Consider the following 71,893-nt stretch of genomic DNA (forward strand, 5'->3'; position numbering starts at 1 on the left):
CCGGGCCCTGTGGCAGCTGCCTCTGCTGCTATGGCGGTAGTTACGCCACTGGATATAATTAAAACAATCATTCCAATTCAAAGCCAGAGTTGGAACTGGAAACTTTCTTCCAACTCCAGTTCCACAACTCCGTTTCCAGAGCCCTGACTGTATTCACAGCACAATAATAGATAGAAGGTACAAATTAAACAATTTCATAAAGTTACAAGGGGATATAACCACAGATAAGGGGTGTATTTTTAATACAGGGGTCCTAAGATGCAAACTGGTCACAGATTAAATGGTATAGTCATTTGAGACCTAGGACACCTCCATGGTATTAATACTACTAAGACAGGAGCTTGTAGGAGGAATGGGGGGTAATTTGCAAAGGCCTGAGTAGGAACCTAGAAGGCAGGTGGAAAGTCACCCAGTAAAATGGTGGGGCAGGACAGTAAGATAAGATAAGATAATCCTTTAATAGTCCCACATTGGGGAAATTTCAGCATGTTACAGCAGCATAGTAGTACAGGTACAGGATAATACACAGTAATATAATACAGACTTAGACACACATACAGTATGCTGAGAAGAGAAGATATACCAGGAGTCCATAGCAGCTAAGGAAAAAAAAAAAAACGGAAGAGAAAGAAGGAAGACCTCAAGGTCATCGTCATAATCATTAGTTCTCTGTGCGGAGTGATCTTCGCTTGGTCTGATGTAGATTATACAGCCTGGTCGCGGTTGGAAGGAAGGACCTGCGATAGCTCCTTCTCACACTTGGGGTGAAGCAGACGGTCACTTACAGTGCTGCCAAGTCCCATCAAGGTCCCATACATGGGGTGGGATTTGTTCTCCCGCATGGAGGTCACCACAGACAGTATCCTTCTGTCACCCACCACCTGTACTGGGTCCAGGGCGCTCCCCAGGACAGAGCTGGCCCTCGTGATCAGCCTGTCAAGCCTGTTTCTGTCCCTGGTTGATATACTGCTCCCCCAGCAGGCCACACCGAAAAAGATGGCTAAAGCAACCACAGAGTTGAAAAAGGCCCTAAGAAGTGTCCCCTGGACTCCAAAGGCCCTCAGCCTCCTGAGCAGGTAGAGTCTGCTGTGGCCCTTTCTGTGCAGTGCCTCCAGGTGATCAGCCCAGTCTAGTTTATTATTGAGGAGCACACCCAGATACTTATAGGTCCTGACTATCTCAATGCATGTCCCTTGGATCTCCACCGGGGTCGGAACACCTCTCCGTTTACTAAAGTCCACCACCATCTCCTTGGTCTTCCCAGCATTAATCCTGAGCTGGTTCCGCTGGCACCATTCAACAAAATCCCGGTTTAAGTCTCTGTATTCCCTATCGTCACCATCAGTGATAAAGCCGACTATAGCAGAGTCATCGGAGTACTTCTGTAAGTAACAGCTGGATGAGTTGTGCCTAAAGTCAGCAGTGTACAGTGTGAAGAGAAATGGGGCAAGAACTGTACCTTGTGGTGCCCCCATGCTACAGATCACAGTGTCAGACACACAGTCCTGGGCTCTCACAAACTGAGGGCGGTTTGTCAGGTAGTCTAGGATCCAGTTGGACAGGTGATGGTCCACACCACCAAGGTTCAGCTTCTCCCTCAGTAGCTCTGGCTGAATGGTGTTGAACGCACTGGAGAAGTCAAAGAACATTATTCTCACAGTGTTCCCGGGTTTCTCTAGGTGAGAAAAAGCTCTATGAAGAAGGTGGATGATGGCGGCATCTACCCCAATGCCTGGCCGATTGGCAAACTGGAGGGGGTCCAGAGCGGAGCTCACTAGGGGGCGTAGGTGTGTCAGGACCAGTCTCTCAAGGATCTTCATCAGGTGGGATGTCAGTGCTAGAGGTCGGTAGTCATTGTAGCCCATCGGGTTGGGTTTCTTTGGGACTGGTACCATGCAACGTTTTCCACAGTTGAGGTACCACTCCCAGCTTTAGACTCATATTGTACATGTGCGTAATAATGCCACCTAGCTGGTCACTGCACAATTTAAGAACTCTTGCGCTTATACCATCAGGTCCTCCGGCCTTGTCTGGTTTAATCTTCTTCATTTCCCTACACACCAGAGACTTCTGCAGGATCAGATAGTCAGATTGCAGTTGACCGCAGGTCGTGGGGGTTGGGTCTTGGTGTATGAGGAGAGGGGAGTTGTCTGACATGCTGGTGGAGAGAGCATTGGCTTGGAGTCGAATCTATTGAAGAATAGATTACGCTTGTTAAGCCACTTCCTGTCTCTTCTTATCTGAGGACCAGCCTTTTGCTTGTGCCCAAATATCACCTTAAGGCTATCCCACACCTCCGAGATTCTACCCTCCCCCATCTGTAGTTCCATCTTCCTCCTGTAGTTGGCTTTCCCTTCTCTGATCAATTGTCTTAGCTGTTTCTGCACCGCCCCCAGGCTATTTTTGTCCCCAGACCTAAAAATTCTCTTTTTCTCCTTGAGGAGAGTTTTAATTTCAGAGTTGATCCATGGTTTGTTATTGGAGATACACCTCACCTTTCTAGTTGGTACCGTGCTGTCCACACAGAAATTAAAGTAGTCCGTTATGCAGTGTGTGAGTCCCTCAATGTCCTCTGGAAATGAGTCTTGAAACACTTCCCATAATGATGTATTATGGGAAAAAAGTAAGCTCATGTTGGTCAGGGGAGATGTTGAGAACAATAAATTTATGAGGGCCAATGGTGAAGCCTGAGACAAAGGCAAAAAATAGGATAAGATTTGTAAGGGATATGGCAGAAAAAATGCTAATTTTACAGATTTTTCCTATAAAAAAAGCAGCTGCTACCATCATTACTACATTTTAACCTGCTGGGTCAGATCTTCCAGGGGTAGTATGGATGGAGTTTTGCACATGCACAGTATGTCTATGAGGACATAGCTCACAGTGGGCAGTATTCTATGAATGAGCTAATCTTAGCCTGGAGATTTTGTGCTGATACTAGAGGACTTTGCTATCAGCACCACTAACCAAGACCGAGGGGGGGGGGGGGGGGGATATTAGGCAGGGATTATAAGAATAATCAGGCACTTGCTGGTCTTGGGATCACTCTCAAGGCACTTACCACATTTTTGCATACCATATTAAAGTTGATTTTCTCTGCAATAAAAAAGCTATAAACAACTGCATAAATACACGTTTACATAGTTCTAACTGCTCTAGCAATTATATGACACATTCCTTTTCAATGGTAACCAACTTTTCAGACAACTAAGGCTGTATTCACACAGAGTAACGCCAGCCGTTTTTTGTGTGCTTTTTGCACACAGTGCCGCGTTAACGCCGCGTAGCGCCGCGTTAATGCTGCGTGTACGCCGCGCTATTTAGCGGTGGCGTTGCCCGGCGTTAACGTGGCGCTACGTGCAAAAAGCACACAAAAAACGGCTGGCGTTACTCTGTGTGAATACAGCCTTAGACTCATTTCATAGAGCAAGTGGTTCCCAACTTTTTTTGTACCAGGGACCGACTTCAAGCAAAACGATTTTTCCATGGCTCGGCAGGGTGGGGATGGGGCTTTTCTCATGTGGAGAGGTGGTTATAGGCAGGCTCTACCATGTGGACAGGAAGGGTTTCTGCCAGGATGCTCTGCGGGGCAGGCGGGCGTTACACGAGCATCCATGCGCACATAGCAAATTGCTCGACACCGAGGCTGGACACTTTACGCTAGGCCACGTTGCTATGGTAACATATAAACTAATGGGTAGAGCGGCGACCTTAGCAACTACAGGACACATCACTATCCAATAGCTTACACATTACCATAGCAAGGTGGCCTAGCACAAAGTGTCCAGCTAAGACTGAGGCCAGCTTGTCGCCCCGCAGACCGGCAAAAAAACCCCCAATGGCCTAATTCTGGTCTGCGGACCAGTAATTGGGGACCCCTGTCATAGAGGATGTGATTCTGGACTAAAATATAATGCAATTTCATTAAAAAATGTGGCTGCTTTGTGACTGAAAAAACTCTCTAAAAGTGTCTCCCTTCTAATTTACAGCTCACTCTCTGTTACTAGGCTGGTTTTCTCTCCATTGATGCAAGACTGATCACAGTAAGGGCTCGTTCACATCTGCGTTCATGGGTCCTTATTGCAGGTTTCCGTTTCCTGCATAAAACAGATGCAGGAGACGGAAGCCTGCAGGAGACTTTCTCACCCATTCATTTGAATGGGTGAGAAAGCTGTCCGGCCGTGCGCGGCAGTGAGCGTTTTGCGCTCTCCGCCGCGAAACCGGGTTTTATAATCCGGACACAGAGTCGGACATGCACTACTCTGTGTCTGGATAAAAAAAATCCGGTTTCGCGGCGGAGAGCCTAAAACGCTCACCGCCGCGCACGGCCGGACCCGGTCTATGGTTTACGTCTTCTGCCATGCAGAAGACGGAAACCATAGTACGGACACATGAACGCAGGTGTGAACCCAGCGTAAGCGAAGTTCCTTTTCTCTCTTGACACAGTGAATATTGAGGGGAAAGGTAGATTTTTCTCCCAGCACCTCTGCAAACTGCTCGCTCTATGCAAAGGATTGAACATTCGACAAATCTCATATCTTACAATGTAAGTAAAAAGTGTTCTCTACTTCTGTATACAGATGGGATATTATTCACAAATAGCAAGCAACTTTCCTGACTATCCTCACAGAATGCTCTTTTCTGGTGTCATACTTGCACGTTAAATGCTAGAATGGAGTGGGTACTTGCATGTATCTTCCCTATATTTGTAGTTCTGTGTTCCTGGATTTTCTATATTATGGTCGTGGGCATTTCTCAGCTATTTGTTTGATATTGTACAGTTACTCCTGGCAGAATTACATGCAAAGCCAATAGTAATAAATAAGGGAGAGGACAGATGGCTTCTTCTTGTACAGACTCACAGCCGTGAAATGTTCTGCAACCATAATGTGATTATTAGAAGCAGAAAACTGATTTAGGCCTGGTCACATCTGTATTCCGTTTGGGAAGTTCACTTGGTGTTCCCTGAATGGAATACCGAACGCACTAAAATGGGATTAGCAAAGAAACCACACGGACCCTATACACTATAATGAGGTCCATGTGTTTTCCGAGCGGTATCTGCTCGAATCATTCAGACAGAAAAGCAAGCAGTGCTCTTCTCTCCGCATTATTCGTGCAGACACCATGTGGAAAACACACAGACTCCATTACAGTCTATGGGCTTTGTGTGGTTTCTTTGCTAACTGCTTTGTAATGAATTCAGTATTATGTTCGGTGGTCCCCCAAGCGGAATACCAAATGCAGACATGAACCAGGCCTTACTCCTCAACTGTCCCAAATTTGTAGCTATCATTGACACACCATATGTACAGGCTGTGCCCATTAGCTGAGAGAATAATAAAGCTTCCTATTATTTACTAGGGGCCCTATACTGTGAGGACCAGTCTGATTATCGCCTTTTGCGGGAATATCCAGAAGTTATACATAATATAGCTATGAGAAAAACCAATGTCTCGTTGAGCGCCATGTTTGGTGACATATCTGCTTTCGTTTGATCTGCGCTATCAGCCAGTACATGCTGATTGGTTGGTATGGGGACAATGATGCGCTCTATCAATGCAAAGACAAGACAAGTAATCCTGCAGCGCCATCTAGTGGCTGCCCGCCGCCGTCTAGCTCATTTGGATACATTCACCAGTACACACAGCACAACGTACACGTAAGTGGCTAATTCCATGTACACTGTGAGTTTGTTTGTCCTCTTAACTTTATTGACCACGAGTACAGTGAACAGCTGAAAGGTACCGGTCCACCGTTCTGTAATGACGTCACTCGTCCTCCTCTCCTTGTGGATCGGGTTCCTGTTCCGTCGCCGTCACGTGACTATGCACTCCCAATTTCCGGGATACGGCGGCTGAGTAGGGTCATTTCCTGGAAGCTGCGCTCCTGTAGGGCGATATCCAGTGAGTACAATAATAATTGGTGGGCTATGGAGGCTGAGTCCATGATAGCAGGTGTGTGTGCACGGACACCGTCTGCTGGGGCCTGGGCTGCCTGTAGGCTCCTTATAGAGGACAGTTCAGGGCCCTCTATTGTTGGGCGCTGCAGCTGTCACATTGGAGCTTGTCTGGCTGCTCTTCTATGGACATGGGGCATTATGGCTGTGTGTAGCTGCAGAGGGCATTGTTTCTAGAATTTTCACTTATTACTCTATTCATTGTGATTACATATGACCATATTATTATGTAGCTATAGATTATTATATCAAGATTTACACAAAATCTGAGCAATATGACTGTAAGAGACAGAAGGTTTAGACCAGCCACTCTAGTCTGCCCAATAATCTGAGTTGTGTTGATAATGCAGCTATTCACTGACACATTATTATTATTAATAATAATGTATACACTGGGACTTGTAGGTTCTGTAAAATAGACACATTGGGCATACGGTATGTTCTAGACTGCCCTCTGTCTGACCCAGACTTCAGCTGTATTCACATCACAGCCATGCGACTTCCTTTTTATACATGGACATCACACTGCACCATTAAATTCAATGTCTGTCTATTCAAATGACTGTTATTTGATGGTCTGTTGTAACAGAATTATAGATCATGTTCTTTTTCATGCATCCCTCCATATACTGTGACGTATGAGGGGGGGAATCTGTCAAAACTGCCACCACTTGGGTGCAAAATGGCCTTGAAAAATGGACGTTTTGCACCTTGGTCATGTTAATGTAACCCCAGAGTAATGAGTCTGTGATGCTGGGAATCACTCTATCACAGCGTGACTAAAGTCACAAGGTTTTTACAGTATATGTCATAGGTCACATGGTGAGACACTTACTTACAGCAACATAGGTCCTTATGACACTGTGAGCCTGGGTCTACAGATACAGCAGATTCTGGGAATTATGGCTGATAAACAGACCATACTTTCTGGAGTATAAGATCACATCATCCCCCAAATGTAAAGCACCATGGAATTAATGATATAAATAAATAATAATAACATGTGCAGCTGGTCTCAAGAGAACCTGCCACCATTTTTACCTCTCTAATGTACTCTACACTAGCGCAGCTTTTTTTTTTTTGTTTAAAAACCTATAAACGTATAAAACATACTGCGTCATATGTATGCAAGGACTAACGTGTCCCCTGTTTTGAAACTTGAGGAAGGTTGCAGCTACATTGAAACACATATACATTGCTGGGAACACATTGGAGGGTAAAAATTGATAATTGATGTGCAGTCCCATGAAATATTTTCCCTAGAGCTTGCATTTCTATAAAATAACGAGTAATACTCACCTGAACATTTTCCTCCCATTCACAGGCTAATGCTTCGCTGGTCTCTGTTACTTCCGCTCTAGTGTAGACATTACAGCAGGCTGCAGGGGTCAAGTGCAGTGTTAACCCGACTTCAATGATGATGTGTTAACAGAGACTAGAATATGACCTTGGAAACATTGGCATGGGGATTGGTATGATGAGCAGCATTCCTTTTGTCATTTTAAGGCTGCGGACCCACATTGCGGAAATGCGGCTTTTTTGTTGTTGCAGGTTTTGCTGTCTTTCTTTGAGCCAAAGCCAGGAGAGGATTGAGCAGAAGGTAGAAGTATAAGAGCTTCCTAGATAGTTCCCATTCCTTTTGAAGCAATTTTTGGTTTTGCCTCAAAAAACTGCAGCAAAATCTGCAACAAAAAAAGCTGCTTTTCCGCAACATGGGGCCTGAACCTAAAAAGGGGTTTCATTAGGAATTGAATATTGATGACCCATCATAAATACTTGACTGAGCTGCAAACAGGCCACATGAGGTATGGACATGATATCAATGGTGTATGACGCAGCACTCACCTTAGTGCTCCCACTACTCAGATATATCAATGACCTATCTTAAGAATAGGTCATCAGAATTCAACTCGTTTAAAATCCCTTTAAGGATGCTGCATCATTTATATACTTTTATATTTGTTTACTTCAGGGTTTCCATTCTTGGTGTCTGTCTGCCTTCACCTTCATGGAAAAAGCATCACAGACTCTTTCTTCCATCATGATTTTTTATTTTCTGTTGGAAGACTAGAACTGCATGCAGAACTTTTTATTCCCATTGCAAAAAGAAACAGGTTTTTTTTACACTATTCAATTGGTAACGGACACAGCCGCAGTGAGTTCTGTCTGCATCCGTCACTTTACTACCGTTAAAGCGGTTGTCTAACCTGAAAAGGATTTTTCATATTGATATCCTTTCCTGTGGAATAGGTCATCAGTATGTGATCTGTGGGGATCTAACATCTGGATTCTGTACAAATCAGCTGTTTTTTGGCAGTCCGGGTGCTAGAAGTAACAGCAGAGAGCATGTGCAGCTGCTCCTATTCAAGTAATAGGTGCTACGCTGCAGTTTTCTGGAACTACTGCTATACAGTGGACGGGGCTGTTGCCCTGCTCCTATTACATCAATAGAAACGGCTGCGTAAGATCACATTCTGGTGACCTATCCGGTCCTTTGGGGGCTGAAATATGCTTCTAATATCTGTTGTTCTCATCAGTAACAGAACATTCCCTAACTCTACACGTCTGTACATACAAAGATAGCAGTCTAGCACTTAGTAGGAGCACTCTGTGGACCAATTGTGAATAGGGATTAAATCCATAGATGACTCTATAATGCATGAAGGTGGTCGTCATGCCAAGCAGTGCATTTATGAGAGCCCCCTGACATTTCTTCAGGGTTATTTAGTGGGTACATGTGCGTCTATTAATAGTCCTTAGCTTCAAGCATTTACCCTTTGCAGTAATTTGCATCGCCTTTTTTTTTTCTAGTTTTGTATTACAGCATAATGTTGTGTGGAAAACTTGTTGGGTGATTTGGCATTAATAAAAAAAACCACTTGTACCCTTTCCGAGTAGTTGACATGTGGACCCCGCCCTGAAACTGTTTATAGCAGGACGTTTTGTCTTCATGGAGCTTCTTTACTGAGGCCTCTGATATGTTCTGATTCCATGTTGTGAGCATTATCTATTCTGTGTTGTATTGTAAAGTAATCAATATCTATTAATATTCATAAATGGGTGATGTTTTATTCAGCTCTCTTCCAAATCTTTCCCATGTTTATTTTCCAGGATGAACGGTGCAGGATTTTCACCCCCCGCAGCAGAGATGGCGGAAATCAATCGTATGCAGTATGACATTGAGTATACAGAGGGTATCAGTCAGAGAATGAGAGTCCCTGAGAAGCTCAAAGTCGCTCCAAGCAATGCAGAAGCAGCTCCTAACCCTCCAGTGGACATTCCCATGCCTGGTGTCATTATGCAGGTTCCTGAGAGAATTGTTGTGGCAGGTGAGTTTGTAAAGTCTTGAACACTACTAGACACCTCACACTTAGAAGAATTGAGACTTATCACTCTCCTGGAATCCTGCTGTTTAAGTTCTCTCCCATTCTCATATTTCTTCTAAATATTTCCCAGGTCAGAATGAGGAAGCCTCTTTTTCAAGACCCGCAGATCTAGATCTGATTCAGACTACCCCTTTTGAACCTTTGGCACTGAAGACTCCACCTCGGGTATTGACCCTGAGTGAAAGACCACTGGATTTCCTGGACTTGGAAAGACCCACACCAATCACTCCCCAAAATGATGAGGCAAGTCTAAAAATCGTGTAATAACTAATAGGTGATGTATGGTCTAAGAATCAGGTAGGCAGCAATGGGCCTCACTGAGTTTTCTACCTTCAGATCTTTGTCCATATCTAAAAAGTTTGATGTAGTGCAGACCGTTTAAATAAAAGGTTATTCCCATGTTATGGCGTATTCCTAGGATATCACTTTCTGATCATTGAGGCCCGACTTCAGGGCTGCAGCACTTCTCTAGCTCTGTGGCCTCTTCACGTTCTTTCCCTGCACAGCAGCACACCTACCTATTATAAAGATATAGCACATCGTGGCATTCCTTGGAAATGATCCTTAAGTTACTATTTAGAGGCCCTGAGTGTGTGAATGAAGGCAAAAAAAATGATAATAATTCATGACTTCATTTTAATGGAACCAACTGAATTGTTTAGGTGCAGAGAGTCATGGGGCGTCAGAAGAGAGAGCGCTCCGTCAGTGAGAACACCGTGAGACACAATGGACAGCTGGTCAGAAATGACTCTATGTGAGTATATTACAAGCTGCATACTTTACAGTCTACATCATTGTATGTGAAATAAATGATGTTACAATGAAGAGCTTTCTTTTCTCTCTCCTTTGTGTGTTAGATTTGTAGTGCTTTTAAATTGTATTGTGTTATTTGCATCTTAGCTGGTGATGTAATAGAATACAAGCAGATACTTTTTTCCACAGTCGAGTACATTGAGGCGCTGTATGAAGGTATGTCCTGGACAGAGGAAATGCTCTTCTATGTATGTTTTGTCTACACTATACTATAGATGCTTAAGATATGTATTGCATTTAAGTTGTATTGTGTTCTTTACATCCTAAATGGTAATATAATAAGATACAAGCACACAATCGAGTACACTGGGGGCGCTGTATAAGGCTATGTTCTGGACAGAGGAAAGGCTTTTGTACTTATGTTACGTCCCCACTATAGAATAGGTTCTTCATCACATTAATAGAGCACTTCATAGATGTTTTCACAGAATCTTACAATCTCCTCACCTTATTTTTCTTTTTCCCCATAACAGCGCCACTTCTGTCCATACGTTTTCCCTGCTATTTCAGCGCGCCATGTTCTTTTGGCCAGACTAGACAAAGTCTATTACTCAGATCGAAGAACTTTATATACCCAGACATCACTTTGGTATAAATGCAGGTGACCTTTGTGATGACAGATTAATTTTGTTTCTTCAGATTTCTTTCCACCTAATAAACACCATAAATTTTAGATAACATATAAGTGCTGTCTTCTGCTTATCGTTTAGTCAGATATACACAAGTAACACTTAGGAAGGCAGAATGAAGAAGGCCTCAAATGTAATAAGCAGAGGGCAGGTGGTGAGGTTATGACGAACTACAGGAGCCTTGCGTGCGGGTTATTTGGCTCTAAAGGGCATAAACTATACAGGCAATAGCAGGATTCTAATCATGGAACACATAGAAAAGGTGCAAGGCATGTACCGCATAGGTAGAATTTAAGTGCAAAGGGAAGCCATTAGAGATGAGCGAATACTATTCGGAACAGCCGTCTCGAATAGCACGTTCCCATAGAAATGAATGGACTTTGCCAGCGGCCGGCCGCTTAACCTCCCACGTGCCGGCTACATCCATTCATTTCTATGGGAGCGTGCTATTTGAAACGGCTGTTCCGAATAGTGTTCGCTCATCTCTAGAAGCCATCATCTTTTGGTAGTAACAGCTCAGGAATCTCATACTTTCTCTAGAAAATTTGGTTGGTTAGTCTCTATTGCAATAAAATAAGGTTCATTTGCTTTTGCACATTAGGCTATGTTCACTCTGTCTCAGTAAAAGTTCCTAGGTTTACATCCAGCATACATCCGAACAAAGTCCCAAAGCCAGTAAGCACAGAGCCTTCATGTTTCTTGGAGATATATTTTTATCTGGGGTTTACAGCCATTACCTAATCATATGCCAGGAGGGCTTGGTCTGTGTTGTATATCTTCAGTAAATGAACTGTGTTGTGGACTTAAATTACGGTGCATTACAGATAAGATTTCTCTATATATTCATCTTCTGTATAGTTAAAGGATTTTACCATTAATAACATTTATAACTCATCCACTGGATAGGGCATAGTTTTTTTGACCACTGAGACACCCAATGATCCCAAAAATGGGTCTCCGAAATACCCCAAGTGGATGGTACATTGGTGAGCCCCTAATCCATTTACTTCTATGGTAATACTGTAGATTACCATACCCAAAGTTCCATAGAGGGCAATGCACATCACTACTCCATTCACATGGTGCTCTATTGGGACCCAATTCTCATAATCACTGGGAGTCACAGAAGCTGGACCCCATGTCAAACATTGATCTATGGGATAGGGGATAAATGTTATTAATGGGAAAGTTTCCTTTAAGAATCTGTTCACTTCTGTGCAAATTATTTCCGTTGTTCTGTTTTCCTTGAGGTTTTGCTCCTAAAAATGGGCAGAAGTGACTAATTTGGCGCATGGTCTACACCAACAGACTGACTGACCATGTTGACTTTAAAGGTGTCTGTCAGGTTTCTGTTGTGAGGCCTAGTATTTTATCAGACAAATTGCCAAAGTTTGATCTATTTTGTCCGGTATTTTTGACTGGATCTACTAAAGAAGCCTTCAGCACTGATATGAACACAACCTAATACTGTTAGGGTTATGCTGTGGTAAGTAGGAAACTACTCTTAATTAAATGGGTTTTCTGGGACTTCTAACTTATTGACCTATTCTTAGGATAGGTCAGCAGTTGAATGTCCATGGGGGTCCAACATTCAGAACCGCTGCGGATCAGCTAAGCACTGCTTCCGCTTCACATGTGACCGCTCATTCATTAGTCTCATGGCCTGATCATAGCTCCGTCCTATTCACGTGAATGGGCAGAGTTGCGATACCAAGCACAGCTGCTGTTCAATTGTATGGAGCTGTGCTTAGGTGTTTCCTGTGAGTTGTGCCTGGACGTTGGATCCTTTTCGATCTTTAATTCGAATATTTAGCCTAAAAAATACCCTTTTAAAGAGAAAGCCCTTCTTCACAGCGAGAGTTATATCGTTCCTGTGTTTCCAAGATATGAGAAACTTTGCAAAAGTATTACAAATTTCCAGGTGCCTTTTTGCTTCTATGTAGCTCCTGATCCTGCAGTGATTTTGCCATCCATCTCTTCTTACTTTGATGCTAACTTATTGAATGTAAGTTAGTGAGGGGCAGAAGGCAGTGGATGGGGTTATATCTGCAGGACCAGATTATGCAGTGATTTCTGTATATTATAATAAAGACGCACATGGAGATTTATACATAAAGAAATAAAAGATGTTTCACCAAGGCTATTTGCAAAGTTTGTATAGAAATTTGTCTTTAACCTTAGGATGTCTGAGTAGTAGACAACTGCTGCCTGAGGATTGGCTGTTCACTCTCTGTCCTTGTGTCATGCCATCTGTAGTGACTCCTAGAACATGCATGTGTACTGCTTTTCTCCTTGCTGTTCCTTCTTCTCATACTCCGTTTCTTCTGCTCAATCTCTTGTGGATTATTGCTGTGTACCTGCACTTAGTTTTTCCCTTTCCACGTTTTGTTTCTCTTTTCTGATGCTTCTTTCTCCCTTGCTGAATTCCTACCTGGTACCTAGACCTCTACCTCTCCTGCTGCGCCTCGTTCATCGCTGTACTTTCCCTAATGTCCATATCAGCAGTCATATGTATCCAGCTTTCTTTGTCACACACACACACGGTCTGACTTCTGTGTTTCTCTTTGCTGCTCTCCTCCGGTCAGCCCGACTCCACCTGCCCCCACAGGCCGCCCGAACCCTGCTCCCTCGCTCCCCGCAGATGGAGCAGATCTTTTCTCTGCCCGTGGCATTCTGTCGCTCATCCAGACCTCCACCCGCAGGGCTTATCAGCAGGTCCTCGATGTGCTGGATGAAAACCGCAGGTGAATGTCTTCCCTGTTCCCTGTCCTAATACCCCACTGCCACTCCCTGCAGTGCATTTAGATATCTCTCCACCAATGTGGGCATTTGTCACTCCCAAACTTACAGCTGTTGAGTGATTTCTGTTTCCTGCCCTTCTTGTCTTCACCTTCCCCTTCTGTCCTTGTTTTTCCTTCTAACTGCTCCAGGCCTGTCTTGCGTGGAGGGTCTTCAGTCTCTGCTCCTGCTCCTCCTCATCATGATAATACAAGGTAATCAGCAATGTAAGCCAGTGTGCTGCTTGTATATCACTGCATAGGTACTGATAATTCTGCTTATCACAGATAATTCTGCTTATCACAGTTCTACGGCTGGGTCAGTGGGATATTTATTTGACTGGGACTATAAAGTCCGAGTAAAGTCAATATCGGATATGTTGGATAAATTATACTTTTTATCATAAAAAGTTGTAACCCTTATTGATACCAGAATTCCCCTTTAAAGAGGACCTGTTAGTGCTCCTGACTTTGCTGTAGTAAGCAATTGTGTTCCCTATTGAAATAATCCAGAGCATCTTTTATTATATCTCTGTGTTGTGCTACTGCTCTGTTATTCCTCCTATGAAAAAAATTGCAATTCCTTTTGTCAAGAGGGGATTGTTCCTACAAAGTCTGGCGCTCTCAGCATCAGATAGTCAATGTCCGGGTATGTTGATAACACCCAGTTATCAATTTATTCAGAAATTTCTTGTAGGAATAACCGAGGAACTTTGAACAGATGCTCCAACATTTTTTTCTTCCCGCAGAAATATTTACTTAAACAGATGTGTCAGGAGTGGTGACAGCTCTTCTTTTGTAGGTAGCAGCCCTCTTTAAATTGCCTGCATTACAGACACATAGGCAAGTTGTAACAGCCAAGGGTCCATGGAGTACCCTGAGCAGATAAATTACCCATCTGACACAGTCCTTAAAGAGAACCTTTCACCATCTCCAAAAAGTTCAGTTCTTTACATCAGTTAATATCTGTAGCTCTTCTAATACTTGGATTTTTTTCTCTAGCTCGCGCCATTCCCGAGCAATCAATTCTTTTATTTCTGATACCTTCCATTCTGTTTAGTCTCTGTACTGTCAGGAGGGCGGTGTCAGGCAGGAGCAGACAAGGGGTGTGATTCTGAGCTCTGACACTGGCTGCCTCTGATTGGAGCTCTGAATCACGCCCCCTGCCTGACACCGCCCTTCTGACATTACAGAGCTGAAATGGCACATCAGGCACTAAAATTACCTGCATTTGTTGCTCTGGAATGGTGAGAGCTAGTGAAAAAATTCCAACTGCAAATGAATCGGTGGAGCGACAACTATTAACAGATGCTAAGAACTTAAATTGGTGGAGGTGGTGAAAGGTCCTCCATAATGTTTAGCTCACTCGTATTTCACTGGTTTGATTTGAAAGAACGGATTAATTTTTCCGTGCAAAAGCTTTGAAATCAGATGACCATTTTATATAAATCTGCATGCCTTAATTTTACAGGAATTACATTTTGGCTGCATGGTACATTGTTTTTTTTTTCTTCTAATTTCATGCTTAAAGGGGTTTTCCTGAATTTAGCTGGCCCCCACATGAATCTGCTGTATGGGAACGTTTCTGAGCATGCTATACACAACAAAGGGCTGGAAGCAGCTAGTTTGGATCCCTGTATAGAGGCTGGGTGCGGGTACAGCAGCTCAGCTTCCATTGACTTCAGTGGGAACTGATATACAGACCTGCTCCTGCCACTATACAGGGTACAGAGCCAACTGCTTCAAGCTCCGTGCAGTGTAGATTATGGGTGTAGAGAGTGGCCCCTTACAGCTGATTGGTGGGGGGCCAACTGTTGACCCATCCAGCAATCACATATTTATGGCCTATCTTAAAGAGGACCTTTCACCATATCTGGGCACAGGCAGTGTTATATACTGCCAGAAAGCTGACAGTGCGCTGAATTCAGCGCACTGTCAGCTTTCTGGCAGTATATAGAACTGCCTGTGCCCGGATATGGTGAAAGGTCCTCTTTAAGGATAGCCCATATAAATCTAAATCCTGGACAAACCCTTTGAGTTTTCAGAGCTCGCGGTTAATAATTTGCTACCACAAAAAACATTGCACCTCCAATATAGAAAATAATAGTGTGTGTATACATCTACTAATATCAATGTAGTCCATAGTCCCTTAAAGTAAGGGGTAGAAAGGCAAAGAAGTAGGTAAGTAGGATTATAAACCTACACAAAAATATTTATAAAGCTCTAGTTATAAATACTAGCAACAGCTTTATTATTTTTCTGTAATGTGACTCCAAAAATATAGCGAGGTCTTCACCTTCTAATGTTAAAGGGGTTTTCCAATGGGATTAGAGGATTAAGTGTCCTGACCGCTGAGGGTGGCTCCACTATTGTTACCACTACGGGTCTTGAGAAGGTGAAGGGTTGGGGGGGGAGGTCCAAGGTCATCCTATGTGAATGGAGAAGGACTGCACATATATACAGGAACTAAGCTCTGTGCTTGACTATGTCCATCAGTCCCACAGAAATTAATGTATAGACATTTACATGGGGACCCACTTTGTATGGTCGATGGGGGTTTGAGAGGTCGGACCTTTAGCTATCAAATTTATCCCCTAGAACCCATTCAAAAGCCTTTATAAGAGAGATATAAATAAAGTATATCAGAAAATGGAAAATCCCATAGCTTGCTGCCCTAATCAGGTTAGGTACAACATGTTCCATAACCCTGAAAAAATGTTGTTAATCTAAATAGAGTTTTCTAGGTGGGGCTACAGCTAGTGAGTAGGCACATGGAGTGATTTACTAGCTTCTTGCCACTAACCTTTGATCAGAAGTTGTGTATTCTCTATTAGTAACTGTGTATACATTGTTCTTCTGTAGGTACGCAGTTTCATCATTGGATGCCACCATGGATGGGACACCAGATGACCTGTCATTAGTGGATGCAGCTTCGCTTAGAAGACAGGTTTGTCATAATGTTGTATGGGTGAAATTGCCTATTGTCAAATACTCATATATCAGAATCAGGAGAGTAGAGATGAATAGGACGGAAGCTACAGTGATGGACCGGGAGTGGGAGCAGCCTGCTCTCATTCAAGTAAAACTTTATATAACTGATGTTCACAGATAAATGTCCCCGGCAGCTCCCTCCTATGTCGGCTCATTCATTTGAGCCGACAGCGGAGGGGAAAGCCGCGACCGTGATGGTCGCGGCAGGTGGGTTTTGACAAGAGAGAGACGCGGCTCGCCGCGTCTCTCTCGGTGTCAAAACCCGCGCGGGCAGTTCACATGTGAACTGACCCTAAGAAAATGAGGGGTGAGCCATTCATCAGGCAAATTTCTGTGACTCCAGGTTAGTTTGGTCCCACAAGACTTTGAAAAGCCAGCTACTATGTCAAGTAATGACTGGCACTGTGCAATACAGTACAGATCCGCACTGAGCTCTGCAGTGTAGCATGCAGCCATGTCCCCTAGTTATGGGGCACACAAATTGGCTCTTATTTCCAGTCAGACATTTGTACTGTAGTTTTGCATTGAAAGGCACAATCGCAAATGTTACTAGGTAATCCTAAAGTATCGTTATTGTGAACTGAAGCCATCGAACAGTATTACTGACTATTATGTGAGTATTATGAGGATTACCGACCCTTTTTCCATAATAATCAATCCTCCAGGACCCCTACTATTGTTTCTAGTATGTTTTCTGCCCTTCAGCCTTTAAATTCCTGTTTCACCACATTGGTTCAATGAATTGGGCAAGTAATGAATCCGACCTGAATCTACATGATATCACAGGTTATTCTCTAAATTCACAGATAATCAAGCTAAACAGACGTCTTCTCCTCCTGGAAGAGGAGAATAAGGAGAGGGTCAAGAGAGAAATGGTAATGTACTCCATCACTGTGGCCTTCTGGCTCCTCAACAGCTGGTTCTGGTTCAGACGTTAAGGTCTTTGCCATATTTTCTACAAGAGACTACACAGAGACCCACCGAACCAACAACACAGACAGTAGTGGGAGAGACCCAAATCCACAGCACAAATCATCAGCCTTCTACGGAAATATATTTGGCATCTCTTTCTTCCAGATGTGCCACAAAAAGTGCATTCTCTTCTGGCTTTGAGTGGGTTCATGTAAAATGTGTATTTTCATTGTCTATATTATGCCGTAGTAAAGTCTGTGTGGTCTCTGAAGGCCTTCTTTATACATACAGCATGCAAGAATCATTCCTGATAGCTAAGACTCATGAACTTCCATAGGTTTCTGTTGTAAACTGTTGGGCAGGGCCAAGATTATGAGACAGAATCATCACTATAGCATGAGGGGGGTCATTTAAAAAAAAAAAAAAAAGGCAATTGTAATGAATGTCAGCAATGACGATAGGAAGCAACAGTACATTTTATATATACAATAGATGTGACAGAGCTGATTTATTATTTAACACCGCTCACCACAATGTGCTGCCCAATTTACATAGGACTGCAGCATTATTGTGATTTCCATATAACACAGCAGCAAACTGTTAAATGATTCATTCAGCTCTGCTACATCTGGACTTGCAGTTGTACATACAAATCTATGTGAAGTTACCAATATATAAACTTTTGAGGGACCTTTCTCCATTTTACAGCTAATGTGAGAGATGCGTTATCGGCATGTCTGGGTTGCCCAGTGCGCCGTCCCATCAATAATGCTTGTGCCTCATGCCATTTTGTGCATTGTTGTAGTGATTGAAATGCATAAGCTCTGTATGTGTATATTTGGGGTATGCTCAGGACATCAAGGCTGTGTTAGTTTTGGTAGGTAAATCTAAGCCAGATAGACACTTGCAGGTTTTTTTCAGCCACAGCTAGAAGCGAACCATAGATGAATGGAAAGTATAAAGAGAAGACTTGCATATCTCTTTACTTTTGGATCAGCTTCTCACTTTGGCCTAATGAACTGCATGTGAAAATTTGTCTCCTTGCTGGTATGGCTTGTCACCTCTGTATTATCCATTGGTGCTTGAGAGGAGTTTTAGGGATTGTTAAGCAGACCTAAAAAAAATATGGCGGTTAATGTTGACAAGATTGAAAGTCAGAGTTTGGAAGCTCTTATATTAAATTAAGTAAAACAAATTATAATATGAAACTATAGAAGTTGCTACAACAGAAATTGCTTGTTAAATTCCTGCCACTGCAAGAGGACCTTTCATTACATCTCTTTGCATCCTATAATAGGTACTGATTCAGTGGTTGGGATTTCTTTCTCTTTTGAGTAATTGGTGCTGTTATTTTCAAGATTCATTATGTTAATTAGGTTGTCTACAATAAGGCGGGTAGTCCTTAACTGAAACAGAAAGTCTGGGAATGCCCATCTGACAGTAGAGGGCTTATTCGGCATATTGGATGCGGAAATCAACAGCATTGATTGTTTAGGAACATTAGGGGCTAGAGAATAAATTCCAATTTTCGTGGCATTAGCAGAACAGCACATATATTGAAGGATGTAAATAGTTGGTAAAAGATCCTCCTTTAAACACAAATGCTTTACTGACCCCTGACAGTCTTTGTTTACCCCCAGAAGCACTAATATGCCACATTGGCATGTCACTGCTGCAGCCAGTCACTGACCTCATTAGTGTTGCCCACGAAACAAGTTATCCCTTATTCATCAGTGGGGTCTGTCTTCTCATATTCCCTATGATAGGAGAAAGGGGGACTTTTGCCCTCGTTCTAAATGGAGCAGTGTTTAGGTAGAGCACATACCATTTGATTCATTTTGGTGGGAGCGCCTAGATAAGTGCTAAAATCCCCTATTCTCCTGATCAGTGGGAGTCTGAGGGATTGGAACCCCACTGTCCTATAGATAGAGTTTTGTGGGAAACCCCTTTAAGTTAGACAAGTGACCACTAAGTCCAGTGATTGGCTACAGTAGTCACACACTAGTACAACAGGTCATCGCTTCTCTGAGGAATACCGGGAACCTATTCCACCAAGGATAGCCTCTCCTCCTCGTAATGAATAGCACCTGAAAATCTGTCAGTGAACCACAACCTCATCTTACACTAAAGAGAAATTCTCAATATTATTTTTCTTTCAAGCAATACAAGTTGTGGTTATTATTCTCTTACATAAATATATTATTTATTTCATGGAGTATAGTTGGATAAGCGGGACATGGGAACAAAGAGAAGGAATTATCTTACAATGCTTATATTTTAACATGTATTTAGTAGAAATAGTGTAGGATATATTCTGCTCTTAGTGTATGTAAAAAAAAAAAGTGTGAAATCTCAAACTAAAGTTGAAATATGGAATAAAAAGGGTACACGATAAATGTAATTGGCAATACAACACTCTGTGTAGACTGGGATTTGTTTTTGGGTGGGGAGTACTAAAGGTTTTTGTGTGGGAGTCATTTTATAGCCGAGTTCTTTTTTTGTTTTGCGTGGTTTTCCTCTTTTATTAATTGTTTTTTTATGTCCTGCTTGTCCCTTATACAACGAAGGTGTAACTGTACAGAATAAAAATAAAATTAGAAAAAAAAAATGTTTTGTTGTATTATGTTCATGTACAGACTGGCCTGCAGCTTTACAGGCTCCTCACCATAACACATTATTCTGTTATTTTAAATATCATTCTCCAGCTCGTGAAAATAAAGGCGGCGATCGGAAAACTACTTTATTTGTAGATAAAAATACAAGTAAGGGCTCGTTCACATCTGTGCCTGGTCTCCGTTCTGCAGGTTTCCGTTTCCTGCACAAAACAGGGGCAGGAGACGGAAACCTGCAGGACTCTTTCTCACCCATTCATTTGAATGGGTGAGAAAGCTGTCCGGCCGTGAGCGGCGGTGAGTGTTTTATGCTCTCCGACGCGAAACCGTTTTTTATAATCCGGACACAGAGTCGGACATGCAGTACTCTGTGTCCGGATTAAAAAAAACGGTTTCGCGGCAGAGAGCATAAAACGCTCACCGCCGCTCATGGCCGGACTTGCTCTGTGGTTTCCGTCTTCTTGCATGCTGAGAACGGAGTGCCGAACGCAGGTGTGAACCTAGCGTAAGCTGCGTTGTGTGAAAAAGTGATTTATTTTTGCATTACACAGTATTCAGGTATCACTTCCTCGATGTACAGAATGAAAAGGTAGGCCGCACTCAACAAATATTAGTGACTGAATTTCTATGAAAGTAAATTTGTAACAAATAGTAATTATATAAGTAAAAATGTATTTTCATTTATTTTGAAGCCAGAATTAACGCTTTCCAATTTCATTCAAAATTGGTTCCGACTCCACCACCCTGATATTAGGTGCAAACAATTCAGGTTAAACACATTTCATAGTGTTATAAGAAGACCTTAGAAAGTGTAAAATACCTTAAATAGATTGTCAAGAGAGTAAATTATATAAAAGCGATAATACACAGATGCAAATAATGAAGCTATAAGTGTAGTCGGCTCATCTAATCGGAAAATCCACTATACACCCTAATAGCAAGGATGTAGATAGGAGGGAGCAACAGGGACATGGGCATGAGTAAGGCTGAAGCCCCACATTGTGGAAACGCAGCTTTTTTTGTTGTAGATTTTGTTGTGGTTTTTTTTGAGCCAAAGCCAAGAGTGGATTGAGCAGAAGGTAGAAGTATAAGAACTTCCTGTATATCTCCCAGTCCTTTTGTAGCCACTCCTGACTTTGGTTCAAAAACCCACAACAAAATCTGCAAAAAAAAAAAAAGCTGCATTTCTGCAACGTTACAGCCTAAGGTTCCATTCACACAGAGTTTTTTGACGCTGAAACCACGTCAGAATCCACTTGTGGATTTTCAGTGCAAAAATCCTCACCAAAAAACTCTGTGTGAATGGACCCTAAGGGTGGTGAACCGAACCTTTGCCCCAGGTTATAAAAAGTCTAGCTACAACTCTGTCCGTAATGCTCTGAATTTGGTGTGTGGATAGTGCTATTGCACAAGTCTACAATTTAGGTCTCCAATATGAACCTTGGAGAACTGTTCTGAATGTGCCTAATACAAGAAGAAGATGCCGCCACCAATTAAACTGAAGAGAACTACAATCTGTTTCAACATACATGATTGACTAAAAGGACATATAATATGAGGGCATGTATGTGAATGTGGCCAACAAGCTACGAAAAAAAATGGAAATGTACGAGCAAAAGGCTTCTCTATGGTATAGAGCCAATATATAATAAAGATAGAAGTCCATATTTTATCTGTTTATATGAGGGACTTGATTGCCACATTAATACAATATTGCGGTCTGCATATAACAGATTGCTTTAGGGGAGAAAAAAAAACAACTGGGTGAACTTCACAGTACGTATGTGTAGACTCACCTCTTTAGATCTTGTCTATAATTCAACACATTTGAATTCTTTTAGCAAAGGGGTTGGGTACTGCTTGTACTTGTACCCAACCCCTGTACTGTACTGATGAAGGGGAAGAACTCCAAAACTTCTGTTTACAGTGGGTCACTCTTCATTTTAGGGGGCGTTCACACTACCGTCAGTGTCTGTCGTTCAAAAACTCGCACGGACATTAGGAGCGGACACTAGCTGTGTCCGTGACACTTTTCATTCATTTAAATGGCGATCGGGTGCGTTCTTTTGCACTCCGTGCCTGTCGTTCACTGTCCGTTTGTAAAGATGTCCGACTTTTCAAGCGGACAGAAAAAACCTCTGCTGCCAAGATATATTTGTAGATACATAAATAAGGTTTTTGGAGCACTCTGAGTGTTGCTGCTTACCTCTTTAGGGGTAATATTTACAAAAATAGCAATAGCTCTGCAGTGGAGGAACATACTAACCTCAACCATGACATGACACATTTGCTAAAGATTTTAATGTTGTACTGCCTGCATCACAGTTAATGAAAGTGAATGTGCTTACGTTGGAACCTGCAAGTTATCGCGACATCGCACTTGCCAAAAGTCTGCAGCAACTGAAAGCGGTGGAGTAAGAATATGTTCACATGGAGTTTTTTTGCAAGCATATTTTGACGCGGAAGACACCTCAAAATCCACCTGCAAAAACGTCCCCCATTCATTTCAGTGCATTTTTTTTTCCGCTAGTGATTTTTTTTTTTTCAGCTGGCGGGAAAAAAAGTGGCATGCCCTTTCTTCATGTGGCTCGAGAAACCCTCCTGTTTAGGCCCAGTCATCAGGCATCGGTATCCTGCCGTGGCTAGCCGTGTGAAAAACCCACACGGTGGAAAAGGTTTTTCGCTGTGTGAACTTGCCCTATAAGTTCTATGTGCAGGACTTTTTTCTGTGACAGAGACCCAGGCGCAGATGTGAACCCTGCCTTAGTCGCCTTGCAGCCCTAGTACATAGACCACTTTTTAGGCATAGATTTGAAGATACATGGCAAAAAAATTTATATATATATATATATATATATATATATATATATATATATTATGTACACGGTGACTTTGGCGGTGAATGGAGTGGCCCTGCTTCCCCTAGTGTACCACATTGCATGTATTTTATATGAGCAGGGTTGATTCTGGGCTTATGTTTTGATATTTCACTTCTTGTGCTGCTTATACAGAGCTGCCGGTCTACCCGCACTCACAGGAGATAGGAAAGTCTTCACAATAGTAAAATTCACTGGCCGGAACTATTGTACAGCAATTCATTTTCTGAGGGGAAGTGTGTGCTGGTTGCTCCGCTCCCCCGTCCGCATTCACAAGGTCCCGTGTGCAGCAGCGCAGTCTCCAGTAACCTCCTTGTACCATGTCCTTGCTGCTGCTGGGGCTCCGCTCTATGGCGGCTACGGGGCTGCGATGTCAGCCGGTGCGGGGGAAGAAGCGCTGGCTGCGGCCTTATCTCCGGTACCTGGAGAAGAAGGCGGCGCTGGAGGGTCCTCCCAAGCCGGTGCCAAGGTGAGATATCCCCCGCTGTGTAGCTGTCAGCTCTTCCCATTGATCTCACGCATGGTGCAGCATATATAGCCTAGCGCCCTATCTGTATACAAGTCCTGTCATTGTCCTAGGGCAGTGTCACGTGGTTTATCTGCTCTTGTACTTTATATATCAGCACATTAAGGGAGCATTCACACTACTACTAGTGACTGTCTGTTACAAGATTTAGTAGTAATGTGAACACCCCCTAATTAGGGTCAGTTCACGCAGTTTTTTGCAAGCTGAAAAAAATCTGCATCAGGAATTAGGAAACTTTTTTTTTTTATGTGATTTTTGGTATGATACATTTTTTGACTTTTTTTTTTTTTTTTTGCTCTAGCACGTTGTATAGACGTATAGACAGTTTTTGAAAAAACCACGGCAAAAACTGTGCCAAAAAAAGTGTCACTTTTTTTCCTCCTCCCATTGACTTCAATAGGGCGGAATCCACCTGAAGCTAGGTCATGTCACTTTTTTTTTTTTCCGCTAGCGGAAAAAAACTGCTACTGACTCCCATTAAAATGATTGGGAGGTGTTTTTTTTCAGGTGGATTTTGAGGCAGATTCCGCCTCAAAATCCGCTTTGTGTGAACTGACCCTTAGAAGTAGATTTTCCCTAGAGTGGCGTAAATCCAGTAGATGGCGCTGCCTCAGCTCCAGTGTTTTCACCACTGCTGCTGATTGAAGGTTAGGTTCATGATGTAGATTTTGCAGCAGAAAACCTCCTACTGGCCCCGGAATGATTACCTACTTCATGTGTGTCACCACCATGGATCCACACCATAACAAGGAGAACCTACTTGGAACAACTTTGGTGGTCACTGCTTTCCCAGATTGCTGCCCTAAAGCACCCTGTCACATGGATTTTAGTTATTAAACCCCCACCACTAGGCTATGAGTTGCTATGCTACCTAAGGGTATGCTACTGTGCAAATTCTAACTTCCAATTATTTGGCAGTCTTGCCATCATGAATTGTCACACAGTCATTGCTATATTCTCCATTCCAGAGCTGGTGGGATGTCACCAAAATGTCACACGTGTGCGCCCCAGTCTCCCTGACCCCAAGTGTTGTGTATATGGAGCTAATAATTCTGACGTCACTACACTATGTGAGGGAATGTATTTGGCAGGCACTCCAGTAGCGTTCTACCTGCTCTGTATTGTGATTGACAATCATAGTGACAGGATTACAGGTTTACAGTGATGCCTATATGACGTCAGACTTCTTCTGCTATGGATTTGATTATAGTGACAGTGTGACAGTTTGTGACCGCCAGGTGACTAGAAAAAGTTATTGCATAAGAATAAAAAAATATATATATGTTTAATATCCCTCAGCAGGATTTTGTAGACAAGTGCATGTCTGTAAAGTAATATAGCAGCACTACTGCCTAGTAATGGGTGTTAGACAGCTAAGATGTGACAGTCTGCCTGGCATTTGGATGTCATACAAGGGTCCACCGCCTTTGGCACCACGGCTGTTAAGCAACTACAACTACCGGCATTCATACTTGCTCTTATGTTCTTGGAGCTTCCATTGAAGTGAATTGAGTAAACTGGGAGTTGTAGTTTCACAACAACGGGTGTGCAGAAGATTGCTGACCCTGTCATGGGAGACAGTCTGCTTGCTCAGTACCACCTCTTATGGCAAAAGCTGCTGACAAAAAGAGTTTTCTATTCTGGTGGACCTAGCCGGGGCCATTTTTAGGACAGTGCTAATGGTACTCAGCCTCACCACCACCATCGCTGCAAATCCGGATCAGTGGCACCCATATAGTATATCTAGATTACTTGTCCTCTACTGAACTCCTGCCAGGGACAAAGCTTATACCATCTGATGTAACTGAGATGCTTATGTCTTCTACCTCTGCAGGTCTCAGCAGCCAAACTTTGACTACCATGCGGAGATTGTAGCATTCTCCAATCGTCTGAATGAAACCTTCTCCACTGAGCTCCTAAAGACTGCATTTGTGAACCGCTCCTATGTGGTGCAGGAGGAGAGCAGGCGGCGGGAGCTGAGTTTGGAGTATGAAACTGCTGCTCTAAATCTACAGGACAACCAGAAGCTTGCAGAAGAGGGTTCAGAATTCACTGTGTCATATCTCACCAGTACTCTGCAGCAGGCTTTTCCAAATCTGCCTGGTGCTGGCCTGAAGGCCCTGGTTGACTATCTCACTAGCCAGCAGGTTATATGTCATGTAGCTCAAAATCTTTCTGTAGAAGATCTAACTTTGAGCTCGGAGTGCCCCTTGTCTCCTGACACCTTACACAAGACCTTCTTTGCAGTCATTGGTGCTCTCTTGGAAAGTTCAGGCTCTGAAAGAACAGGGCGCTTCCTCCAGGTATCAGTTTGTTTCCTGTTGCTAGTGAGTCCAGTCTTGGCTTCTGAATATTTTATAACATTTTTTTTATTTCCACCTTTCAGGATTTCGTAATTACTCAAATGATCGGGAAGGACTTATTTGACTTCTGGACTGTAACTGACCCAATGTCCTTACTTGTTGAGCAGTTGTCTCATAGAAATGTTCCCCTCCCTGAGCCCAGAATCACGAGACAGTCTGGAGCCACCACTGTGTTACCTGTATACTTTGTAGGACTATACTGGTAAGGACCATATATGATTTATTCTACTTCATTGTAGGTGAAATATGCGCAATGTTGAATGCAAACTTGTGTCCCATGGAGATGCATAGATGCAAAAATCTCCATGAAATTGACTCCTTGCTCCATAAGGCATCCAATCTAATATGCAATAAAAAGTGTATTCTCTTCTATCACTCTCCAAAAGAAAATGTTTGTTGTTGTACCGTGTTAGCCAGTGGGTTGGAAATATAAAAAAAACATGAAAACTTGGTGATCTTCAGTAGTTGATACCTTTTTAATGGCTAACTCATAATGATGACAAATGGCTAACGTTTCGAAGCGCAAAGGCTCCTTTGTCAAAGCAAATTTAAAAACATTTTTGAAGGATGCATATATATATATATATATATACAGTCCTATGAAAAAGTTTGGGCACCCCTATTAATCTTAATCATTTTTTGTTCTAAATATTTTGGTGTTTGCAACAGCCATTTCAGTTTGATATATCTAATAACTGATGGACACAGTAATATTTCAGGATTGAAATGAGGTTTATTGTACTAACAGAAAATGTGCAATATGCATTAAACCAAAATTTGACCGGTGCAAAAGTATGGGCACCTCAACAGAAAAGTGACATTAATATTTAGTAGATCCTCCTTTTGCAAAGATAACAGCCTCTAGTCGCTTCCTGTAGATTTTAATCAGTTCCTGGATCCTGGATAAAGGTATTTTGGACAAACAATTCAAGTTCAGTTAAGTTAGATGGTCGCCGAGCATGGACAGCCCGCTTCAAATCATCCCACAGATGTTCAATGATATTCAGGTCTGGGGACTGGGATGGCCATTCCAGAACATTGTAATTGTTCCTCTGCATGAATGCCTGAGGATTTGGAGCGGTGTTTTGGATCATTGTCTTGCTGAAATATCCATCCCCGGCGTAACTTCAACTTCGTCACTGATTCTTGAACATTATTCTCAAGAATCTGCTGATACTGAGTGGAATCCATGCGACCCTCAACTTTAACAAGATTCCCGGTGCCGGCATTGGCCACACAGCCCCAAAGCATGATGGAACCTCCACCAAATTTTACAGTGGGTAGCATGTGTTTTTCTTGGAATGCTGTTTCTTTTTGGACGCCATGCATAACGCCTTTTTTTTATAACCAAACAACTCAATTTTTGTTTCCAAAATGAAGCTGCCTTGTCCAAATGTGCTTTTTCATACCTCAGGCAACTCTATTTGTGGCGTACGTGCAGAAACGGCTTCTTTCTCATCACTCTCCCATACAGCTTCTATTTGTGCAAAGTGCGCTGTATTGTTGACCGATGCACAGTGACACCATCTGCAGCAAGATGATGCTGCAGCTCTTTGGAGGTGGTCTGTGGCTTGTCCTTGACTGTTCTCACCATTCTTCTTCTCTGCCTTTCTGATATTTTTCTTGGCCTGCCACTTCTGGGCTTAACAAGAACTGTCCCTGTGGTCTTCCATTTCCTTACTATGTTCCTCACAGTGGAAACTGACAGGTTAAATCTCTGAGACAACGTTTTGTATCCTTCCCCTGAACAACTATGTTGAACAATCTTTGTTTTCAGATCATTTGAGAGTTGTTTTGAGTAGCCCATGATGCCACTCTTCAGAGGAGATTCAAATAGGAGAACAACTTGCAATTGGCCACCTTAAATACCTTTTCTTATGATTGGATACATCTGGTTATGAAGGTCAAAGCTCACTGAGGTTACAAAACCAATTTTGTGCTTCAGTAAGTCAGTAAAAAGTAGTTAGGGGAATTCAAATCAATAAAATGATAAGGGTGCCCATACTTTCGCACTGGTCAAATTTTGGTTTAATGCATATTGCACATTTTCTGTTAGTACAATAAACCTCATTTCAATCCTGAAATATTACTGTGTCCATCAGTTATTAGATATATCAAACTGAAATGGCTGTTGCAAACACCAAAATATTTAGAACAAAAAATGATTAAGATTAATAGGGGTGCCCAAACTTTTTCATAGGACTGTATATACAGAGCAGGCACAATGGGTGTTAGATTTCAGGAGGAGAGGGGGGGGTTGTTAGTAGTTGGTGAGACAATGTAAGCAATTGGTGGAGACATTTGGTAGAGACAATGTGGTAATTGGTGGAGACAATGTAAACACTTACAGGTCCTTATCAGATCACACGCTACTGTAAAAAGACATGAACCCCTGTGATGCATTAAGCCCACACTCTAGTGTCTGAAACAGTGTCATGAATTTATATTCATGTATGCGCCTTTCTCTCTTAGATCTGAAATTCCCTCTCAAAATCAGAATTTTCATGTCATTGGTGATGTTGTGGTCCCCCCTGCAAAAATGTTTTGACACGGGAAGGTCAGATCTTTGTTCTTTAATAGTATGGCGATGTGAGTTCATGCGCAGTCTAAGCTGCTGTCCGGTCTCTCCAACATACAGATTTTCAGTGGAGCATTTGGTACACATAATTAAATACACTACATTGGAGGTGCTGCAGGTGAAGGTACCTGGAATGTTATATTCCTTGTTCGAGTTAGGTATCTCTATCCTGTCAGTGGTCAGTATGTGGGGGCAGGTTTTGCACCTCTTATTTCCACATGGAAATGTTCCTGCGTTGGTTGGGGATGATAAAGGGCTACTGACCAACATATTCCTGAGGTTTGGTGGCTGTCTATAGCACAGGAGAGGGGGGTCCGGAAATATGGATGTTAGACGGTTGTCTTTTTGTAGTAGTGGATGTAATTTGCGTGTGATACCTCTCAGCGTCTCCAGGTGCGGGTTATAAGTGACAACCAGGGGCACTCTGTTGTTCTCCTGTTTGGTATTGTATCTTAATAACTCCGATCTTGGTATTCTGGTGGCTCTGGTGATTTGGTTATCAATCGTTCTTGGATGGTAACCCTGCCTCCAGAATGTGTCTCTGAGGACTCCGAGGTGTTCTTCTCTATCTGCAGGGTTAGAGCATATGCGATGGTATCTGATGGCCTGGCTGTATACAATGGAGTTCTTTATGTGTTTCGAATGAAAGCTATCCCATCTTAGGTAGGTCGGGCGGTCAATCGGCTTCCGATACAGTGATGTCTCAATTTTGTTGTCCTGTATCTTGATGACTGTGTCTAGGAAGTTTATTTCCGAGAACGAGTAATTGAGCGTCAGGTTGATAGTGGGATGGAATTGGTTGAATAGTTCATGGAAGGTTTTCAGCTGTTGTTCAGACCCAGTCCAAATGATTAGGATATCATCAATGAATCGGTAGTAGGCCAGAGGCCTAATGGTGCAGGTGGATAGGAAGTCACTCTCAAGCTTGGCCATGAAGAGATTAGCATACTGTGGCGCCATTTTGCTCCCCATTGCGGTGCCAGTCTGCTGTAGATAGATACAGTCCCCAAAAGAAAAGTAATTGTGGGTGAGGATGAATTTCGTGAGTTTCACCACTGATTCAGCGTTCATACCTCGCTTTTCCATGAAAAACTGGCAGGCGTTTATACCGTCCTGGTGTGGGATGTTGGAGTACAGGGATTCTACATCCATGGTGGCCAGGATGGTTCCATCTGGAAGGGGACCTATAGTGGCTAGTTTATTTAATAGGTCTGTGGTGTCCTGAAGGTAGCTGGCTGTATCTTTCACTAAGGGTTTCAGAGTGCCCTCCACCCATCCAGAGATCTGTTCAGTGAGTGTCCCCACACATGAAATGATCGGTCTCCCTGGGTTCCCAGGTTTGTGTAGTTTAGGGAGCATATAAAAAGTTCCCATTCTTGGGCTTGTTGGTATGAGGCTGCTTAGGCCTTTGGCTCCATCAGTTAGGCCAGAGATAACTTTTTTCAGTTTTTTAGAGTATTCCACTGTGGGGTCTGAATCTAATTTAGAGTAGTAGTGCGTGTCATTCAGCTGTCTGTGTGCCTCCTGTATGTAGTCTGATGTGTTCATCATGACTATAGCGCCACCCTTGTCCGCTGGTTTAATGATGATGTCGTTATTATTTCTCAGAGATTTTATAGCCCTTCTTTCCTGGGCGCTGATGTTAGACGGCAGGGCTTTATTTGTATCCAGTAAACCTGGAAACCTGGGAACCCAGGGAGACCGATCATTTCATGTGTTGGGACTCTCACTGAACAGATCTCTGGATGGGTGGAGGGCACTCTGAAACCCTTAGTGAAGGATACAGCCAGCTACCTTCAGGACACCACAGACCTATTAAATAAACTATCCACTATAGGTCCCCTTCCAGATGGAACCATTCTGGCCACCATGGATGTAGAATCCCTGTACTCCAACATCCCACACCAGGACGGTGTAAATGCCTGCCAGTTTTTCATGGAAAAGCGAGGTATGAACGCTGAATCAGTGGTGAAACTCACGAAATTCATCCTCACCCACAATTACTTTTCTTTTGGGGACTGTATCTATCTACAGCAGACTGGCACCGCAATGGGGAGCAAAATGGCGCCACAGTACGCTAATCTCTTCATGGCCAAGCTTGAGAGTGACTTCCTATCCACCTTCACCACCAGGCCTCTGGCCTACTATCGATTCATTGACGATATCCTAATCATTTGGACTGGGTCTGAACAACAGCTGAAAACCTTCCATGAACTATTCAACCAATTCCATCCCACTATCAACCTGACGCGCAATCACTCGTTCTCGGAAATAAACTTCCTAGACACAGTCATCAAGATACAGGACAACAAAATTGAGACATCACTGTATCGGAAACCAATTGACCGCCCGACCTACCTAAGATGGGACAGCTTTCATCCGAAACACATAAAGAACTCTATTGTATACAGCCAGGCCATCAGATACCATCGCATATGCTCTAACCCTGCAGATAGAGAAGAACACCTCGGAGTCCTCAGAGACACATTCTGGAGGCAGGGTTACCATCCAAGAACGATTGATAACCAAATCACCAGAGCCACCAGAATACCAAGATCGGAGTTATTAAGATACAATACCAAACAGGAGAACAACCGAGTGCCCCTGGTTGTCACTTATAACCCGCACCTGGAGACGCTAAGAGGTATCACACGCAAATTACATCCACTACTACAAAAAGACAACCGTCTAACATCCATATTTCCGGACCCCCCTCTCCTGTGCTATAGACAGCCACCAAACCTCAGGAATATGTTGGTCAGTAGCCCTTTATCATCCCCAACCAATGCAGGAACATTTCCATGTGGAAATAAGAGGTGCAAAACCTGCCCCCACATACTGACCACGGACAGGATAGAGATACCTAACTCGAACAAGGAATATAACATTCCAGGTACCTTCACCTGCAGCACACCCAATGTAGTGTATTTAATTATGTGTACCAAATGCTCCACTGAAAATCTGTATGTTGGAGAGACCGGACAGCAGCTTAGACTGCGCATGAACTCACATCGCCATACTATTAAAGAACAAAGATCTGACCTTCCCGTGTCAAAACATTTTTGCAGGGGGGACCACAACATCACCAATGACATGAAAATTCTGATTTTGAGAGGGAATTTCAGATCTAAGAGAGAAAGGCGCATACATGAATATAAATTCATGACACTGTTTCAGACACTAGAGTGTGGGATTAATGCATCACAGGGGTTCATGTCTTTTTACAGTAGCGTGTGATCTGATAAGGACCTGTAAGTGTTTACATTGTCTCTACCAATTACCACATTGTCTCTACCAAATGTCTCCACCAATTGCTTACATTGTCTCACCAACTACTAACAACCCCCCCCTCTCCTCCTGAAATCTAACACCCATTGTGCCTGCTCTGTGTGTGTATATATATATATATATATATATATATATATATATATACATCCTTCAAAAATGTTTTTAAATTTGCTTTGACAAAGGAGCCTTTGCGCTTCGAAACGTTAGCCATTTGTCATCATTATGAGTTAGCCATTAAAAAGGTATCAACTACTGAAGATCACCAAGTTTTCTCCAAAAGAAGTAAGAAACAAAAAGGATGCTATCAATCTTTAGCTTTCAGCATCACCTAGCAATCTATCTGTTAGACAAGGACAGCAAGAGTAAAGACAAAAAAATAGTGCTTGCCGTTATTTCTTTTTTCTGTATGTCTTAATAAATATAAACAGACATGTGAATGTTTCTATGCCCTATATTGGGTCTGTCCAACAGGTTCCCCCCCCCCCTTTTTGTATGACTATATGTTGGGTGAATCCCATCAGATTTGTCTCGCAAGGGTCACCCTATGGTTTCTTTTGGACCAGACAAGGCCAAACGGAAATTTCTGTTATAGTCTGGGATTACTATTATTGTTTATTTATATAGCACCATTAATTCCATGGTCCTGTACATTATTACATTAATTCCATAGTGCTGTACATTACATTAATTCCATGGTCCAATACATTATTACATTAATTCCATGGTCCTGTACATTATTACATTAATTCCATGGTCCTGTACATTATTACATTAATTCCATGGTGCTATACATTATTACATTCCATGGTTCTGTACATTATTATATTAATTCCAGGGTGCTGTACATTATTACATTAATTCTATGGTGCTTTACATTTGGGGGTTTACATACGGTACACAAAATATACAAACAGATATGATACTAACAATGACCGACTGGCACAGTGGGGTAGAGGGCCCTGCCCGCGAGGGCTTACAATCTATGAGGGAAGGGGGGTAGAGACAGAAGGAGAGGGGGAGACTGTACAGATGGTGGTGCGGTGATAGTGTTATTGGAGGTTGTAGGCCTTCCTGAATAGGTGAGTCTTCAGGGCCTTCTTGAAGCCTGTGATTGTGGGGGTCAGTCTTATGTGTCGTGGTAAGGAGTTCCAGAGTATGGGGGATGCACGAGAGAAATCTTGGAGACGGTTGTGTGAGGAGCGGATAAGAGCAGAGTAAGGAGGTCTTTGGAGAATCTGATGTTACTTGTGGGCAGGTAGCGGGATATTAGGTCGGAGATATATGGAGGGGCCAGGTTGTGGATGGCTTTGTATGTTAGAATTAGTAACTTGAACTCTATTCACTGGGCAACAGTAACCAGTGAAGGGTTTGGCAGAGGGGAGCAGCCGATGAAGATCGGGGGGAGAGGTGTATTAAGCGAGCAGCGCAGTTTAAGGTGGAATAGAGGGGGGGCAAGAGTATTTGCTGGGAGGCCATGGGATCTTTTCAGACCTTCATCATATAATTAGCAGAGGGCCAGAGAAGGTGATCATTGGGCTTCAGCATCACGTGGTATTGTGACACATGGATGCAAACGTTGCCGCATGACCAATGTGACCACTGGTGCTAGGTCTATAGAATTGCAATAATTTTAGTGCAGCCATTTTTTTCCATTCATGTGAATTAGGTCTTTGCTCCTATCCTGTGGGCGAAGTCTTTGAATGATTGCCTATTATATTATGTCTACAGCTCGTATGTATCCTGCAGTCACACTACCTTCCATCTGTCCCCTAGTTCTTACTAACGTACATTTGGGTGAAAAAAAATATATATTTTACAAAATTGTAGCAAAACCACTTTGACACACACACAAAAATCCATTTTATTAACATTGGGGTGCTGTGACTTGTAAGCTGCATTGAAAAAAATATTTTATTTCCAACAGTGATAAGAAACTGATCGCAGAAGGCCCGGGTGAGACTGTCAATGCTGCAGAGGAGGAGGCGGCGCGTGTGGCCCTGAGAAAAATGTTTGGATTTGCAGAGAACAGGCGTCCTTGGAATTATTCTCTGCACAGACAGGATCTTGGTGATAAGAAGGCCATGCTTACATCATAACTCTGGACATGTAAATGGACTTTCAGGACTGTTTGGGGATTATTCTACCTATGCCTAATATTTCCAATAATGTGTTATCCAACTCTCCAAATATACAGGCAGTGGGCTTTTGTATACAATAATGTAAGTAGGGAAGCTAAGACCATTGATCATGCCTGATTATCTAATACACAGTACATTGACCATTAATGTATGTTTCATTCATACAGGCATAATGTTCCGAATTATTGTCCCAGTAAACTTTTTTTGTTATATTAGAAGAACTGTATTTATGTATCATTTGAAAAGTCTGAGCGAATAATATCCTCTATTTTTGTTGGGGTCATAGTGATGGTTGTTGTGAGACAACAAATTTATGGAACACCAAGTTATCCAACACTCAAATAAGGAAAAAGTACATGCTAAGGAGAATCATCTTCTACTCATGGTGAAATAATGGGATGGTCACAACCTTGATGGTTACAGTAACTCTAGGAAGGAAGCTTCAGTGTTTTCTGATTCGTTGTTATAGAAATCTACTTTACATTATTTTTTCTATAGGAAAATATTGATTACCATATGGTGCTTGTGCAGGTTTAATCCAGATTGTCAGCAGGTATTTGTAACTTGCTGTCTAATGGAGTACGCCATGATTTTATTTTTCCTTCTGAAATTATACAGGTGGCTCAGTGGTTAGCACTGTAGCCTTGTAGCACTGGAGTCCTGGGTTCGAATCCTGCCAGGAACAACATCTGCAAGGAGTTTGTATTTTCTCCCCGTGTTTGCGTGGATTTCCTCCCATACTACAAAGACATACTGATACGGAAAAATGTACATTGTGAGCTTTACATTAAAAAAAAAATCCTGTGATAAATAGGCCTCTGTATACCTTAAATGTGGTTGTCTAGGCAAAAAAATATTTGTTTAAATCTGTCAGGGGTGATTGGGGAAAAAAAAACAACTTAATCTCCTTTCCCCGGTGCTCTGGTGCCTCCCAGTATGGTATGGCGTGCCGGTGCACTGTTGTCTTCTGGTAGAAATCCCTGCCGCACAGCATCGCTGAGGCCAATCAGTGATCTCAGCAAAGGAAACATGACATCACTCCCAGAGAAGGAAACATGACATCACTCCCAGAGAAGGAAACATGACATCACTCCCAGAGAAGGAAACATGACATCACTCCCAGAGAAGGAAACATGACATCACTCCCAGAGAAGGAAACATGACATCACTACCTGTGATGTCCCGGGTTATCTTCCTGAGGCCACTGATTGACCTCAGCGGAAAGGTATCCGTGATGTTAGCTGGGCAGCACTGGGAGGATATGAGGAACAGATGAGCAAGTTTTTTTAAAATTTCCCCTGGCCTATTTTAAACATATATTTTATGCCCGTACAACCTCTTTAGGATAGGTCATCAGTTGAAGATCAGCAGGAGTCTGACTCCTGGGACCCCCACAGTTCAGCTGCCTGAAGCATCAGTGGCACTCTGAGCTCCACTTCAGCTTCACAAACCACGCAGTGCCACTTTTATCTGTCATAGGGATTGCTTGGAGTTTAGTTCCATTAAGCCCCACATTGCGGAAACGCCGCTTTTTTTGTTGCAGATTTTGTTGCGGTTTTTTTTTTTTTGAGCCAAATCCAAGAGTGGCTACAAATAGAATCGGAAATGTATAGAGAACTCATACTTCTTTTACTCACTCTAGTCCTGGCCAAAAACCATGAACAAAATCTGTAACCAAAAATGCTGTGTTTCCACAACGTGGGGCCCCAGCCTTAAAAGAGGAGCTTACACTTTCTCTGACACCAGAGGACGATAGAGTGCATCAGCTTTGCTGGTATGTGCCTGTGTGCCGGATATAATGAAGATTGGTGGAGGTCATGAGTGTCAGCTGTTTGAAGAAACCACTTGGTGTCACAGCTCATCCCATTCACTTAAAGAGTTCCTTTCATGTCCCCTGAGACCAGCTGTGTTTGAGAAGACAGCTCACTGAATTCAGCCTTGCCCGGGTGCTGGAGGTATTGGTGCCTTTAGTCTCAGCATCAATATCCCTTCACTGTCAAAAGGGCAGGCCTTACAACTTAGTGTCATTGATGGGCTGTGAGGAACGTCCCACTTCCCCTGACAGTGCTCTTCAGTAGCCAAATAAAAAAAAAAAAAAAAGTTTTTTTTAGTTTCAAAGTAGTAAGACATTAAAAAAAGCTTAAGTATTTGGTATCTCCATAAGCGTAATGAATAAATTAGGAATGGTATTTTACCATACAATGAACAGTGCAAAATTTAGAGTACAAATTTCATTTTTTTTTCCATTCTCTCCTAGAAAGAAAAAAAAGTGTCAATCATTAAATGTGTATTGTAAAAATGACTATTTTAAAAAGTACAAGTAATCCAGCAAAAATGTATGACTCTTCGAATATGATGATGAAAAATAATACTTTGACCTTAAGGCAACAATAGTCCGTGTCCTTAAAGGGGATTTCTCGGCAAAAATGCTCCAAAGCCTGAGCAGTAGAGGTGGATTGCTGGGCTGCAGAGCAGCGCCAGGACTGCATCTGGAAGATAGGTAAGTATGATGGTGTGGAGGAGAGAGAGGTATTTGTGACGCTCCATTTACGGAAACTAGGAAATGGAAGGTCGCCGGATAACCAGAAAATGTTCTTAAGATGGTCACATGACCACTAGTTGGCTGCCATAGACAATGAGGCCTTTTGTTTTAGTTTTAATAAATGAGGCAAATGTCCAGTGTTTAATTTCTAGTTCAAGTCAAAGTAATGTGGAGGGTGGGATACATCGAAACTTGTGGGAGTATATGTCTATGCTGCCTTCAATATAGTTTCTGAAATCCGGCTGCATCTCTGACTAGAAGTCTTCTTTCATTACACTGTCGTTCACATTGTAGATGTGTAAAATATTGTATATACTTAAGAATATAGAATATGATTTATGATGAGTGCCACTAAAATTAGAATCCTTGGAGTAGGCTTCATGCATAGTCTTACAGTGTGCTCGCTGTATTTTTCACGTGTTTGTGTATTATGATGGGTTCATATAGGGGGTTGTGAGCCCAAGACAACTCAGGAGGGGTCGTATTCCTGTCCATTTTGTGGGTCAGGCTCACTGAAGAAAGTGAATCGGTAGATGGAGACACAGGTGGCACACAGATATCATACATAGATAAAATGTATAGAGAGAGAGCAAGCAGGTGTGTGTTTAAAGTGTGCCCCCATCTATCGTATCAAGGTCTGACTCCCTACCGATAGCCATTATACAATAAAATTATCACATTGGTGGAGATGGGTGTTAATGTGTCAGATCCTTGGTACATAGTCCTTTCTTGTGCACATCGAATTCACATCTGGGATACTAAGGCTTACTACTTTGATGGGTGCAGTTATCAAAATGGGGTCACTCCCTAGGTGGTTCCACTTTTCTGATACCTTATACCTTAGAGGCTCTACAAACATGATATGGCGTCCATGTACCCATATATGGGTATAAACTGATGTTTGGGCACAAAGCTTGCTACAGAAAGGAAGTAGCGCTATTTTCGTTTTTGGAGCACTGACACTTTTGCAGAGCCTTGAAATACCAGTAAGGTGGAATCCCCTGACATGTGACCCCATTTTGGAAACTATACCCCTGAAGTAATTTATCCAGGGGTAAAGTGAGTATTTTTAACCCCCAAGTGTTGCATTAATTTATTTTCCAGAAATGAATGTGCAGCTGATGGTGAGAGATGAACAAGACTATAGGAATATGTTGCCCTCGGCTTGTATCAGAGATGAATGATCTAAAAGCTATTGTGCCAGGGATACCCGCATAACAGTTTTTGGAGTGTGTATCTCTGCTGACACATATTGGGCACTGAAATGGTTTATCTCTGGAAAAAATAGAAATTTTCACTTTTCAATATCAGCTGCGCATTAATTTATGGAAATTAGATTAATTTAGATTAGTTTACACCCACATATATAACCTTTTTTTTTTTTTTTTTTTTTTACACGATAGCCCACTAAATAGTTTTAGGATTGCATATCTCTGATGATACAAACTGGCCCTAACTATTGGGCGCTAAAATGGTATATTTCTTTAATAAAAAGTAAATTTTGATTTGGTATTTTAATTTTTGGGAAGCACTCTTAGGCTCAAAAAAATAATACCCCTTGAGAAATATTATACTGTGGCATTGTTACTGTGGAGCATAATTTACTGTTTGGAGGCCACTGTGAAGCATATTGTACTGTGTGGGACCACTGTGGAGTACATTGTACCATCTGGAGGCTACTGTGGAGCACATTGTACCATCTGGAGGCTACTGTGGAGCACATTGTACCATCTGGGGGCCACTGTGGAGCACATTGTACCATCTGGGGGCCACTGTGGAGCACATTGTACCATCTGGGGGCCACTGTGGAGCACATTGTACCATCTGGGGGCCACTGTGGAGCACATAGTACCGTGTGGTATCTGTTTTATAAAAGACATGTAGAGGCTGTAATAGCTTTGCCCAGTCACTATAAAACAGATCCAGTGCGATGTAAATAGTGAACATTAATTGTTCAAAAGTACCAAATGCAGAGACTTTTACCTTCCAGTACAAAAATGTTTTATATTATTGAAAACTCTGTAAAACCCCATTCACACAACTGTATTTTGTGGGTCCATAACTGTCTGCAATTGTGGATCCGCACAGTATTAAGGTTAAATGGCCGTGTTGGTACTTTGCGATAATTTAGTGGGTTCGCCATCACTTACCTATAGGGATCCGTATTAAAAACAGCCTTACATAGTTGGGTATGACAGTGTCCATGTATGTATTAGTACCAGACTGATCTTACCTTATAGTGAGCTACAGTACTGGTATCCATAGATCATGAAATTCAACATATAAATGCCTTTTTTAAAACATTTAGTTTATTGTTCTTCACCTTGTACATTTTATACAAGTAGCTGTGTTAATAGAAAAAATATATAATAGATTTCTGGAACGGAAAGCCATTGTTTCGGTAATAATCATCATTGTAATTTTAGGCGTAGCCATAGTTTACACTGCCATTGGTTCTCCCACGTTTAGAGGTTCCGCAAAGGCAACCAAATAGGCCTGCCACGATCTGACTAGCAGCCACTATGGCCTGTAGCAGCCCCACAATGGACAAGCCCACAAACACTGTGAGGTGGATAATCTTCTGAGAGTCCACATCAATAGCAAAATCAAGTTCAAAATCGGGCAACATATTGCGTGCGAAGACCGTCACATTGTCATTAGATGGTATGCAAGTATCATTCAGAAACCACTTCAGGTCAAATGTCAGGTTCTGGAGAGCACTGTTAAAAAAAGAAAGTGACAATATATAAAATATATGTGAATTTACAGGTAATCATCTAGTCAGAGATTTAATTGTTTGGGGTCTCAGCATACCATTTAAGGTCTTCTTATGTTAAAGGGATTTTCCAGGTTCAGAATATTAATGATCTATCCTTACCATCAATATAAGGTTGGAGGTTCTCAATTCTTGGCTTCCAGCAGATTGGCTGTTTGAAGGGACCACAGACCCTGTGTTAGTACTGCGGCCTCTTCAATGTATGCTGTACATTGCTTCACCACGCACATTTACTACTTTGTAGACGCAGTGCACATTGATGAATCAGTGGAAACACTAAGGTGCCAGTGCTTGCACAACTGTTCTGCTATCAATATCCCAGCCCTAGAAAATCCCTTCAAGGATTACAGGAACTTTCTAGACATGCTTTCTTGCAATCCTTGAGCAATAAAATGTTCTTTTTATGACTACTAAATGGATTGCGTGGGTTTTATGAATATAGGGTTACGGAATATGTAGCTGTTTATTACATTACTTATGTTATAAAATGTGTTCTCTTTGTGAGTTTTTTTTTAGATACTTTAACAATCAGTTCATTTTTAAATAGTCACATTATTATATTTTTACTTTAAATGAAAGTCATACCGTTATACAACTACTATATATAACAACAAGATCCTACGTGTAAGTGGATATTTAGTAAGGTATTTGATAATATGGGATAACGGGGGATTCTGAAGCGATGATATGCTTTATTACTAGTCCTTTGGAGATATATATGGGCATAATACGATTCAGGAAGATCTTTGCCTCAGCTGTATCATTATTTAATTTTAGCGCACCATTAATTCCATGGTTCTGTATTTGAGGACTTATATAAAAAATGCATAGTATCAAGTACTATCCACTAACATCATGACCTTGCCTGCAGGGGATTACAATCTATAAGACTGTGGATAGAGTTGGTTATGTGAGGGTAGGAGCTGTTCAGATGGTGGTGTGGTCACAGCAGGTTATTGAAGGTTGGAGTCTTCCAGAAGGGGTGGATCTTCAGGGTCCGCTTGAAGGTTGCCATTGTGGGAGACAGTCTTATGTATCAGGATAGTGAGTTCTAGAGGATGGGGGATACGCAGAAGAAGTCTTGGAGGTGGTTGTGTGAGTGGATACATAGAGTAGCCTGCAATAGAAAGTATAGAATGACAGGCCGGGAAACCATCACAAGGCTCCGAGCTGTCATAGAAATGGGGCACAGGCCCCGGAGCTTGCTCCGGGTGCCTACAATCACCAGGAAAATCGCAGCACCCAGGCACCGCAGGTAAAATGGCACCTCGGTCAGCTTTGTTCACTAGGGGCATAATAGAGCGCGCAGAAATGCGGAGAAGGGGGTCGGTCGAGTTCTTCGGTGTCGGTCAGGGGGGCCCCCACGTCAAAAGTTCGCCACGGGGCCCCACCATTCCTAGTTGCACCACTGCTTACAGCATCGTTTCTACTATCTCCAAAAACAAATGTGTACAACTAAAAAGAACATTTGAAATGTGTGGTGTGAACCTTGCCATAAGGATAGTAAAATTACCTGAGTTTGCCCAAAGTGTAATCGCAATGATCCAAAGTATTGCTTCCTTTCTCACAGATTAGAGGTCCTTTACCGATGGCATAGATGGATATCACGGTGCAGTAAACAGATCCGAGAATACTAATAACAGAAAATAGCGAGGAGGACAGCATCTGCCAAGCAAAGAGATCGAGTTTAGAGCATCATTAAATTATGGACATTAAAGTAGTGTTCCAACTTTTTTGTTTAAGATTTAATAGTGCTGCTGAGGAGGTCAATGACATAAAAAAACCAAATACTCATCTTTGCCAAGTCCTTTGTTGCCAGCGGAGGCAGATCCAGTCTAATGTTTACAGGGCCCCAAGGTTAAGGGTCCATTCACACGGAGGAAAATAGTGTGGAATTTCAGCGCTGAAAAAAAAAAAGCCTCCATTGACTTCAATGGGTTCCTTTTTCTGCTAGCAGGAAAGGTCAATGGGAGGCTTTCTTTTCAGCGCTGAAATTCCACACCAAATTCCTCACCATTTTCCTCTGTGTGAATGGACCCTTAGTCAGCATTGATGTCCCCTTGGTGCTAGGTGTAGCCAATCACAGGCCTTGACGGTGACCTCTTCACAAACGGCATGTCACAGCAGTCACATGCCATGTGTGAAATGGTCACCACTGAGGCCTATGATTAACTACAACAGTCAGCATACAAAAGTGGGACATCACTGTGCACATCAACTAGGGGAACTGTAAACAGAAGACTGGATCTTCCTCAGCTGGAACCGGAGAACCGGACAACGGTGTTTTTTTGTCATAAAAAAAAATGGTATATGGATGTAGCAGGTGTCTTTTTTTTTTTTTTTTTTAAATGGCGCACACCAGAATAATGAAGTCACTGTGGAATTAAGAGACAACCAGAGCCATAGAATCTGACAGCTGAGGGGTAATCCCCACCATCTTGCTTGCCAGTGTAGGGCTGGGTGATTATGACCTAAATCAAAAATCACAATTTTACCTTGTTTATTATCATTATTGAACAATTATTTTGTTTTTCGTTTTTAGCAAACTGTAGTTCACTGCAAAAGTGTGAGTGGTCATTTCAGCTTGGGGTCATGTTTGGGGTCATGTTTGACGCAAACCTTTCCTTCACCCCTCATATTGAATCACTCGCACGTTCATGTCACCTCCACCTCAAAAACATCTCCCGAATACGCCCTTTCCTTACCAGAGATACACTAAAGACACTTATTGTCTCTCTGATTCATTCTCACCTTGACTACTGTAACTCCTTACTAATCGCTCTTCCCCTCACTAAACTCTCCCCTCTACAATCTATTCTGAATGCAGCGGCCAGGCTCATCTATCAGGCTAGACGCTACAGCGATGCCTCTGGTCTGTGCCGGTCGCTACATTGGCTGCCTATTCATTATAGAATAAAATATAAAGTTATCACCCTCATCCACAAGGCTCTCCATAATGCCGCACCTCCATACATTTCCTCCCTCATCTCTGTTTATCACCCAACCCGTGCTCTCCGTTCACTCAATGACCTAACACTTACATCCTCTATTATCAGAACCTCCCACGCTCGTATACAAGTCTTCTCCCGAGCTGCACCACTTCTCTGGAATGCTCTACCCCGGACAATCAGATTAACTCCCAATTTCTACAGTTTCAAACGCAAACTAAAGACACATCTTTTCAGACAGGCCTATCACAATTCCTAACGTAAACCCTTCCGTACTATAATTAGAATCCCCAAAATTTAACCCTCCTCTGTCCCTGCTCCCACATTACCCCACATGATATGATGCCATTTCAGCCTAACATATTTGTCCATGCTCTATCCACATGTTACAGGACACCACTAGTGATGGCTCATAAAGTTTTGTTTGTGTAATGACAGTAACCTCTATTACAAAATTGTCTGAATACTGTATAAGCAATGCCGCCCCTCCTACCTCTTGTGTCACCCCTTCTACCTCATAGATTGTAAGCTATGGGGAGCAGGGCCCTCAGTCCCATTGTGTGAAATGACGTTCTTTGTTATATATCTGTCTGTATTTGAACCCTACAAATTGTACAGTGCTGCGGAATATGTTGGCGCTATAGAAATAAAATTTATTATTATTATTTCAGCTGCTGTGGCTTATATAAAAGGGCAAGGCTAAATGGTGTTTGATGCTTTTTGTTTTTACATGATCGCATTTTTGAGGCATTTTTTGTTAGCCTTACACACTGTACAGATCTGGAAAATTTGCTCCATAAACATAACTGGTTTTTGGAGCAGATTTTGAAAAATATCAAAAACTATGTTGCTTTTTTTTGCCTACCATTAGCTTTCAATGGGAAAAAAAACTGCCTTCGTTAAGTTCAGACCTGTTTATGTTTTTCCATTCTTCAGGTCTGATGGAACACCAGAAGAATGGAAAAACAGATACCAATGGGTCTGTTCTATGATGGACATGAATGGAGCCTGAGGGACCCATTAACTATTTAATGTATCTCTACATACTAGTACATAATACATGTAAAAAAGGACAATGCTGTTTTTTAGGATTGCTGTCTCCCATAGCAAACCTCATGGGTTGGAGACTCTAGTCAGACTTCATTACAAGAAAGAAAAAAGTTAAATGTATAGGAAATACCCCAGCTACGTCAGAGTACATTCCCCTTCTAGAAGGAGACCCAGCAGCCACATGAAGGGGCGCAAAGTATTAATTGACCTAAAATAGCCATCACAAGCAAGGTTATGACAGTTACTGGAGCTGAATTTTGACTGTTTATTCCTTGAGAAATTGCCCAGCCCTACACATTGAATTACTTTCTAGTAATGCTAAGGTGCAGTGTTGTCACTTGTTGCTAACTAGAACCCTGTTCTGTTCCCTGTCACTCACAGGTAAAATCTTTAAAGTTATTCTTTAAAGGGATCCTATTTTTCAACCCCTTTTTTTTCTAACACGTTGGAATAGCCTTAAGAAAGGCTATTCGTCTCCTACCTTTCGTTGTCTTCTCTGCGCCGCCGTTTGCCTAAAATCCCGTTTTTTGTCGGTATGTAAATGAGTTCTTCCGCAGCACTGAGGGCGGGCCCCAGCGTTGAAACAGCACTGGGAGCGGCACCAATGCTGCCAGAGAACTCTCCAGCGCCGCCTCCATCTTCGTCTGGAACGAGGTCTTCACCGCATCTTCTTCCGGCAGTGTCTTCTAACTTCTAGGCCTCGGGCAGAGCAGATTGTGCATGCCCACAAGCCACGAGAAAATGGCCACTTACAACACTATGTAAGCGGCCATTTTTCTTGTGGCTGCGAGCATGCATGCGCAGTTGTCTTTGCCCGAGGCCTAGAAGTTAGAAGACACCGCCAGAAGAAGACGCAGTGAAGACCTCATTCCAGACGAAGATTGAGGCGGCACTGGAGAGTTCTCTGGCAGCATTGGGGCCGCCCCAGTGCTGTTTGAGCGCTGGGGCCCGATCCCAATGCATACCGACAAAAAACGGGATTTTAGGTGAACGGTGGCGTGGAGAGGACAACGAAAGGTAGGAGATGAATAGCCTTTCTTAAGGCTATTCCGATGTGTTAGAAAAAAAGGGTTTGAAAGATAGGATCCCTTTAACTTTTTAACAACCTTTGCATAAATCAGTCTGCATGTATTTCAGTACATTGCAGGCTGCAAAATGCCATTCACTGTGGAATTTTCCAGAAGAGTTCTCTGACAGCTCAATCCCCAGTGACTTCCTAAATGCTGAGCTAAGCTAAAATATGATCAAATACAAGTAGATCAAATATCATTTCAAAAATGAAAATAAGATAATCACGAATATACTTACCCCTGTTCTGCTATTACAGCTGCCTTTCTTCCTTGCTGCCAAGGTCAGTGATACAGCTGGTAAAACCTACAGGATAAATTAACAGAAGCAAACTATGAACTATATTCCTTAGCAATGGACTCATAATAAACAATACAAGTGTGAAAATGTAAAGCTGGACATTCACGCTAGATTTTTATTGGCCGAGTCTACCAATTTTGATGAAACCAGCTGACCATCTATCAGGGATCTCCCTATTCCACCCTGACAGAAGATATCTGGGAGATAAGGTTAGCACTATTGGGCTTTAACAACCCATTTCTTTTGTTCTCGTGGAGATAAGCCGCTACCATAGGGTCTAACCGCAACGTTCTACTCTTGCTCTAGGTTCACACCTGTGTTCGGGGTTCCGTTTGTCAGGTCTGCTTGGGTACCCGACTAATGGAAACCTAATCTGCTTAAAAAGCAGTTAGCTGTGAAAACCCATGGACCTCATAGACCATAATGGGGTCCGCCGTGTTTCCGCCCGAAGAAGACGGAAAAATGTGTAGAGAAAGGTTCTGCTTGCATGACTTTTCTCTTCACTTTTTTAAAATGAATTCAGAGATGGAAACCTTGAATGGAATACAGGCGCAGGTGTGAACCTAATCTTAGTCCAATACATATGCACTGCTTGGCTTAGGGTGCCATGTATATGGAGAAGTCAGTAGAGATAGATGACTATTTTCCATTGATGCTGCAAAATCAGAAGAACCAGTTTGCTTTTTATTTGGAGACTTAACATGAAATTATGGCGCTCTGTAGTGCAGGCTGGAAAAAAAAAAAATGGTATCGCAAATTCTTCTTTTCAGTACGCTGAGACCTAATGAGATTGTGTAGGACAGATGCAATGTTGTTAAAGATAACATAAGATAATGCAGCAATAGTATAATTAGTAAGTAGGATAGTACAGCAATAAGCAAGATAGTAAGGGCCACTAAGATAAGATATCTTCTTTGTTCTATACTATACCAAAATAATACTGTGCTGTGTTTTTCTTAAAATTATTTATCACATATCCATAAGGTAGGGGATAAATTGCTCATGGTGGTGGTCTGACTGCTGAGACTGCCGCTGCTCCCGAGAACAGGTCTGTTTTATTCTCATTAAAATTATCAGTAGACATAGAATGTTTGCTCTGCTCCATTCATTTTATGGAAGAACTCTGGGGATGGCTGATTCAGAAATGTGTATTCCTCCCGGCTTCATCGAGTCCTGCCCTTCATATTTTCTTCCATCCGTGTACTGTCGTTCCATCTATCATTCTGGGTCCCAATTATCTGGCCCATCCTGAAAATAGGCTGCCTGTCAACTGTCTCTCTGATGTCTCCTGTATGCCATTATAGAGCCAAGAAAATACCCAAGCCAAGAAGTTTAATCCCTCCTCCAGCTATTGCAACCATCAGTTTAGGAACTGCAGAGACAGCCACCCCCCATAATGGAGGGTGAATAACACTGTCATGTTTACTCAACTCCAGTGAACCTATACTAATCATACTATGAGGGTCTGAAGACACCTCAGAATATAAGTATTTTGTAGGAGGCCAACCCTCAAAATTCTGGGTTCAGCTGAACCCCAGAACATGTGGGTTCAACCAAATCCAAAATTGGTAGAAAAGTTCAATCTATGTGGATTTTTTTTTTCAATTTTATTAATATGGGGGCCACTATGGAACATTACTGGGACATTATACTATGTGGAGGGCCACTAAGGGACATTACTGGGATATTATACTATGTGGAGGGCCACTATGGGACATTACTGGGATATTATACTATGTGGAGGGCCACTATGGGACATTACTGGGATATTATACTATGTGGATGGCCACTATGGGGCATTACTGGGATATTATACTATGTGGAGGGCCAATATGGGACATTATACTATGTGGAGGGCCACTATGGGACATTACTGGGATATTATACTATGTGGAGGGCCACTATGGGACATTACTGGGATATTATACTATGTGGAGGGCCACTATGGGACATTACTGGGATATTATACTATGTGGAGGGCCACTATGGGACATTACTGGGATATTATACTATGTGGAGGGCCACTATGGGACATTACTGGGATATTATACTATGTGGAGGGCCACTATGGGACATTACTGGGATATTATACTATGTGGAGGGCCACTATGGGACATTACTGGGATATTATACTATGTGGAGGGCCACTATGGGACATTACTGGGATATTATACTATGTGGAGGGCCACTATGGGACATTATACTATGTGGAGGGCCACTATGGGACATTACTGGGACATTATACTATGTGGAGGGCCACTATGAAACATTACTGGGATATTATACTATGTGGAGGGCCACTATGGGACATTATACTGTGTGGAAAGGCCATTACAAGAAATTATACTGCATGGGGCCACTATGGGTTATTATACTGTGTGGGGCCCTTTGTTTTTTTACAGACTGAAAAAACACAGACATCTAATTAAATACACTGAAATGAATGGATCTGTACACTGTCTTTGATAACGCACATATATGTGAAATGTGGAGGTGTGAATATGCCCTGGTAGCGTGTGAAGCAGATTATGGCTGGCACTGATTCTATCAACTAAATTTCATAACAAGTAACAAGAGCTAAGAGTGTCACAAACAGTAAATAAACAAAATCGTCATCTGCTGGGTCAATACAGGGAGCAAGGAGATTGCGGCCGGATGGTTTTTGATGATTTTTTTTTTTATAAAAAAATCATCACATCATCAGTTTTTATGTGCAGATTAATGTAATTACTTTATTATATGTGAAACACAGATAAGAACAGATCTCAGTGCAGAAAGTATAACTAATCCGTACAAAACTGAACTATGTACCAAAAAGTCATGGCCATAAAACAGTAAAAAAAATCCTGACCTTTTTACGTTTTCTTATAAATGATGACACCTGACAACTGATCTCAAAATACAGCAAAATACAAACATGAGATGAGATGAATAGCTTACTTTCACATCATGGCACCATAAAGTACAAATGCATAATGATATACAATAATGGTTCATTGAGAGTCAATTCGCACACTGTGTTTCTTGAGGGCGTTTTTTCCTCCGTTTTTTCCCTCACCTTGGGTAAGCATTTAAATCCAGTGGGGTATATTTATTATGCCTAATATGACAGTTTTCTGGCGTACAAGGTAAATAAAAATTGTAATTTGTTTTTGTGCAAATTGTGTTTTTGCATCACAAAATGTACAACAGCCCTTGCCATTTTCCTGAAAAGGGAAAGTGATGATGGTGTGAAGATTTACGTCGGAAATCTACGTGCGCTATGAGCTTTTGTAGAACCTCCCTCTATCTACATGGCCCATCAGAGGGTGCCAGTCATAAATATCCCCCAAAAAGTTGCATGGTGGGCAAAATTACTTTAACCACTTTCCAGGAACGTCTGGCAGTGTCTTGTCCCCTTCTTCCTATTAAGATAAACATTGATGTTCATGGGGAGGCCTAGAAGACAACCGCAGATGTACAAGTTGACTTCAGACGCCTATGTATTTGTATAGTCAGCTTTTTTGTTGTTGCAGATTTTGTTGTGGATTTTTTGAGCCAAAGCCAGGAGTGGATTAAGCAGAACGGGGAAGTATAAGAACTTCTTAGGGTATATATTTCCCATTAGAAAAATATTCCTTCAGCATTCCTCATGGCAATACGTAAGGGACGGATGTCCCGAAACGCGTAGGCTTGTCTGTCTTCAACCATACATGCATACTTGGAATTGACCATGTAAGTTTTTCTACATCTTTTTTTCCTATGTCTGGTACCTATTTTTTATATTTTTCCAATAAAAGTCAAGTTTTACTATAGACCTCTTGTGCTGAAGGAATATTTTTCTACTGGGTTCTTGCATTGTTCCACCCCAGCCGGGGGTGTATTTTTTCGTGCACTCTTGGTCTAGCTGATTCTCTTCAAGATATATGGTGAGCTGTGGACTGTGTTTTTTCTTGTGCATATATTTCCCATTCCTTTTCTAGCCATTCTTGGCTTTGGCTTAAAAAACCACAACAAAATCTACAACAAAAAAAAAAGCTGCGTTTCCGCAACGTGGGACCACCACCTTACTCTCATTGATTCTCCTAAGCCATACTCACAAGTAAGCCTCCACCAACCAGTCCCGGCAGCCACCATTCATAGCACGATATCGGACTATAGAAGAGTCTTCCATCTTCTACATAATCGGCAACAAGTGGAGTTAAGTTCAGTGCAATAGCCAACAAAGCCAACACTAACAGAGAGAATCCATTGCAGGACGACCACTTTTCTGTGCAGGTCATGTTGTTAGAGAGTAGGGCAACCTAAAACTTCTGAAGACTGACTAGTCACAATGCTTCTTAAAGGATGAAGTTAAAGTTTACCAGAAAAAAATCAAAATCATTAATGAGTATTTACAGGCCAGAGTCCACAGAGAAGAGGAAGCAAATCCATTTTCATAATTTTCCCTAGTATCATTAAGCTATAAATGTTTATGTGGCTCTCTGTTATATTACTGTATTATTGTCAACCTTCTAATTTAAAGGGTTTTTATATATCAATGAACTATCCTTAAACGCCTCCGATGTTCAGTTGTTCAAAGTGGCATCAGTGCTCAGGTCGTGTGGTCTGTTTGCTGCTCAGTCCCATTCAAGTAAATGAGGCTGGGATGCAATGCGAAGTGGAGCCTTTATATAATGAGCAGTGCTGAGATTGGTAAATAGTGAAGAAACTGCGCACTGTGGTCTCTGCAAGCATCAGATTGGGGATGCCTGGTATTGGTCCACCATCAAACTGATACTCAACTGGTGGACTGTCGTCCAAAGCCAAAATACGTCTGGTCCTTTACCTCCATGGCCTTTTATTTTGTCAGTAGTAGGGAAAAATATTCATCTCCCAACCGTTGTCTCCTGAGCCTTAACAGCAGCAGCATCAGTAAGGATGGACAATCGCCCCTGCTGTCCACACAGCTTCTGTTCTCCTAATCTGGAGGGACATATATAGGAATATCAAGGGTGGAGCTGGGGATCAAGTGCCAGGGTAGATCTGATAGGTGATGATATAATGTTGTAGTTTACAAGTCCTACACACGGGAAAGACTGACCACCTGCCATTAATGGTAATAAGGGACACAGATGGAGCCTGCTCTGTCGTGTATGTTTCCATTTACTATAGTATAAACGCTTACTTCAGTCATGTTGGTTTACATTTTGCAAAAAGTCATGTTCTTGGCTCTCCATTGTTGAGCTTTGCTGGGAGTCCTATCCTAGGACTTTTCTCTCTGCCGTTTTTCTGCAGTTTTTGCGGCAGTCTCCACGTCTCCACCGCAGATCTGGACCCAGCCTTAGCTTGCGGAAATGTAAAATGCAACAATCTGAGAGAGCAGAGTATCATAAAATTTCTAAGATTTTTTTTTCCTTCTAAAAGGTTGGGCCTATCAAAGATGATCAGGCAGTTTCATTTAACAATAAATCCAAAATGACTCAAGTCCTTCGCAGCTTCCTGGCCTGTATGCAAATCCTGACACCAATGTACTTTCCATTTCCTGGAACAGATTTCCTGCTCACACTGGTAAATTAAACTCATTACCACAAAATAACACACAAATAAGTTGGAATTAAAAATATAGGTTTTGGAAAAATTGTAATGAACCCGCATACTTATGAACCAGTTCAATCCTCCCCGCTAAAAATGGCTTTTTATGTAGATTGTGAGCCCCATATAGGACTCACAATGTACATTTTTTCCCTTTCAGTATGTCTTTTTGGAGTATGGGACGAAATCCACACAAACACGGGGAGAACATACAAACTCCTTACAGATGTTTGTCCTTGGTAGGATCTGAACCCAGGACTCCAGTGCTGCAAGACTGCAGTGCTAACCACTGAGCCATTGTTTTGCCCCTACAAATTGATTTTTCAAGAATATGGTGTATCTGTTGGACTATCCTCAGGTATGACGTTGTGTTGTATAAATTCCTCTACCATGCATTGTGACTTGTGTTATATTTTTACTGGAGTTTACTGGCAACAGACTCCCTATAAAGGGGCTTTCTGGTCCAGGAATTGAATGTATACATTATTGTGTCATGAGTTATGAGTCTTTTCTTATAGGTATGTTTTTCTCATTCACGGGCATAGTTGGGAGGTTGGCTCCTGTGTACAGTAATTATAATGTGCCATCTACAGCCAAGTCTACAGAGAGAAAACAAGTCCCTGGAGCTAATTCAGTTTTGGTCCATCTGATTAGTAAGACAGGCGTGCTGACTGTAGCAGACATTGTGACCCCAGGCCATCTGAGAGCATTGCTGATCAAAGCTCTATATTTTGAACAAAGAAAAAATTATTCCCATCTACTTCCGGTTGTGCTCTCAGCTAGACTTAAAAACAGGTCTGTACTTTATTCATATTTTATTTTACATTGTTTGCATGATTATGTATTTTTTATTACCGTATATACTCGAGTATAAGCCGACCCGAATATAAGCCGAGGTCCCTAATTTTACCACAAAAAACTGGGAAAACTTATTGACACGAGTATAAGCCGAGGGGGGAAATGCAGCAGCTACTGGAAAATTTTAAAAATTAAAATGGTCAGAGTTTTTGGGTGCAGTAGTTGCTGAGTGCTGGGAAAGGGGAGGGGGTGTTTTGGTTGTCTGTCTGCCTCTTCTCTGAGCTTGAGGACTGCCCCCCCCCCACTTGGAATTCAGTCTGGCTGAATATAGGGTATAGGAAGAGTAGCACTGCAGATCCTATATTCAGTAGACCGGGCACTTCAGACACAGGGATACCTAATGTGTATGTGTTTCACAGTAATTTTCTAAATATGTATTCTAGGGAAAGGAGGCATTTAGAACTTTATATATATATATATATATATATATATATATATATATATATATATATATATTTTAAAGTTTCTTTTTTTTTCCCACTATTTTTTGGGAGATTCTATGCATTGATATTGCGGCTGGTCATAGACCCCCCCCCCCCCCCCCAAAAAAAAAAAAAAAAAAAAAAAAAGTTGAATTTTTTTTTTTGCTGACTCGCGTATAAGCCGAGGGGGGCTTTTTCAGCACAAATACTGTGCTGAAATAATCAGCTTATACTCGTACATCCTTCTTGGTTAAGCACTGTACTTTGTTGTGTCTATTAAATCTAAACATAAGATTGTCTTTGCCTTTAAATGTCTCTATAATTCCAAAAAGAAAATATTGCTTAGCTTTGCTACCTTTTGTTGGCTATTTGTGTGTGGTTTGGGTATACTGGTGTCTATTGATTAGTCCAAAAAACGGATTCAAATGGTTGCACAATGCATACCAGTGTCCATTGTTTTCAAAAGAGTATGTTTATGTCCGGTTTTTTTTTAATTTTTTTTTAAAGAAGACTATAAATGTAAAGAAGTGATATCATTCTAGAGGAAATCCATTTGGCGCCAGTTTTGAAAAGGAAAGGATCCTTTCTGCTCTTCATTCATACCCTGCTTGCTTTTACCTATCCTAAACCATGTTGCCTGCATATGTCTCCTTTAGTTGTCCATATTCGTGCTGCCGATGTGGAGGAAGCAGCTGCAAAAGCGATGACGGTGCTACCAGGTGTGGCTCATGACATCGGTGAGGAAGTCACATGAGGTATATCTAGAGCTGTGTTAATATCTGGACAAGTTCTTTGAGTACTTGCTGCTATCTCTGCTGCAGCGCATTACTTCTAGGATGCAGCAGCAGGACACTGACTTTCGCACATCAGTGTCCCCAAAGTGTCACATCAGAGCGGCTCATGGTAACTCTGCAGTAAGTCTAGAATTTTTATTAATTTATTCCCTACAGACCAGGTACCATTTTGTTTCCCATAATTAAAAGTAACTTTATTCAGCATTTCAGCAGCATTTTATAATAGAATGTTTTTGTTAAATACTTTTAGCAATTGCTTTTTTTCTTATTTCATAGTATTAATATAGACAGGGCAATTCTTTTTTTTTTTTTTTAAAAAAGGACCTTTCATGTCCTCAGGCAAATGTGGTTTAATATACCGCTAGAAAGCAATGTGCTGACTGTCGGCTTTCTCGTTCTGTGCCACAGGACTGGAGACATCAGTGCTGTTACCAATGTCTACCCACTGTCAGAAGGACGTTCCTGACAGTCTAGCTGGGCTGTGAGGAAAGCTCCCCCCCCCTTCCCCCCGACAATATTCGTCCATAGCCTTGTAGTGTCAGGTGGGGCACTCCTTACCACCCAGTTATGATGCTAAACTGTGAGGAACACCTTCCCCTGATTGTATTCGTCCATAGACTAGTACTATTGGGCGTTCTTCACAGCACTGATATCTCTAGCCCTGGGGACAGAACGGGTAAGCTGAAAGTGTGCTGAATTCAGTGTATTGTCGGCTTTCTAGTGGTATATAAAACTGCATGTGCCTGAGGACATGAAAGGTCCTCTTTAAATCGGTATATGAAGATTTGTTGCACAATGTAAATGGATAGTGTATTCTATGTGTGTGTACAGTATATATATATATATATATATATATATATATATTTATTAATCTTGATTCTTTTCTTTAATTTTGTAGTTACTTTGCAACTAGAGAGAGTTTCGCCTCCCTACATTTCCAGTTCTGGCTAGGGAAGTCAACCGTGTGCTGCAGTGGCATAACTAGAGGCTTAAAGGGGTTGTCCCACGTCGCATACTCACCAGTCTTCGTTGTTGCAAAATCTTCTGTCTTCCAGCTTTGTTGCGTCATTGGTGGGCAGGGTCACATATGCAAAGCCAAGTGGCGAGATGCCGCTGGCCCTGCGTACACGCTCATAAACCAGTCTAGCCTTCACAATGCGAATACAGACCCGACATCCGCCTCTCTCTATTACAGTGGGTGCCGGGTCTGTATTCGCATTGTGAAGGCTAGACTGGTCTATGAGCGTGCACGCAGGGCCAGCGGCATCTCGCCGCTTGGCTTTGCATATGTGAATATGTGACCCGGCATCCGCTGTAATAGAAAGGCGGATGCCGGGGAGTGTAGACGGCGGCACAGATGCACAGACGCCGGCACAGACGCCAGCACAGATGCCAGTAACATCGCTATGCTTCTGCCCTGCATGAAGCCAGCAGCGGCAGAAACGATGCTGTTATTCCGCTCCTCCGTCCCCCCCCCTCCCCTCTGGAATAGCAGCATCGCTCCTCTTGCTGCTGGCTTCATGCAGGGCAGGAGCATAGCGATGTTGCAGACATCTGTGCTGGCGTCTAACCGTCCCCGGCATCCGCCTCTCTATTACAGCGGATGCAGGGTCTGTATTGGTGGCCCCTTCCCCCCAAAGGGTAAACTACCCCCCCTCCAGACTCGCTCCCGTGTACTTAGCCCCTCCTCCCTCCCCCCTGAGAGCAGGCATATACATCACTTAACTTATGAGCAGATAAGTCAAGGGATGTGTCCCAAAAAAATGAATAAAGTGATATAGTGGACAAACAAAGCAGTTTTGCTAAAGCAATATATTTAGGAAAAGTCTTACATTCACAACCCCTTTAAGGGCCCTGGTGCGAAAGTCCAGCGTGGACCCCCCCCATAGCAATTTTCTCCCCTTTTGTGGTAGAATCTTCTCCCCAGTATCTGTCCTTGGCTATACTTAGACCAGTTGCTCCATTTGACGTGAAAAGGTTAGTTTTCTCTTTTGACAATGGAAGGCTAGGTGTCATACATTTTCTCACTCTAGCTCACCAGAAGAAACGGGTAATAAATTTACAATGTGCAAACTGTCAGTGATCAGAGGGATTCAGAAACATGATCAAAGAAGTTTAATCAGTCTTTGTGTGGTGAGGGTGACTTATGGATCGTCAGGCTTATGGACCCAGTAGCAGGGGCGGATCCAGGGCCGGGCGAGCCGGGCAACCGCCCGGGGCCCCGCGCTTAGCGGGGCCCCGCGGCCCGGCCCTAACAAAATGGTCCCGGTCAGCCTCGGAGTCGGCATAGTCGGGCAAGTGCCAGGGCCCACAGAGCCTCTGGGGGCCCCCCGGCACTTGCCTGTCACGATTTCAGCTCATCGGCGTCCGTCCGCCGATGAGCTGGAATACATACGCGATGCAGGAGCTGTGAGATCAGCTCCTGCTTTAAAGCTCCGGCCCGGCTTGCGTGTGTAGGCGCGATGACGTCATCACATCACGCTTACACACGCAAGCCGGGCCGTAGCTAAGCAGGAGCTGAGATCACAGCTCCTGCATCGCGTATGTGACTGAAGTGAGAGAGAGGAGCGTCGGGGGAACGATGGAAGGTGAGTGATAGAAGGTGAGTGTAAGTGTTTGTTTTGTATTAAATATTAAGGTGGAACATAATGAAGGGGGCCCATGAAACTGGGGGGCAAGTGAAGGGGAGGGGGGAACGGCATGACACTGGGGAAGATGAAGGGGGTGGGGAGAGAATGGCATGAAACTGGGGACAAAGATGGAGGGGGCCCAAAGAAACTGGGGGGCAAATGAAGGGGAGGGGGGAACAGCATGACACTGGGGCAGATGGAGGGGGAGGAGAACAGCATGACACTGGGGCAGATGGAGGGGGGAGAACAGCATGACACTGGGGCAGATGGAGGGGGGAGAACGGCATGACACTGGGGCAGATGGAGGGGGGGAGAACAGCATGACACTGGGGCAGATGGAGGGGGGGAGAACAGCATGACACTGGGGCAGATGGAGGGGGAGAACAGCATGACACTGGGGCAGATGGAGGGGGGAGAACGGCATGACACTGGGGCAGATGGAGGGGGGAGAACGGCATGACACTGGGGCAGATGGAGAGGGGGAGAACAGCATGACACTGGGGCAGATGGAGGGGGGAGAACAGCATGACACTGGGGCAGATGGAGGGGGGAGAACGGCATGACACTGGGGCAGATGGAGGGGGGGGAGAACAGCATGACACTGGGGCAGATGGAGGGGGGGAGAACAGCATGACACTGGGGCAGATGGAGGGGGGAGAACAGCATGACACTGGGGCAGATGGAGGGGGGAGAACAGCATGACATTGGGGCAGATGGAGGGGGGGGAGAACAGCATGACACTGGGGCAGATGGAGGGGGGGAGAACGGCATGACACTGGGGCAGATGGAGGGGGAGAATGGCATGATACTGGGGCAGATGAAGGGGGGGATGGCATGATACTGGGGCAGATGAAGGGGGGGATGGCATGACACTGGGGCAGATGAAGGGGGGGAGAATGGCATGACACTGGGGCAGATGAAGGGGGGGAGAATGGCATGACAGGGGCAGATGAAGGGGGGAGAATGGCATGACACTGGGGCAGATGAAGGGGGGGAGAATGGCATGACATTGGGGCAGATGAAGGGGGGAGAACGGCATGACACTGGGGCAGAGACGGGGGGGGGACATGAAACTGTGGGCAGATAAAGGGGGAGAATGGCATGAAACTGGGGACAGAGATAGAGGGGGGGGGACATGAGAATGGGCGGAGTCAACATAAAAGTGGGCGGGGCCTAATTTGCTGCGGCACGCTGCGCGTAGGGCCCCGCCAAAGACCCTGGGTTGTATGCTCCTGGGCCCAGGTGCAATTGCACCCTCTGCACACCTTAAAATTATGCCCCTGGTGTGCTGCATCCTCATGATGAATGCATCATCAACCCAAACATCTGGTAAGTGACATGATTCCTGAACTGGGTTGGCAGTGTGGATGGGAAACAAATGAAGATTTAGCAGCAGATCTCTCTTTTACAACATAGAGAGATCTGCTTAATATATTGTGAGGACCAGCAACTATTTGTCAGTGCCTTTACCGATACTATGTTTGGATTAGGTGATTGATACTATTGCACTAAAAGCTGATCTGTAACTATATCTGGTGCAGGCTTAGCTTTCGTATAGGCTTTTAGACACACTCAAATGTGGTAGGGGGTTAACAGTGACCATAGTGTTGTTCTAAAATAATTTATGTTGAGTAGCCCCCCCCCCCCTTTCAACTTTGGTTTTCACTAGGGGCTCCTAAGGCATTATAGCTATATCAAATTATTGATTTTAATGCCTGCAAGCCACTAGGAGATCTACTAGGAGTGAGGAGTTAATGACATATCAACCTCACCTAATCTTGTCTCAAGCTCACTGCTAATGAATTTAGGCAGGACCTGCTTACCCTTTATCAGTAAGCTGCAGCGTTTTTTGTTTAGGTGTGAACAGTGCCGTAAATTACCTCTGCACAATTTTAACGAGGAGCATGATTTTTTGTAAAATTTTAAACTAAATAATAATAAAGTTTATTCTTTTAATCTATACCTTATAGATGGTGGGGTTGGACTATCCCTCTTTGATTTTTGTTTCACAATTGCTGCTAGGGTTAATATTTTTTGAGTTTGTCAGTTTGTCCACTAATTAGCATCACAAGTGTCTACAATCTTGTAATCAGTCAGTGGGCCTGTATACAGGGCTACAGATACTCACTGTGCTGTTTGGTGACATGAACCAGAGGAAGCCAAGGAAAGAATTGTCTCAGAAGCTTAGAATGTAAATTATAGACCAGCATGTTAAAGGTTAAGGTTTTAAGACCATCTCTAAGCAGCTTGATGTTCCTGTGAATACAGTTGCACATATTATTCAGAGACTGGGAAAAGTCATTTTTATCTAATCATATGCTTGCATAGGCTTTAGAAAGTCTATTCCACAATTACCTTTTGTATGTAAGTTGCCTCAGTGGTCTCTGAATAAGTCAGTTTTTATTCATATGCTAATGAGCTTCCAGCCAGCACAGGAAGTTCCCAGCAGCCTCCTATCTCCTATCTGTGTGTGCAAACAGGAAGCTGAGTCATCATCATCATCATCAGTCTCCCATAGAAAACAATAGGAGAGGTGTGCACGATCTACCGTGCACAAGTCTAATTAGCATATGAATAAAAACGGACTTATTCAGAAACCACTGAGACAATCTACATACTAAAGGTATGTGTGAAATAGACTTTCTAAAGGCTATGCAAAGGTGTGATTAGTTAAAAATGACTTTTCCTAGTGAAAGAGCCCCTTTAAGATCTATGGGACTGTAGCCAACCTCCCTGGACGAGGCCGCAGGAGGAAAATTGATGACAAATGGAAGAGACGGATAATACGAATGGTAACAAAAGAGCCCAGAAAAACTTCTAAAGAGATTAAAGGTGAAGTTCAAGCTCAAGGAACATCATTATCAGATTGCACCATCCGTCGTTGTTTGAGCCAAGGTAGACTTCATGGGAAACCACCAAGGAGGACACCATTGTTGAAAACAAATCATAAAAAAGCCAGATTGGAATTTGCCAAACTACATGTTGACAAGCCACAAAGCTTCTGGGAGAATGTCCTATGGATAGATGAGACAAAAATCAAACTTTTTGGCAAGGCACATCAGCTCTGTGTTCACAGATGGAAAAATGAAACATGGAGGAGGCTGTGGTATGTTCTGGGGCTGCTTTGCTGCATCTGGCACAGGGTGTCTTGAATTTGTGCAGGGTACAATGAAATCTCAAGACTATCAAGGGATTCTAGAGAGAAATGTGCCAGTGTCAGAAAGTTTGGTCTCAGTTGCATATCATGGGTCTTGCAACAGGATAATGACCCAAAATACACAGCTAAAACTAAATATTAAGTTAAGGGAACCATCATTTCTGTCCTGGCCTGTTTCATGAGGTTTATTTTTTCTTTTAATTCTGTTGATGCGAAAAGCAATGTCTGACTTTCATTTGTTCATTTTTATAGAATATTTATTTATTATTACTTTTGTCAGATTCAAATTATTTCTGAGACCATTGTGGGTTTTTCTTCCATTAATAAATGTAACATTAGTTATTATTATTATTAACATAACTTATTAACATAACTTTGGCTGTGTTTGCCTTAGGGCCCCTTCACACGGAGGATACGCTGGCTGATTCTGAACGTGTAAATGTTCCGAATCAGTGGCGTTTAAAACAGGTCCCATTGCTTTCTATGGGAGTTGGCATACGTGCGCTCCCTATAGAAATGAATGGGCTGCTTTTTCCCATTCATTTCTATGGGGAGCGCGCATATGCCGGCTCCCATAGAAAGCAATGGGATCTGTTTTAAACGCCGCTGATTCGGAACGTTTACATGTTCAGAATCAGCCTTCGTATCCTTCGTGTGAAGGGGCCCTTACGCACTAGTGTTCACACTAGTGTTTGGACTTCAGTCCAACAGAACAGAAACCCTATCCACTTAAAAAGCGGTTACATGCAGAAATCCATGGATCCCATAGACTATAATGGGATCCGCCAGGTTTTCGCAATTAAACTGAAATCGGCAGAGAGAAAAGTCCTACTTGCAGGACTTTTTGCTCCACAGATTTTAAGCACAATCTGGGACAGATTACCCAAACGCTAGTGTGAACCTAGCATTAGAGGGATTAGATTGGATAGATAGCTTTCTAGGAGCTCTGACAGTGTTATTAACTATGTTTTAAGCCAATTATATACTGTATAAATGAAGTGTGGATTTCATCTGGGTAGGAAATATATCAGGGATCTTAGTGGGCTATTAGAGTCAAAAGGGTGTTTGGGGGTGTGGGGGTGTAGCCTCATTTGTTAATGGGAAACTATAATGTGGCATTGAGATCTCCTACCAGAAGAGGGGGAGTAATTCCCATGAGAAGATGGTTAATATTTGCTCTAGTTTATGATCGTGTGTAGTAAGTCCAGGTATTTATGTGTCAAATAGGATGGTTGATGTTTATAGTGCAGGTGGAATGGTGGCTTTAGATACACATCTGTCATATTTGTCTAGCCTCGACGATACTTTAGATGTTGAAGGTTGGGAGTCAAGACTTTTGACTGCGTTGAATTTTTGTTTGTGGTTGCCATTGAGGTAGTTGAACTGGTCCATGACAAGGGGCGCACGGTATGATATGATGTGTAGGAGTTTGGATTCGGGATCAAAGCTTAGAAACAATTAAATTGGGTCATATAGGTGGGGTCCAGTCATCTAGGTATAAGAATGTGTCTGAATAAAATGAAAGATGTTGCCGTCAAATGTTTTGAGAAAGTTCATTTCATTTATGAACAAATTGGTCAGATGTTAATTATTAAAAATTACCTTGTATGTAATCTCCAGAATGACCACTAGGTGTCAGCTCAAGTCTGTAGTCTTGTGAGTGTTATAGTTGTCTAATAATCCAAGACGCTGGATACAGTGAGCTAGCAGTTCTCTGGTATCTACAGCACAAGTCTCTCCAAGCAGCACAAGCAGAACTGGCAGAGTAGGCAAGGAGGGATTAGATCACAGATCAGAACAGCAAGACCAGGATGGAAGGTGAGTGAGTTAAAACCAGGGGAGGGGTTGTGGCTGCCACAGGGCCATTAGGGGCCCGGCGACAGCCGCTACTGCTGTGTTTTTTTTTTTCTTAATAGTCCCTATTTACTTACCAATCCTGATATCTGGTTCGTTCCAGTGAGGCGTGTGCAGCACAGTTTTTTTTTTTTTTTTTTTATAAACAAGCTTCATTAAGACCCACACGATTCAAGGTATCCATTGTGAAGATCCAAAACATTTCACGTTTAATTAAAATGTTTGTCCAATTTGGTATATTGGGTGGAATGTTGTCTATTGGTGTAACTCTGAAGCCCTCAAAGTTTTTGTTGTGGTAAAGTGATGCATTTCTGGAAACGTTGTGTTGGTTGTAGCCATTGAGAACGATAGAGCGATGTTTATTAATACGCTCTCTCAAAAGCCTGATGTTACGGCCAATATACTGAAGTAAACACGGGCAGTCCAGTAAATATATAACAAAGGAGGAGGAGCAATTCAGAAAATGTTTGGCTTCAAATCTCTCACCAGAAAGATTCAAAGCACCTAGCAACCTGCGACCCATTAAATAACCAACCCTCTGCGCTAAAGACCCCATAAAAGGTTTTTGCTGTCCACTTGAAAAATCGGACATCTTTGTGAACGGACAGTTAAGGACACCCACAGAGAGTAAAAGAACGCACACGATGTCCATTTAAATCAATGCAAAATGTCACAGACACAGCTAGTGTCCAATGCTAATGTCCACACAAGATTTTTCATGGACATTAGCATCGGACACTAGCTGTCAGACACCGACGGTAGTGTGAACGCTCCCTAATATAGACTGAAAAAGTTTCACCCTATTTTATTCTATAGCATATTTCCGTAATAAAGCTCATTTTTTTTGCACAACTAAAGAATTCTGGTTAATTTTGAGTGCCTGATATATTTTTCTACATAAGTCTGGGGTGAAACCCTATCATGTGTACCAAGTAACCCCTTGTTCACATCTGCGTTGGTATTCTGTCCGGGGCAGTTCGCATGGGGACCCCCCCGAATGGAATACCAAACGCAGTAAAAGCACACGGACCCCATAGACTATAATGGGGTCCATGTGCTTGCCGCCAGATCTCTGCAGGGATCATGCGAACAGGAAAGTAGTTCACAATCTACTTTCCTTTGTGCATGATTCGTGCGGGCAGCGCGCGGCAAGCACACGGGCCCCATTATAGTCTATGGGGATCCGTGTGCTTTCACTGCACAGCGCTTGCAATTGCGTTTGGTATTTCGTTCGGGGGGTCCCCATGCGGACTTCCCCGGATGGAATAGCGATGCAGATGTGAACCAACCCTTATTAGGAGAGCCATGGTTTTTTCAAACACACTGATAGGGAGGAGACCAACAGGGACTGGCCATCTAGTAACTTCTTCCTGCCTGAGGATTGTTCTTTTCAGTTCCAGCACTTTACAAAGTATCAAATGTATATTGAATCTACTTATTGTCATTTGTACTGACTGCACAAGTCCTTTAAACTTTGCTTGTAATAAACAGATAATAAAATATGAAAATAGTCTTTGTGACATAATAGCTTTTCATTTTATTTCTTTACAATATCCTTCTAAATGAGAATACATTGGGATCCATTGCACACAATTTATTAGTAGACCTATGTGCATGCTATACTTCTCTGTTGTAGTAGTAACATTGAAACAATACACTTCCTTATGTGGGTAAACCAATGAATAAACTAGTTACTTATGTAGTTCTTAGACTTCCTGTTTCTCATACTGTGGTCTGCTTTACAGTCAGAGTCACTGTTTAGCCTGGATGACCCCTGACAATATATACTCTTATTAAAAGGGTTTTCTAGTCCCAGAAAAACAAAGCTAGATGTGCTTAACCAACTAAAAGTTTTCTCATCCCTCCATAATCCTTGTTGTTCCAATCCACAGGTTTCCTGAGTCCCTGCTGAGCTCCATTTTATATGTAAGGGCCCCTTCACACGGCGTAAGTGCGCCGCTCATTCAGACCCGTATACACGAGCGCTTCAAAACACATCCCATTCACTTCAATGGGAAAGCACGTAAAGCCGGCTTTACGCGCGCTCCCATTGAAGTGAATGGGATGTGTTTTGAAGCGCTCGTGTATACGGGTCTGAATGAACGGCGCGCTTATGCCGTGTGAAGGGGCCCTTAAGGCTAAAACCCCCACGTTGCAGAAATGTAGCTTTTTTTTCTTGCAGATTTTGCTGCAGTTTCTTGAGCCAAAGCCAGCAGTGCATTGAGCAGAAGGTAGAAGTATAAGAACTTTCTTTATATTTCCCATTCCTTTTGTAGCCATTGTTGGCTTTGGCTCAAAAAAAAGGCAAAAAAAATTGCAACAAAAAAAGCTGCGTTTCTGCAACATGGAGCCTCAGCCTCAGAGGATACATATCACTCCACTAGTATGGGTGCACAAGTAGGGTTCCAACCCATTTGATACTATAGAAAAACTTGGTACTCCACAAATCTCAGGTAAAATAAGCATACACATTTTTATTAAAATAGACAATTCAAACACAAAATGAAGTGAGGGTTTGGTTGTTGAATGGTAACCTTCATAAGAGACTAAAGAAACAAGATTGACAATAGAAATAATGAATCAAGTGTTCTCACAAAGACAATAGGTGACATAAATGCAATAATACATATCTATGAATAGAACCATAATAGAAATAATATAGAAAATAAATAAAATAAAATTATAAATAAATAAACAGTAAGATCCGTATTCAATGTTGGTGTAGGTAAGTTGGGGTATCATCTTCGTAACTGTATTATACTGTGGCTTAAAAATGGGCCAGAACAAGTAACAAAGTTCAGTAGAACCCCTTGATATAGAACTATGAGCTCACAAATGGGAATACTTAGCTAATATGCTTTCACATGGTTATATACACCTCATGTATTCACAAATTTAAAGGGATTCTACCACGAATAGCCTTTCTGTGGCTAGAAAGGCTATTGGTCTCTTACCTTTAGATGGGATCTCCGCTGCGCCGTTCCTTAGTAATACCGGTTTTTACTGGTATTAGTTCTCTGGCAGCGATGGGGGCGGGCCCCAGCGCTGAAAGTGCGATGAGGGCGGCCCCACCGCTGCCCGAGAACAGGATACTGCGCCGCCTCTATCTTCTGCTGGATCCTCCCCTTCTTTCTTTGTCTTTCTTCGGCGGCTTCACCTCTGTCGGCTCTGACACTAGTAGAGCCGACTGCGCATGTGCGGCCATAGTTCTGAGGCCACAATTGCGCGCATGTGCAGTCGGCTCTACTAGTGTCTCAGTGGCAGAGCCAACTGCGCAGGCGTCAGAAGAAAGACGAAGAAAGAAGGGGAGGATCCAGCAGAAGATAGAGGCGGCGTAGGATCCTGTTCTCGGGTAGCGAACTAATTTAAATACTGGTAAAAACCGATATTACTAAGGAACGGCGCGGCGGAGATCCCATCTAAAGGTAAGAGACGAATAGCCTTTCTAAAGGCTATTCCGACGTGTTAGCCACAGAAAAAAAGATTTTTAATGGTAGAATCCCTTTAAATACAACACATTAACAATACAATAGTAAGATAATTCTATTGTAAATCTACTCTGTAGAACAGGTTATAAAAAGAACATAACACGAGATGAAAATAGACTAATGCAATTATGATGGGATGGCATGCTGACTGTAAGCTGTCCCACTGAGAACTAAATAGGGAGCGGACCTCTATGGGTATTGAATCACTGGTTTTGCTGCTTATGAATAGAGATGGGCAAACTTCTAATAATTAATAATAATAACTCTATTTATACAGCGCCAACATATTCTGCAGCACTTTATAGATCAGAGGACACATGAACAGACAATATAAGACATTACAATGTTACAAAGGGATAAACATATAAAAGAATAGGAGTGGTGGCCTTGCTAGCAAGAGCTTACATTCTATAAGCACTTCTAAAGATTCATTCCATTGCAGGTTTGGATGGTTCAGTCCAAATTCTTTTGTTTTTTTTAGGTCGAAGTACACCACGCAACAAAAAAACACTTTTCGTCTGCTACTGGGCAAAACCACTTGTCCTATACTAAATCCGAAGTCAGAATTGTTGTAACACGTCAGGAAATTTTGCTGTGCATAAGTATGCCTAAATGAATTAAGTACTTGGAACAATTTTGAACAAAACAAGTTTTACTCCAACAATTTCCTGATCTACATTAAAGTTTTCGTAGTGAACGGTGTATGGAAATGTAATGGAATAACAACATTTCAAAAAGTCTCGTTTTTCAGTTTAAAAGTCTTACTTGAGCAAGACCCAGGACTAAAAGTGCTTCCCCCTATGCCCAACAGCAGCACAACTGGGGTAATCCTGCCCCTATGAGCTGTTAGGACAGGTGGAATATTTAATTACCTAACAGCAATTAACCCCTATAAGAGGTCAGAGGACCAACTCCCCTTTGTGTTTTTTTCTGTCCTGTGGGACAGGACAGGTGGACGGGGGAGAGGTGCTTTGGCCTCCTATAGGGGTCCCCTCTCCCCCCCTAAAGATTGTACCTTGCTGCGTGGCTCTCTCCCTGCGCCGGTCCGGGTTCCCTGCTGGAGCAGGTGGGTGTCACCTGATGGTCCCCGGGATCTTCTGCTTCCAGTATCCTGGGTGATGACCATTGTATCTAATCCTCCGCTCTGCAGGCGGCATCGCGGACGTCCGGGCGCTGCAGGTTCCGGCAGGTAGGAACCTTTTGTCTGCCGGCGGGGGCTGGGAACTACTTCTCAGCTCCCAGGTTCCGTCCGAGCCGGGGACTGCTTCCGGGGAAACCACGCATGCGCAGGCCGCGCGACTAAGGTATGTGCCGCGGCAGGCTGCGCAGGATCATAGGAAACAATGAACAGCAGGTAAGCAACTGCTGTTAGTGTGTCTTCCCCCCCCCCCCCGCTTGCTCGAAAAGGGGGGGGCGAGTTGTTATGAAATTAGGTGGAGCTCGGACCCAGGTGAAGGGGGCGTGGCTCCACCCCTGTCCCTCCCCCAGCCGACCTATTTAAACCCCCCCTCCACCACAGTATGGTACCTGTCGCTCCGGTTGCAGGTACTTCTGAAGCATTGCTGCCTCAGGAGAAGCTCAAGAGCTGGAAGTTCAACTGCGTGTTATCAAGGTTGGTGGTGGTGGTGCTGGGGGGGCTGCTGCTGTTGTGGCTACTGTTGTTGCTGAGGTCCGGATTTTCTGTTTTATGCTGCTTCTTTCCTCCTAGTATGTCCTCCTCATCCTCTTCGACCCTCCCTCGGAGGAAAACCACTGCGAAGAGGAGACATCTGTCTTGTGCCCGATGTAATATCCCCCTCCCTGACGCCTGTGAATACAGGTACTGCCAGGGATGTAGAGCGCCTCCCTCCGAAGCTACCCCAATCAGAGAGATGGTCTCCTGGGTTAAGGACTTCGTGTCCCAGTCCATGAGGAAAGTGGATGAGACCATTTCCCACCTCGCCAAGAGGCCTCGGTTGGAGCCTTCTGAGCCCTCCCTCCCGCCCCTAGAACGCCTTCACATCGGGGAGGTTGAGTCTTCAGAGGAAGACCCGGTGGTGGTGGAGAAGGAGGTGTTTCCCCTCGAAAAGATGGGTAGACTTTTCAGAGTCCTCAGATCATGTGATCGGGAGGCAGGGGAAGGGCCAAGCAGGAGGGCAAAGTCCTTTAAAGCTAGTGCGGACCTGGTCCAGGTAATGGAAGGCGAGTGGAGGCGTCCCGAGAAAGCATTTACACCTTCCGCTAGGTTCAGGGCACTTTTTCCTATATCTGAGTCCCAGCAGGGGGCCTGGGGACCACCGCCAAAAGTAGACGTGGCAGTTGCCAAACTATCCCGCCGCACAGTCCTGCCAGCCGAGGACGGCTCAAGTCTGCAGGACCCGTTGGACCGCCGCGTAGAGGGGTCCCTGAGGCGGGCATACTCTGTCGCCTCGTCGCAGGCCTCCGTGGCCATATCGGCTAATGAGGTGGTCTCTGCCCTACAGGCCGAACTATCTTCCCTTGCTAGGGATATAGACACGGGGGTCCACCGGGACGACCTCCTATCGGCTATGTCCGATATTAATTTATTGGTGGACCACTTGGCTGAATCCTCCAGGTCGCAACTAAGACTCGCCTCCAAATCTATGGCCCTCACCACTGTGGCCAGGCGACCGTTGTGGGTTAAACCATGGAGGGTGGACAACTCCTCCAGACTAGGGCTTTGTACCCTGCCCTTTGAGCCCGGTAGGCTCTTTGGCAAAGCCCTGGACAAAATCATGGAGGATCTGGCGGACACTAAAACTAAAAATCTGCCGCAGCCGCCAGAAAGGAGAAGAACTGCCTTTCGAGGCCGAGGGTCCTCCACCAGAGGTTTCAGGGGGCGTGGACGCTCCGCTCCCCAGGGCCGAGGTAGAGGACGCGGTACTTTCCGTGACCATAAGAAGGATCCCTGACCCAGTAGTGGTCTGCCATCCTGGGAGAAAGCGGGCCCGTCTGTCACGGGATGGTTAGAGTCTATACTATAGGCAATGTGTAATATATATTTCATGTGGAATGTATTCTCTAACCTGTTGTATACATCAATGTGTAGTTGGCTGATTCGGGTCTAGTGTGTTAGCACATTGTATGCAAATACCTCTAACTAGTGAGGACAATGGGTGGAGATAATCTGATCGGTGTCTCCAAGAAGATGTTGGACTGTGCATTGTCCATAGTAGACAGGGAGTCTGCTCTCCTTGGTATAGGTGAGGGGGGAAGGATCTGTGACTCAGCCCTTCCCACCCACAGATAGAGGAAGTAACAGTCTTAGTATATAGTTGTAGCTTGCAGTTAGTATGTGTTAGCCGGCCTGTGCACAGCTCTGCAGAGAGCCAGGACTTAGTTACAGGACCAAGGAACCAAAGTTATCATTGGATTGTGACTTCTGTGGACTTATTGTTATTACGGTTGATGTGACCGCCGCCGGCTACTAACTTTGTGGATTACAATAAATTGCTGTTGTCTCCCGACCTCTTGCGTCCGTGTTGATTCAAAAGACCATCCGGAGGAAGACGTATACCTTTGCTCCGTGACAACTGGTTGGCAGCGGTGGGATCAACAGCGGACAGCGAGATGGACTACAGCAGCCCAGCGATTAATGGAGCCACAACCTCAGAATACAGGAACTGGACTATGGCACGTCTACAAGTAAGGGCCCGGGAACTAAACCTGAGTTACCAGGGAAGAACGAAAGATCAACTGATCGAGGCACTGGAGGAGATGACCCTGCAAAGCGACCATGAGGAGGGCTGCCCCCAGGAGACTGGAGAGATACGGGAGTGGCAGGTACAGACCCAAAAGAGCAGATGGGTTGTTTTGTATGAGGAGGAGTTGGCAGTGCTGGGGCTAGGAGCAACTGCAGAGCAAAGGAGTAGAGCATTACAGAGGGCTCAGGAAACGGAGAAGGAGGAACAGAGAATGGCGCATGAAAAGGAAAGAATGGCGCATGAAATGCGAATGGCTGAGATAACTACGCGGAATTATAATCAAACGTCGGCCCCCAGCCCAACAGTGAGAGAACCACCATATGTCTCCCATAAACACTTCAAGACCTTTGATGAAGCGGCTGGGGATGTTGATGGATATTTTCAGGACTTCGAACACCAGTGCCACCTGATGGAAGTCCCAGAGAAGGATTGGGTCCGGTATCTGGTGGGGCACCTACGAGATGGGGCTGCGGAAGCTCTCAGAGCCATGGACCCTAGTGATCAGCGGGACTATGAGGCCATTAAAAGAGCGGTGCAGAAGTATTATGCCGTCACTCCAGAGACCTACCGAGTTCAATTCCGCTCTTTGTCTTACAATGGGGGAAGCTCCTTCCACATGTTCGCCCACAAGTTGAAGCAAGCATGCAAGCGCTGGCTAGAAGGAGAGGAGGCTGTCACAGTCGATAAGATCCTCCAAGTCATACTTAAGGAACAGTTCTTTTCCCAGTGCCCCGCTGAGATCCGTGAGTGGGTGCTGGAACGGAACCCAGCCACAGTGGAGCAAGCTGCTTCCCTTGCAGATGAGGGCCTGACCATCAAGCCGCAGTGGAAGAGGTTGTTTGCAGAGGAGCGGAAAACTACCACAGTCCGCCAGACACCCTTCATCCAGCCACCCACCTTTCGTGCCCGGCCTCAGGATTACAATTCCCCCTCTACCCCTGCCCCAGCCCATCGGCCTCCAGCTATGAACAACCCTGTCCCTAGACAACGACCTACTGGAAGAATGCTAGAGCGCAGATGTTTTGGGTGCGGGCGGCCTGGACATTTGCAAGCTAGTTGCCCTGTTAACATGGGGGCACGGGCCACCGTGGCATCCCGGCCTATTCACTACCTGGGAACCACCCCTAGGACTGAAAGTTTGGCCCCATTTCCAGATGACTCCATGAATGACCCATCTGTTCCACCTCCAGGGGTCTATGGGATTCAGCCTTCCGCCACACATCCCGCAAACCTTCAGCGGAAGCACTTGCAGGAGGTCCTACTGGATGGCCGAACAGTTGTTGGATTCCGGGACTCGGGAGCTTTCCTAACGGTAGCGGACCCCCGAGTGGTTCGACCCGAGGCCCTAGAGGAGGGCCCTGGCCTTTCTATCGAGTTGGCAGGAGGTACTCGGAAACGTATTCCTAAAGCTACCGTGGAACTCGACTATGGTTATGGACCAAAACGATGCACAATTGGTGTGATGAGCGGGCTGCCGGCCGATGTTCTGTTAGGCAACGATGTTGGAAATCTACAGTGCCACTTTGTGGGAGCAGTGACCCGAAGCCAAGCTCAGAGAGACGCCAACATGGATCGACCGGATTTTTTGCCAGATGCCAGCCCTTCAACTCTACAACTTTACCATTCAGTACCGCCGAGGGAACCAACACCAGAACGCAGATGGGTTATCCCGGCAGGAGGACATATGACCTATAGAGACTGATGTGCATTCCCCAATTTACCTGTGTAGGCCAATTGTGTCATGCACATGTTTTGAGAGGGGGAGGGGTTGTCACGGGATGGTTAGAGTCTATACTATAGGCAATGTGTAATATATATTTCATGTGGAATGTATTCTCTAACCTGTTGTATACATCAATGTGTAGTTGGCTGATTAGGGTCTAGTGTGTTAGCACATTGTATGCAAATACCTCTAACTAGTGAGGACAATGGGTGGAGATAATCTGATCGGTGTCTCCAAGAAGATGTTGGACTGTGCATTGTCCATAGTAGACAGGGAGTCTGCTCTCCTTGGTATAGGTGAGGGGGGAAGGATCTGTGACTCAGCCCTTCCCACCCACAGATAGAGGAAGTAACAGTCTTAGTATATAGTTGTAGCTTGCAGTTAGTATGTGTTAGCCGGCCTGTGCACAGCTCTGCAGAGAGCCAGGACTTAGTTACAGGACCAAGGAACCAAAGTTATCATTGGATTGTGACTTCTGTGGACTTATTGTTATTACGGTTGATGTGACCGCCGCCGGCTACTAACTTTGTGGATTACAATAAATTGCTGTTGTCTCCCGACCTCTTGCGTCCGTGTTGATTCAAAAGACCATCCGGAGGAAGACGTATACCTTTGCTCCGTGACACCGTCCATCTAGGGCCCCGACGCAAAGGTCCCAGGGTCCTTGGCTACATCTAGGCTCCACCGGCTGAGAGAACATCTTGCCCTTTTTAGGGCCCCAAACAACTTCATCTTTGAGTACCCGTCCAGAAGGATCTCCCTCCAGGCTTCGTGGTTTCCAGAATCTTGGGCGAAGGACTCAGGTTCATCTTCGACATAGACCGCTTCCGTCTCGGGATGCGGCTTCCTTAGGGAACCTTCAGGCCAGGTACACTCGCAGGATCTCTCATAGCTCGGCCCAGGACCTTAGATCAGTGGGACGAACACCCAGATGGAAAACCTTGTCTTCAAGTTTCCACCCTCCCAGATGGCAGAATTTCAGCCCCCCCTATCTCCAGGGGAGTAGTATCCACGGGTCTTCCCCCAGCTCCCTAGTAGGGCTGGGGAGCCCTTTAGGGGGACAGAAGGCCTCTCAGAGCCAGGATAAAAGAAGACCCGTTAAGATTTTTCACGATTCCATCAAATCGAATCCAGTTCCGGGGATTCACCAGGGACTCTCCTACCTGGAGGCACCTTCTCTATGTCAAGAAGCTGCGAGTCCGGAATCGCTGTCCCTAGGGACTAAAAGAGCCTATCCAGTGAACCATCAGTGCCCGGCCATGATTGGCCCGGCAGACCCATCTTCACGATGGCAGGTCCTCGGTCAGGTTTACCTAGACCCTGTTGACCACAGATGCCTCCCGGTCCAGGGGAGCTCATCTGGGGGAGACCCTGGTACAGAGCACCTGGCGTTACCTGAAGAGAACGCGCTTACCCAGCTGGCAAGAAATTACCAGAGCTCAGGTGAAGCTTCTGACGTGGACTCCACAAATTCGGGAGTAAAGAACCAGGACGGACAGCCTGTTCACAGCCGTTTACGGTCATCCCGGACAGAGGACGAGAACCCTCTCCACGTCACCAGACTCCAGGATCCTTATCTATTTGGATCTATGTATTCCCCAGCGGCCAGCGGTTCAAATTCCAGGTTACAGTCGGTGGGACTGACTCACCAAAATGCGGAGGACCTTAGCCAGGTCATCCCCAGACCAGGATGCTCTCCACTATCCTATCAAAGGATGAGGTCTCCCCGAGGTGGATCTGATGGCCACCTCAAACGGCGCTGCAATATAGGAACGTCGCTCCCCAGTTCGGGAAGACAATCCTCCAGCGCTGTATGCCCTGTCAATACCAGGGAGGATCAGACGGAAGTGCGTCTACCCTCGTCAACTGAGGATTCGGAAGGTATTGACAAAACGCAGGCAGAACCGGAACTTGGCAAGGAAATCGCCATTCTGGTTAAAAAGGGCATGGTTCACCGTCCTCACTCTCATGAGACGGAGGAACACCTGGAGGCTTCCACCAGTGTAAACTCTGGTAACCCGGAACAGCCGGCCCTATCAAGGCCTGAACAGATGCAACCTCACTGCCTGGAGGTCAGCCAGCCTTTAGCTGGCAGAAGAGGATTATCCCAGGGAGTGCTAAGAACTTTGGCGCACTCAAGAGCAGAGTCAACTAACCAGAGCTACCAGAGGGTCGCCCGAATCTTTCAGAACTGGTGTTCGAGTAACCAGCGCGACCCTGATAGGAATGCAGTCTTGGAGTTCCTACAAGACGGCCTGGAGAAGGGGCTAGCACCTGCTACCTTGAAAGTCCAAGTCTCAGCTCTGTCCGCACTCCTGGAGACCCGGCTAGCACTAGATCCTCTGATTAAGCAATTTTTAAGAGGGGCTACTAGACTCCGTCCTCAGGTGCAGCCACCGGTCCCGATCTGGGACCTGGCCGCAGTTTTGCAAGGGCTCTGTGCGCCCCCCTTTGAGCCCCTATCTGAGGTGGATTTGAAGTACCTAGCATACAAGATAACTTTCCTGTTGGCAATAACCTCCGCCAAGAGGGTCGGTGAGCTACAAGCCCTAGCGGCCTCTGAGCCATTTATAACCTTCTTTCCAGACAGAGTGCAACTGAGGTTTGTCCCAGGATTCTTGCCAAAGGTACCCACGCCTCAGAATGTTAACCAGGCAATCGTCTTACCAGCGTTTTTTCCCTCTCCCACCTCTGAGTGGGAGGAAAGGATGCACAAGTTGGACTTGGTGAGAGCATTGCAGATTTATCTAGAGCGGACTGCGTCCTTTCGGAAGTCAGAGAATTTGCTGATCAATGTGTTTGGCCACACCAAAGGGACCAAAGCATCCAAACCAACTCTATCAAGATGGATTAGAGAAGCCATTATCTGCTCCCTACGTGCTCAGGACCTCCCGGTACCAGACCTTATCCGTGCCCATGCCACCCGAGCAGTGGCGACATCATGGGCCGAGAGACGTTTTCTTTCCTTGGAACAGATATGTGCAGCGGCTTCTTGGAGTTCTCAGCTAACTTTCGCCAAACATTATAGACTTGAGTGGCGAACAAGGGAGTCCACAGCATTTGGACATTCGGTATTGGCATCAGCTTGCCAGAATCACCCGCCCTAAGGGAAAGCGATACTTGCTAAATCCCCAGTTGTGCTGCTGTTGGGCGTAGGGGGAACGAAAGATTGTGAATG

General features: G+C 43.7%; 3 protein-coding genes across 5 annotated transcripts; 2 read left to right on the plus strand and 1 right to left on the minus strand.

Annotated features, from left to right (window-relative positions):
• Positions 1–5,788: 5,788 nt before the first annotated feature.
• On the plus strand, positions 5,789–20,065 carry MFF (mitochondrial fission factor). Of its 3 annotated transcripts, XM_075269027.1 has the most exons (8): positions 5,789–5,906; positions 9,071–9,288; positions 9,416–9,588; positions 10,008–10,099; positions 13,373–13,531; positions 13,718–13,780; positions 16,427–16,511; positions 17,362–20,065. In XM_075269027.1, the coding sequence occupies exons 2-8, from the start codon at positions 9,072–9,074 to the stop codon at positions 17,491–17,493; spliced, it is 921 nt and encodes a 306-aa protein (XP_075125128.1). In that variant the 5' UTR covers positions 5,789–5,906; position 9,071; the 3' UTR covers positions 17,494–20,065. The 3 variants fall into 3 exon arrangements, with proteins under 3 accessions (XP_075125128.1, XP_075125129.1, XP_075125131.1); XM_075269028.1 differs by lacking the exon at positions 13,373–13,531; XM_075269030.1 differs by lacking the exons at positions 13,373–13,531; positions 13,718–13,780.
• Positions 20,066–23,218: 3,153 nt separating this feature from the next.
• MRPL44 (mitochondrial ribosomal protein L44) lies at positions 23,219–34,069 on the plus strand. Its single transcript, XM_075266779.1, has 4 exons — positions 23,219–23,424; positions 25,316–25,784; positions 25,868–26,046; positions 33,635–34,069. The coding sequence occupies exons 1-4, from the start codon at positions 23,276–23,278 to the stop codon at positions 33,804–33,806; spliced, it is 969 nt and encodes a 322-aa protein (XP_075122880.1). The 5' UTR covers positions 23,219–23,275; the 3' UTR covers positions 33,807–34,069.
• Positions 34,070–38,683: 4,614 nt separating this feature from the next.
• TM4SF20 (transmembrane 4 L six family member 20) lies at positions 38,684–48,809 on the minus strand. Its single transcript, XM_075269045.1, has 4 exons — positions 48,612–48,809; positions 44,473–44,538; positions 40,680–40,831; positions 38,684–39,110 (listed from the first exon to the last, which is right to left on the minus strand). The coding sequence occupies exons 1-4, from the start codon at positions 48,792–48,794 to the stop codon at positions 38,813–38,815; spliced, it is 699 nt and encodes a 232-aa protein (XP_075125146.1). The 5' UTR covers positions 48,795–48,809; the 3' UTR covers positions 38,684–38,812.
• Between the last annotated feature and the right edge of the window lie 23,084 nt (positions 48,810–71,893).

The sequence above is a fragment of the Leptodactylus fuscus genome, chromosome 3 (genome assembly GCF_031893055.1).
Source record: "Leptodactylus fuscus isolate aLepFus1 chromosome 3, aLepFus1.hap2, whole genome shotgun sequence".
NCBI lineage: Eukaryota > Metazoa > Chordata > Amphibia > Anura > Leptodactylidae > Leptodactylus > Leptodactylus fuscus.

Bases quoted from the DNA above. Each gene is read 5' to 3' on its own strand.
- MFF (XM_075269027.1), top strand. From the start codon at position 9,072: ATGAACGGTGCAGGATTTTCACCCCCCGCAGCAGAGATGGCGGAAATC. The intron at 9,289-9,415 runs GTGAGTTTGTAA...AATATTTCCCAG, and splicing joins TGAGAGAATTGTTGTGGCAG to GTCAGAATGAGGAAGCCTCT. The intron at 13,781-16,426 runs GTAATCAGCAAT...GTTCTTCTGTAG, and splicing joins CCTCATCATGATAATACAAG to GTACGCAGTTTCATCATTGG.
- MRPL44 (XM_075266779.1), top strand. From the start codon at position 23,276: ATGTCCTTGCTGCTGCTGGGGCTCCGCTCTATGGCGGCTACGGGGCTG. The intron at 25,785-25,867 runs GTATCAGTTTGT...TCCACCTTTCAG, and splicing joins GAACAGGGCGCTTCCTCCAG to GATTTCGTAATTACTCAAAT. The intron at 26,047-33,634 runs GTAAGGACCATA...TATTTCCAACAG, and splicing joins TACTTTGTAGGACTATACTG to TGATAAGAAACTGATCGCAG.
- TM4SF20 (XM_075269045.1), bottom strand. From the start codon at position 48,794: ATGACCTGCACAGAAAAGTGGTCGTCCTGCAATGGATTCTCTCTGTTA. The intron at 44,539-48,611 runs GTGAGTATGGCT...TTTATCCTGTAG, and splicing joins TGGTTGGTGGAGGCTTACTT to GTTTTACCAGCTGTATCACT. The intron at 40,832-44,472 runs GTAAGTATATTC...TTTGCTTGGCAG, and splicing joins GCTGTAATAGCAGAACAGGG to ATGCTGTCCTCCTCGCTATT.